At 34.6% G+C, this 60948-nt stretch overlaps 1 protein-coding gene across 7 annotated transcripts; it reads left to right on the top strand.

The window, feature by feature from the left end:
- Positions 1-5220: 5220 nt before the first annotated feature.
- adgrg6 (adhesion G protein-coupled receptor G6) lies at positions 5221-49288 on the top strand. Of its 7 annotated transcripts, XM_041252521.1 has the most exons (28): positions 5221-5523; positions 7083-7180; positions 16567-16914; positions 19708-20310; positions 22609-22653; positions 23974-24042; positions 25277-25348; positions 27990-28031; positions 32743-32831; positions 32919-32971; positions 33084-33137; positions 34391-34530; positions 35034-35148; positions 35989-36080; positions 36596-36797; positions 36909-37074; positions 37373-37513; positions 37887-38006; positions 39374-39419; positions 40099-40205; positions 40799-40926; positions 41202-41470; positions 41858-41960; positions 42408-42691; positions 44722-44823; positions 45054-45203; positions 45988-46036; positions 48237-48323. In XM_041252521.1, exons 2-27 carry the CDS (start codon positions 7084-7086, stop codon positions 45999-46001), a joined length of 3651 nt encoding a protein of 1216 aa, XP_041108455.1. In that variant the 5' UTR covers positions 5221-5523; position 7083; the 3' UTR covers positions 46002-46036; positions 48237-48323. The 7 variants fall into 7 exon arrangements, with proteins under 7 accessions (XP_041108455.1, XP_041108449.1, XP_041108456.1 ...); XM_041252515.1 differs by lacking the exon at positions 45988-46036 and having other exon boundaries at positions 48237-49288; XM_041252522.1 differs by lacking the exons at positions 16567-16914; positions 45988-46036 and having other exon boundaries at positions 48237-49288.
- Positions 49289-60948: the final 11660 nt, after the last annotated feature.

Here is a 60948-nt window from a genome sequence, read left to right as displayed (position 1 = left end):
CAACTTCCAATAATAAATTGCAGGGGAATTAACAGAAAAACTCAAAGTTAGAGACAAGAATCCGTCACGCAACTGCAGAGGTTAGTTATACCTACCTTAACCACCTGATTGTGAGAAGCAAAAGAGAACGTCATCTCCGCGGAGTGACTACTTAATCCCTCGGTAGGCGGGACCGAGGACATCACTCCTCGGATGGGCCTATCAGCAGCTCTGACATAAAATGCTCAGTGAATACCTAACCTGTGGCAGGCATATCCCAAAAGTAAAGTACAGTTGTTGAATAGTCTGTATAGTATTGTGTCTGACTCGAAACTTGTTGTTGGAGGCGGGGCGTCATTCAAGCAGGCAGGGAGTGGATTGGCTGGTGCGGAAAGAACTGAAACAGGGCTGGCAGTTTGACTGGCTGATTTTGAGGGAAGGTCTTGTTTGGATCCAGTCGATGACAGAATTGCAGCTCAATCATGTCTTCCCTGTTGATTTGCTGTTCAAATATGATTTTCCATGTCTCTAGACCAGCGTCAGAAAGTATGTTTAAGTAGCTTTTTATGTTATCAGATTAGTTGTACATTAGAATGTTAAGGGAAAAAACTGGTATTAATCTGCAGATTGATTTTAAAATGTAATTCACAGTTAAGCACTTCAACGTTCCAGTGGCATCTATGCAAAATAGAAACCTGCTAGATCTGAAAGCTGATTGGCTGTTCGCACTCAATCGTTTTTATATATCGTTTTAAATCATGACTTTAAGGTCCCTAAATACCAAATTTCCACAAGCAAGGAGTTTGGAGATTATAATCTCCAAACACCTTGCTTGTGGAAATTTGGTATTTAGGGACCTTAAAGTCATGATTTTGTAGTTTAGTCTTTTAATATAATGCTATATTTGTTGGATTATCCTTTTCGATATTGATGAGTGAGATATTAAAAAATCCAAACCTGTTTTGGAGTAAATGGAGTATTTGGTATCACTGAATCTGTAAACTACTGTCTGACAGTGAAAGTGGCAGCTGTGTCCATAGTCTAATGGAAAAGTTAACATTGTTAATCTATTTTTACAAATCTATCAACATATTTCAATTGATGACCTATAATCTGATTGGTACTTTTCTGTATCTGTTTTTTCTGTATATTATTTAGTTTATCACGCATTAGGTCTATTTAGTAATAAAAAAATGGAATGCTAAAAAAATGTATGCTTCCCTCTTTGTTTTGCTGTCTAACTTACATGTCCAAAAAAATATCAAGGGCAGTGAATACACTAGGTTTCTTACAATGAAGTTGCCATTAACCTGTAGTAGCAGATATAATGTTTTTAAATGAAAGAAATATGTGCGCTTGTGGTAGAGCGAAAGTCCTGTGTGCAAATATTGCGTGCATTGTTGTGTAAATAAATATTTATTATTTTGAATTAAAGTTTGGCAGGGATGGGGTTAATTACATCCCTTCCAAATCCGTGGGTGGAGTGTGGCTGGGTTGATTGACTAACTGATCGTCAAGTGCTAGCTACAGGGTATAAAAGGGAGGCCAAAGTCTTTGTTTGTTGGAGGAGTTAGAGGTTAATTCAGTGAAGGTCATGGCGCAGCCTAAATGGCAAAGGTGTGTTTTAACCCCTTTATTTTGGTCCTTGTACCCTGTGTATTTGTTCCTGTGTTTTTCCTGTTTCTTTGTTAATAAACATGTCCATTAGCGCTTTAACTGCAGCTTCCTGACTCTGAGTCTCATTCCTGATTTAACTATGTGTTATATCTTTAAAACTGCGCATTTGAGACCTCTTTTGGTAAACAGGTAAGACGTTATTTTTTTTATACATTGCTTGAAAGGAAAAATAGCAGTTTAAGTTGTTATAGTATATTATACCATGATCACCATACCAAACAATATGCCATGATCACCATACAAAACAATATGCCATGATCACCATACAAAACAATATGCCATGATCACCATACCAGACAATACCAAACAATATGCCATGATCACCATACAAAACAATATGCCATGATCACCATACAAAACAATATGCCATGATCACCATACCAGACACAATATGCCATGATCACCATACAAAACAATATGCCATGATCACCATACCAAACAATATGCCATGATCACCATACAGAACAATATGCCATGATCACCATACCAAACAATATGCCATGATCACCATACAGAACAATATGCCATGATCACCATACAAAACAATATGCCATGATCACCATACCAAACAATATGCCATGATCACCATACAAAACAATATGCCATGATCACCATACCAGACAATACCAAACAATATGCCATGATCACCATACAAAACAATATGCCATGATCACCATACCAAACAATATGCCATGATCACCATACAAAACAATATGCCATGATCACCATACCAGACAATACAATATGCCATGATCACCATACAGAACAATATGCCATGATCACCATACCAAACAATATGCCATGATCACCATACAGAACAATATGCCATGATCACCATACCAAACAATATGCCATGATCACCATACCAAACAATATGCCATGATCACCATACAAAACAATATGCCATGATCACCATACCAAGCAATATGCCATGATCACCATACAGAACAATATGCCATGATCACCATACAAAACAATATGCCATGATCACCATACCAAACAATATGCCATGATCACCATACCAAACAATATGCCATGATCACCAGATAACTGCTTGTAGCACTATGGGGTTTGCAACACCACTGGTGGCATATTTTACTTAGAACTAGAGAACATCTGATCTCATTGTGATAAAACGTGGCTACAATGTTCTTTAATACACATTATCAAGCAAATCATAATTTGTTTGTATAGTATATTGAGGAGCCAGTCATGTGCCATACTTAGATTTTCACATTTAACATTTCACATTAATTTTGTTGTACATTAAAACTCAAGTTATTCTGTCCAGTTAGTACTATTATCAGTTGAATAGTATCTAAAATTGAAAACATAATTATTATTTAGATTGCTTTTGATACATACAATGTCTTTTTTTTTTTGGTGCCAAGTGTGTATAAAAGGCAGCAGTGGTTATGTGTTTTTTTTTTAAACACAGAATTAGGCATATTATCTAATTTGACACACCCCAACATTACTTGACTCACAGTCTTAAGTACATTTAATGGGGATTGATGTGTGTGCCACATTTTGATTATATTAAATTGTTTTCCTCCTTCCAGTGGTGCCGAGAAGCTTGGAAGTGATTGTCATGTGCTTATAATACCACAGACATTGACAAAAACTGCTTGTCAAAACTTGGTTAATTTTGTAATTTTTTTAGTATTACTGTATCCTATTGAATTATACCTTCACTATAATAATATTATAACAAGTTATGTTTCATTCCTAACAATCTTTATATTTCAAAGGCTTTAATTTCACTTTGACACAGTTGAAGCCCTGTTATCAAGTAACATTGCAGCAAGTTCAATGGTCAGTTTTCTCATTACTAAGTTAAAAAGCTAGGTATCTGAACAACAGCTTGGACAATCTACAAGATAATGGAAAGTTTTAAAGCTATGTTGCCAAGCCTACAAACGGATGGGTGCTGTAGTTTTGACATCTGGCAGGAGGGTGTTTTCAACTGATTTACACACAATTGTAAATGTTACCAACATTTAAAAACACAGTTGAATCCACAACAACCAATAAAGGGAGGTCTCTTGAACTGTCTCACCATTGCTGGCTTTTACATAAAACGTCACAATGAGGGGATTTTTTTTCTGAATTAGTCATTTTTGTTCTTGTATATTTACTATGCTTGGCATATCACTCAAGCAAGCCCATCTTGGATTCTGTTTGAACTATGCAAAAAAAAAAACACTCAGGAGATTCTGTAGCCATGTGGCAAAAACTAAAATTGAACTTTTTGGCCTAAATGCTCATCACCCAAAGAACACCATCCCTATTGTGAAGCATGGTGGTGGCAGCATCATGTTATGGGGATGTTTCTCATTGGCAGGGACTGGGGCACTTGTCAGGGTAGAAGGGAAAAATGAATGGAGCAAAGTACAAAGAAGTCCTTGAGGAAAACCTGCTGCCCTCTGCAAGAAAGCTGAAACTGGGATGGAAGTTCACCTTTCAGCATGACAACAACCCAAAGCACACAGCCAAAGCTACATTGGAGTGGCTAAGGAACAAGAAGGTAAATGTCCTTGAGTGGCCCAGTCAGAGCCCCAACCTAAATCCAATCGAAAATTTGTGGCATGACTTGAAGATTGCTGTCCATCAACGCTCCCCAAGGAACTTGACAGAGTTTGAACAGTTTTGTAAAGAAGAATGGTCAAACACTGCCAAATCTAGGTGTGCAAAGTTGACCTATCCCAACAGACTCACAGCTGTAATTGCTGCCAAAGGTGTGTCCCACCATGTATTAACTCAGGGGGTTGGAGACTTATCCAATTGTGATCTTTCAGATCAGCTTTGTATTTTTAATATATAATTTTTTTCTCAATAGAACCTTTTTTTCCTCTTAACAGTGTGGAGTATGGTGTGTAGATAAGTGGAAAAAAATCCTCATTTAAATGTATGAAACTCTGAGGCACTGACAACAAAATGTGAAAAAAGTTCAAGGGGGTGTAGACTTTCTAAAAGCACTTTGTATATATACTCTGTAGCTTCAAGTATTGTGTTTAAACTAAATAATGAATGCTTCTATAGCAGGTACTGTACAATAATTAAAACAAGGGAAACACCACATAGTCAGTCTTCATATTTTGCCTCAGTGGTCAATAATGGGACCTATTTATAAGCTTTAATTAATTTACTTAAATAATGTGTTGAATAATGTAAAACATTAATTAGAAACATGCAGAATTAATTCTTCTTCATCTTCTCTGTCTTCTTAATAACTGTTGAATAATGTGGAAAACGGATACCAGTGAATTATATATTTTACTTATTAATTTAACGTGGTTGTGTGGGGCTCCTAAACTTGAGTGAAATTGAGATTTTTGTTTTTAAAGTGTTTTTTTTTTTTTTTTTTTTTTTTTTATTAAGAAAAATATTAAGAAAATAATAATGATAATAATGATAATAAAAGTAGTTCTTCATTTTTCAGCAGATGTTTTCTAGGAATCTCATGTCATTTGATACCCTCCTGGGACTTTGGCTGATGTTATTGTAGGGTGGGGCTCCAGGAGTACTGCCTTCAGCTGTCTAACTGAAGAGAAGACTGTTTTGTAATGACGTTCTGTACCAGCTTCAAGCATCCAAGTGAACCACAAGAGCAAGTCCACAAACAAAAAGGATAAAGGTGTTTGCTCTTTTATCATTTTTTTTTTTTTTAATTAGTGGCTGGCTTCATGCCCACTGGAAGACTGGGTTTACAAGAAATACATCCCACAACGTTTTAAAAACGAAGTTTCTGAAGTCGGAACTGTTCAAGTTTCCAGCGTTTTTGAAGGCTGAAAAATCTGCATGGGCTAGGCAGAGAGCTGAAATAATGTTTCTCAGTTGACAGTGTGCAGTGCAACAGTAGAGAAAGTAAGTTCAAAATCTTTTGATTTCTTTTGATTTACATTTGATTTTAGAGTTTTGATTATTTTTGTCACCTGATAATCTTTCTTCCTTTCTTTATTATAATTAAATAAACGTACACATCAGCCAAACAAAGTACAGCTATGGCCAAAAGTTTTAGAATTAACTAATTTTGTTTCATGAATAATGTTACGTTAACATATTGAATTGCATACCGCTTTGTAGTTTACCACTATTTAGAAATCATTATGCAATATTTAGAAACATGTACTAATATTATACGAAAATCTAATCATGATTAGATATTGCACTCTTTAGTAGAATATATAATATTATAGGCTATATATATATTATATATATATATATATATATATATATATATATATATATATATATATATATACCATTCTAGGTGATGCAAAACTTTTGGCCATAGTTGTATATTCGGCGTGTGTCTTAAATAATTGTTTTCTAAACAGCTACATACATATTTTCTCTAAGTGTATGTATGGGTTACGTGCAGTACTGTATGTTATTTAGCCCACAGTAAGATAAAGTGGGAATTTATTTTTTAAGTTTTTTGAGGGCCATTCCTATGCTTAGTGGTAATCGAATGCTTCTCATTTGGAACCTGTAACGTTAATTTAGATAAGCAGAAACTGTACTGCAATTACATAGGGTGTACGAGGCTGCGACATTGATTTTCAATTCATTGGGTCTTTATATGTCAGCTGACTATTTCAGAAATATATAGGACCTCTTGTGTGTGTGTGTGTGTGTGTGTGTGTGTGTGTGTGTGTGTGTGTGTGTGTGTGTTTCCGTAAACGTGAGTCTTTCTAGTGAGTTTGGGAAACAGTGGTTGGGCATGGCATTGCGAATTGGACAAAGAAATATACTTTTGTTACTCGTTTCAAGACAGTGTCTACATGGAAAACGTGTCTCGATTTTTGCATGTGCCTTGAAGTTAATTGAAATTAAATACTTTATCACTTCTCAATATTTGTTTCATGTCAAGGAGTTTGTAAAGTGTATTAAAATAAGAAAACACTAATACTCTTTAAACACTGTTTTAAAGCAAACGTACTCTAACTGCACTATTACAGTGTGTGTGTGTGTGTGTGTGTGTTGTGTGTGTGTGTAATCGTGAACCTTTTTTTTAGTCTACAATTAAGCAGTAAACACTTCACTGTGTTTACTATAATAAAGTAAACAGAAAATAAAGTGACAGTTCCAGCTTCTGACTTATAATTTCTCAGGGAGAACGGCTCAGTTTTACTGAATGGGGCTTAAATCATTAGGGATTTTTTTGTTATTATTATTATTATTATGTTCAACCCTTACGTCTTAATGGGACAGTGCCTTTTAAAGTTTTTTTTTTTTTTTTTTTTTTTTTTTTTTTAAACTGTTATTTTCTTAACATAGACATATTATTGGAATACAAGTTGGCAAGGTAGTGTAGAGTCTGTAGATTCTGTACAAGGTCAAAATATGTTATCTTACTGCAATTCAGTCTTCTCTTATTGCCTGAACTTCAAAAACGATTTGCTGTACATTTGTGATTTCAGGATGTCACACACCAGTGCTTTATGTTGCAGTCATTCTAGGTGGAAGTTTCAAAATGTTCTCTATCCACTTGTTCTGCTAATGTATGTACAGCATACAGGTAAGCACATTATTTTATGGTATTTCTATAAGCAACAAAAACAACAACACAAACAATTTGTAAAAGTAATGCTATAAATAACTTTTTTTTTATATAAATATTTTAAACATTATTTACCTGTAATGCTTTTTTTGTTATTTCTGATTTTTTAAAAATACTTCTGATTGTAGCATTCACTTTTTCTTTCTTTTTCTCTAACATTTGTTTTCTTTCGTTTTCTTTCGTTTGCATCAATGCTATTTGCTTATCTGCTCATGCATATTTGCTTATCTCTTCATTTTAATTGCCTTTGTGTCATGAAGTTAGAATATTGCAGGAAAATACATAATTAACCTTGTTTCTAGACCTTTTCTGTCTGGATACAGTAATATGAGGGTATTTTATGAAGACAGGAAGATGTGCTTATCATTTCAGTTGACTCAGTGTTCACAGGACAATATTTAATAGTTGTCAATGGATGTAACAAAGCCAAATGTGAACCAAGCCAAATGATCTAGAAATTCAGGATGAAAGAATGAAATATGGTTAATAAAACTATAAATGCATTTCTGAATGTACTATAGTCCCTAGGGAAAATAGAGCTAATGTTAACAATAAAGGCTTATTGTAAAAATATGTCACCACAAATATCAAGAGTGTTCATCTTCATTAAAAATTATAAAAATTAAAAACACCACTCTGAACCTGTGTATACATGGTTTTGTTTTTTGTCAAATTGAAAGGCTTGCGTGGGATATCCATTCAGGCTCCTGTAGTGAAGTGTGTACATTGGTGTTCTTGTAGGCTTGGATATCTGGGTTAGTGGGGTACAATTTTCTGGAATGGGAAAATGGAACCTTGCACCAAAATTCTGTCAGTAGCTACAAGTTATAGCTTGAGAGTATAGAAAAAGCCGCTGGAACGCACATTTGTCAAGTTCAGAGATGAATAATTCATAGAATTATTTACCTTAACGTATAAAACCTTGTCTCGAGGACTTGATAGGGACAAGTATGTTATTTTTCTTGGCCTTGTATAGCAAATTAAAGTAGTAGACAAGACTGTAAAGGTACCTTTAAAGTCCTTCCTAATCGGCACACATAGCATGCTGTAGCACAGTCAGTAAAAATGCAACATTGATTGACCAGTCACTAGTCTAGTATGCTAGTCATAGTAATTCAAATGTTTGTATTATTGAGCATCCCCTACTGTACTCCTATAAAAGTGGCATGCCTAACCCTGTCAAACACTTCATAGGTGTAACACAAACCATTTAAAAACTGCAAGTAGGTAGGTACTTGAAATAAGAAGGGTATACATTTCAATTGTGTCATTTAGGTGATTCCAATGCAATTGTGCAATGAAGTTTGTATGCATTCTATCAGAGTTTTGGTGTAAACAGGTGTAGAATCTAAACATCCGAAAGGCAAGTGTCTCAGCCAATGAGAAACGTGTGTTAAGATTTATAGCCAATCAGTGACAGTAGGATGTACAATGTAAAGTAATCATTCTATTTTGCTTTTCTACCTTTGAGATACACATCTCAAGTTACAGTAACCAACAGAGCATACAGACAGTATTATTCATCGATTTATAGTTAAATAATAAAAAAGCATCAACTGTTACGCCTTGCGCAAGTGCATCTAACCACATTCTTGCATGTGGCCATTTACATCATCATATCTGGGACATTTTAGTTATGTCATGCATTGTGGAAATTATGCATTGTTCACCCATCAGCCGTTTATTAAAAAAAATTAAAAAAAAATAAGAAAAAACAGTGATTATGTATCAGTTTAGGAACTATGTTGTTGTTGTTGTTGTTGTTGTTGTGTTTTTATCAGTTTTAAAGTTTGAATCCAAAGTTTTAAACCAAATGAAGACATCGATGAAGAAAAAATGTTTGTCAAAGAACTTGTTATATACTCTTTTAGTATTGTACATATATTTTAAACAAGACAGATACACAGATGAGTACAAATATGTCTTTTTGCTCTAAATTTGCTCTAAATCCATCATTCTTGGGGTTTTCAATGAGAGTTTTTTTTTTTTTTAACATTTACACGAGAAAAATGTCTTTTGTAAAATGCTTTTTTGGGTTTCCATTTGCTCAGTTTATTTTACTCGAGAAAACCAGGCTTTTCACCGACATCATGCAAATGAATGGGAAAGGTGGGGGTTGATATGTAAATTAGCTATGCGTAAAGTACTCGTGCTGTTTTTGTAGATTACTAGTGATTACTGTTGTGAAAATGTGGTTTCCATACGCAGAGAATTGGTACACAAGTGACTCTAAGCTGCTGTAATAAAACAAAATACCTCGTGCCTGGCTGGTTAATAAAGTGTTTTACTGCTCTTGCACAAATTGTTTTTCAAATTTCATTAGTAGTGAATACTGTTTCAACTAATGTATGTTACAACCCATTAATTAAAAATAAACTCAGAGTATAAAATGAAACTAACCAACAGGTATTGCAGATCACCATCGCTGAAAACCGTCCGAGTCAAATAATATATATATATATATATATATATATATATATATATATATATATATATATATATATATATAATATAGTGCTGTGAAAAAGTATTTGCCCCCTGTATGATTTTCTGCATTTTTGCACATTTTTCACATTGCATTTGGTCAGATATTTTTGTGGGTTGTAGTAGTATATAGGGGAGCCTGGGAGAAAAAATGACACCAAAGTTTGGTGCTGCTTTCATTTGTTTGGTGTGCAAGGTAATCAAACAGGCAATCTTCAGGTGTGAAAAAGGTTTTGCCCCCCTAGTTAACTCAACCCAGTGTGCATCCCTACATGCCAATTTTTGATGATACACAGGAAACATGATTACCATCGCGTTAGTTTAATAGGACAAGATGGAGAGGAGGCTTACTTGACTGTATGTAACGCTTTTTTTATTTGTTTGCTTGCTTGCTTACACAGTGGTGGCCACGTTTATTGCATCACCCCATCATTTTTACGTTTACTGCTTAATCACCATATAGTTCAGTTATGCACACCCAATGCCCCCGTGTGAAAAATCGCCCCCTTAGACTCAATGACTGCTTATGCCACCTTTAGTAGCAATAACTGCAACCAAACGCTTCCTGTAGTTATTGATCAGTCTCGCACAGTGCTGTGGAAGAATTTTGGCCAATTCCTTCATGCAGAACTGCTTCAACTTACATTTGTGGGTTTTCGAGCATAAACTGCTTGTTTCAGGTCCTGCCACAACATCTCAATGGGATTTAGCTCTGGACATTGACTAGGTCACTTCAAAACTTTAAATTTCTTGTTCTTCAACCATTCTGATGTAGACTTGCTTGTGTGTTTCGGATCATTGTATTGCTGCATGACCCAGCTGCGCTTCAGCTTCAGCTCATGGACAGATGGCCCGACATTCTCCTGTAGAATTCACTGATACAGAGCAGAATTCATGGTTCCTTCAATGATGGCAAGTCATCCAGATCCTGATGCAGCAAAGCATCCCCAAATCATGGCACTACCACCACCATGCATGACTGTTGGTATGAGGTTCTTACTGTGGAATGCAGTGTTTGGTTTTCGCCAGACATAACGGGGCCCATGTTGGCCAGAAAGTTCCACTTTTGACTCATCTGTCGATAGAACATTGTTCCAGAACTCTTGAGGATCAGGTGCTCTTTGGCAAACTTGAGATGAGCATTCATGTTCTTCTTAGTGAGCAGTGGTTTCTGCCTTGCTACTCTGCCATGAATCCCATTTTTGCCCTGTGTCTTTCTGATGGTGAAGTCATGAACACTGACCTTAGCAGAGGTGAGAGAGGCCTGCAGATACTGGATTTTGTTCTAGGGTTCTTTGTCACTTCCTGGAAGATTTTACGCATTGCTCTTGAAGAGATTTTGGCAGGACGGCCACTCCTGGGAAGATTCACTTTCTCCATTTGGACAATATGGCTTTGACTGTGGTTTGGTGAAGCCCCAGAGCCTTAGAAATGGCTTTGTAACCCTTTCCGGACTGATAGGCATCAACAACATTTTTGCAGAGGTCTTCAGGAATTTCTTTTGATCGTGTCATTATGTGCCTCTAAAACCTGTGTGCTGACAACTTCACTCTGATGGTAAGGGCCAAAGTTAGTCAAATTTATGTTGGGCAGGGCTGGCCCAAATCAGGCCTGATTGTTAACCAAAGTATTCAAACAGCTGACCTTAATTATCCATTTAATTGGGTTGAGTTAACTAGGGGGACAATAACTTTTTCACACCTGAAGATTGCCTGTTTGATTACCTTGCACACCAAACAAATAAAAAAAAGCACCAAACTTTGGTGTCATTTTTTTTCTCTCAGACTCCCTCTATATACTACTACAACCCACAAAAAGATCTGACCAAATTCAATGTGAAAATGTGCAAAAATGCAGAAAATCAGACAGGGGCAAATACTTTTTCACAGCACTGTACACTGCATATTTCCTGACTTTCAATAATTTTGCATTATAAAGAGAAAATCAAACAAACGTTACAATAAAACCACAAATAGCAAATCAACAATAACAACAACACAAAAAGGCATATAAATGAACTATATGGTGATTAAGCAGTAAACGTAAAAATGATGGGGTGATGCAATAAACGTGGCCACCACTGTGTAAGCAAGCAAGCAAACAAATAAAAAAAGTGTTACATACAGTCAAGTAAGCCTCCTCTCCATCGTATCCTATTAAACTTACGCGGTGGTAATCATGTTTCCTGTGTATCATCAAAAATTGGCATGTAGGGATACACATTGTTTTTTTCCTAGTGCCTCGCCTCATTCAATGACAAGGGTCAGAGAGATTGATTTGATTGCCCCTGACAAGGCCCAGAAAGACCCATGGCTTATTATTGTTATGAGACATCGCGGAACATCCCTGAGTCACCAACATCAGAGCAGTCTGGCGTGTCGGGTAACGAGACAAACTTGTTTCTTTTTTGCGGAAAATAACTGCAATATTATTACTCAGATTAAAAATATTATCGTGTTAGTGACAAAAGTAATATCATTACCGATACAGTAAAACATTACTTAAGTAACGAGTTACCCCAACTCTGTCCATAAACCAAATACATGAATTGAACAGATTGTATTTAGCCCCTCCTTCAGTTCACCAGTGTTTAAATAGGTAGCTTTTTGTCGGCCAACCCATCCATACTGTGTTTATTACCAGTTAAGTAATACTGGTAAGTAAGTTTTTCATGTTGTCACTCGCCAGCTAGGTGTATAAATTGTTGGCAGGCTGTCCAGCAGGGAGGATCAAAGGTCAATGGTCTACAGGGTCAAAACATTTCTTTAATTCTCTCATCTTACAGAATTCTGTTCTGCATGTGTGTGATCACAGTGCCATTCTTCTCCTATTTGCCCTTTGTCATTGTCTGGAAGAAGAAAAAATAATGAATAACTTGTGTACATATCAGTTACAGTTATTTATTTATTTATTTATTTTACCTACAGCTCAACTTGTATTTATTCTTTTAAACAGTGAGTAGTACTGTATATGTATTTCACAACCATTCTCATAATGTAAATTGATTAAATTGCATTCCTTTAAATTGCTACTACAGTCAGCACTTGGATATACACACTCAGTTACACGTCACTTTTACCGTCCTTGTATTAAGAATAAAATCAATCCACATTATATATGTAACAAATTAATGCACACACAATTTCTGACTCCCTCACCAATTTTCAATGTTGCAAAGCCCGTCTCTTCAATTGACTTCTTTAACCATCACAGCCTGCATTTTTTAAAATCTATTTATTTATTTATGTATTTTATGGCATGGCAAATCAGTCAGTCTTTATTGTGCACTGCAGTTACAAGGCGCTTCCTCCAAAAACAAAACGAATGAGACAAGGTACGGTAATGTAAACGTTCATCATTAAACAGTTTTAGATACTGTGCTGAATTTTTTAAAATCTGTGAATCTTTAGTTTCTTTTTTTTTAATTTTTAGTAGTCACCAATTGCTTTTAGAATTTTCTCACCAATTTGGAGCAGCCAATTATTTTCTTTAGACTCCGCTCACCGCTACCACCGTCGACCCGGGAGCGGCGAAGACGAGCACACACTGTCCTCCGAAGCGTGTGCCATCAGCCGATCGCTGCTTTTACACACTGCAGGCCAGAAAAAAAAAAAATAATAAAATATATATGGCTTGGAAAGGTAAATATATATGGCTTGGAAAGGTACTTTTTTCTTTTTTCTTCTTGCAACACATTTTTAAAAAACTTAAAAAAACTTAAATTAAGAAAATTTTATATATCTAAAATATATATATATAATATATATTATAGTATAATATATATATATATATATATATATATATATATATAAAAACACAAATCTTAATTTAAGTTTTGAAATGTACTAAATACATGCTAGAGTGGCTTTGTTACACCACTGTCAATCCTCTCAGAGATTGCTGGAGAAAATTATTTAATGAATAACATAACTTTTTTTGACAAATACAACTGCATACATACAGAAAGATGTAAATAAAGAAGGTTATTAAAGCAATATTCTGCATATTGTTTTGCATTTAATATAAAACATGTGTAGGATATTAGGATTTTTTTCTGAAGAAAATGCTATCAACTACCACATAGCCCAAACTGCATCAAAATCTAACCCTTTGTTTTCTGGATGGGAGCTTCAAAACTGCCATATTGCCTTGTATAGATATAGATATAGATAAAAAAAACAAACACAAAAATGCACTATAATACAAAAATATTTGACACTAATTAATCCCTTGTTATATGTAAAGTGTCTGCATTCTGTAAATACATTAAAAAAAAAAAAAGTTTATTACAATATACAGTTATGAAGTTCTAGCTGGAAACCAGAGAGTTAACATGTTATGGAAACAATGAAGTCTTCTAAAATTTAAAACTATATGTAGCCTAATCCTAAGTGACACAAACCTGTGATAATAGTCCTGGGTAAACTTTTAAAACCCCATTACATGCAAAGAAAGAAAGGTACATATTACTGCATCTGTTTTGTTTCTTCAAATAAACATTTTACATAATTTGCAATGATAATAAAAAGACAAAAAACAATAAAGAGCATACAGTTTTTTTTTTTTTTTTTTTTTTTTTTTTAAGAAATGCATTTACAGATTTCCACATTAATTTCACTCTCAGTATCTGACCTGAAATTAACAAAGGTCAGCACAGCTCAAAGAAGGCTGGTCCTCTTCCCCTCCCCACTGATGAACATCTCTCTCTAAAACTTTGCGTTGCAACCTAGCATAAATACACATCACTAACATTATTAAAGAGTTTAGACATTATTTTGTCATCAATTGTTTTCACTTACCATGCAGTTGGGTAAACTGCACTTTTAAACTACTAAGAAATTAATGTTATTTATTATGACAACACTTTAGCAGTGCACAAAAACTAAAAAAAAAAAGCTGCTGCTGAAATTTTAGAAGGGTGGTGGTGGTGTACAAATAAAAGACTGCTGTACTACAGTTTTATTTTTATTTAGTTATGTTCACAATGAATATTGAAAAACAAAGTATTATATTATAGCAGGCTGCCTACAGTAGTGTGGTGTGCATCACTGCAAATGAAAGGATTGTTTTATTAAAAAAAATAAAAAAAACAATGATGAATGCAAACCAAACGTGAGCACAAGGGGCAGAGATAGAAAAGGTCTGCAATACTGGAACAGCAGAAGTTCGAGGATATTCACTTAGTCCATCGAACCGAGTTACTGAACAATGCTAGTGAATTTTTTATTACAAAATAAAAATGTTACAGAAGTTGCTAATGTCTTTTGTAATAACAAAGAATGTGTATGTTGTGGTTTATTTACTATATATAACTTTGTATGTACAGCAACTACAATGTAATTAGACACCTAATGTATCGTTTTACCGACTTCCTGATTTACGTTTGTATAGGCTAAGGACAATTTTTGTGCCTGTCAGTGGCCAGAGAATTTTTGTTCTAATTGTCCTTCAGGAAAGAAAAAAAAAGTCAATAAGCACCTCAATAAAGAGACTAAGATCTCCCTTATCCAAAATGCAATAGATGTGGGAGAGAGGGAAGTAAGTGGCATCATAGTTCTGTTTAAACCACAATGCTTTGCTGATCATTCTTTCTCACGCTACACAACAGGTAGCTTTCTTCTCTCTCACGCTACACAACAGGTAAAAAAAAAAAAAAAAAAAAAAAACAAAAAAAAAAAAAAAAAAAAAAAAAAAAAAAAAACACCTTGGATTTTTCTGCAGCTACATTTGTTGTACCATCTGGCCATCTCTTAGAAACCATCTGTCAGGCTTAATTTTTGTTTTAATATAAACATTTAGTTGGGGCATTTTTTAAAATCCTGCCACCTTTTGTTTTTATTAACAAATTAAATGTTCTGCCTCTCCTAGTCTATATCTACTTTTCCAGTGCTTAGCAGAATCTTTGTATCATCTTGACAGTGTAAAACTGGACAGCATCACTGTTGATACAGCAACATTACAACTAGTACAAGGTAGTGATTTAGCTTCACTTTGATTTGTTACATTATCTATTACAAAGGTGGAATCACTTTGATTGTAAATGTTCTTGGTAGGTTTTTCCTGGTATTGATATGAAACCATGTCCAGTTAAACAGCTGTACCATAAAATCATAATATGAAATTAACTGTTCTGCTTGTACTTTCATGATACTAGGATATAGTGTAGATCACTATAGAAGCTTTTTACCTCCAAAATTAAAGGTACTGGTAGGGAGAGGTCTTAATGTTGTGCTGGTGTTTATACAGTATGTAAATACCTGTTTGTAATCAGCTGTTGATGATGGTTTCTCATTATCATTCATTGATTATTTTGAAGTATTTGTTTTATTAAAGGATTTGTGCCTGTTTGTCAGATAGTTGTCTGTTGTTCTTGCTCTAGAAGATCTTTTTTTTTTTTTTTTTTTTTTTAATTTTCACTGATTAAACCTCCATTTTTTTTAAATAAAGCAGAACATTTTGGGCTGAAAATCCAAGTATTTGCACAGCTCTAGTTACTGTACATGAAAGTATGCAGAAATGCAATGTTCCAATGTTAAGCTAATTAAAAACAAGGGTTTTCCGGACAATATGCTTACTGACACATAAAATGCTTTTAAGGCTGTAGTTGTTGCTTCTTTCTACTGTGTGTGTGTGTGTGTGTGTGTGTGTGTGTGTGTGTGTGTGTGTATCAAGCTTTTACTCTCTTTCTGTGCCTGTCAATGCAATGCAGTCCTGTAAACTTACACTAAACCCACTTGAAGAGCTCTACTGACTGCATGGCTTTGTGCTGAACTCTCCAACTCTGAGTCACTGTTCTGCCTTCTCTCCCTTATCCTAATTCAATATCAGTTTCAAATTGACATGTCCCTGTTTTGGTTTAGCTGTACTGGGTTGTCGGGTTGACTGCAGGAAAGTTCTCACCTCTTCAAGCGGAGTCTTTACCTCGCCTTGCTACCCAAGCGAGTATCCCAACAGCCAGGCTTGCAAGTGGACCCTTCAGGCCCCAGCAGGATATATCATACAGATAACATTTCTTGACTTTGAAATAGAAGAAGCACCTCAGTGTATCTATGATCATGTCATTGTAAGCAGTGGAAAAGATGATGTCAGGTTTTGTGGTTTAACAGCCAATGGTTTAACACTGAACTCCACTGGAAACGTAATGAACGTGTCCTTTACAACAGACTTTAGCGTCCAAAAGAAGGGCTTCAAAATCAGCTACAAGCAAGGTATGTTGAGAAAGGGATAACCTTTGTGTTTCCTTCTTACTATTTCTTTTTTTTTATTCTTTGTTGTTACTTTATGTTGTCCTTTATTTTTTTATTGGCTTTTTTTTGTTACAGTTGTTAGCACAGTCAAACTATAAGGCAGGATCCCAGATTAATAATCATCAATAACATGTATGCCAGGCAATTAAATTAATTAAAAATTAATCCAATGCAATTAATAAAAATGAATCCAATCATGGTAGTTGAGCATGTTGTGCAAGTAGCATGAGAGTAGGTGTGTCTTTTAAATATAGGTCATTTTGTAACTGGGTGTTGGAAAATATTCCCCCAGAATTCAGACATTAACTAGTTTAGGAACCTGTTTCGGAGTAGTTCTAATTAAGTGCAATGCAAAGTCTGAACATGTCTGAAGAATAAACTTTGTTACTAAGCTTTTGAATTAGTGTGGAGGAAGTTTAGCTAGTAAAAATAATGAAATTGATAATTTATATGGACTTGTACAGTTTTGAGAATATTTCAATGTAACCATCTTAAATATAATGGTCAGTTCATTACAGAAACTTAAGTTTTGTTTTGATTTGTGTTATTTTCTGAAAAAAAATGCTGTGCCATTTTTGAGAAATATGACAACTCTTACATAGTCAAAATCTTGAATTGCTTTTTTCATCTGTAACACCGACAGAAGAACCACCAAAGACTAGCATTGTTCATGCTGCCAAAGTCTGAATTTGAGTTCAGTCCATATTTCTCAATTTGACTTCAGTCCATATGTATCATCTTTCTGGCAATTTCTGTGAATAAGCACATTTCCTACTGAAGAAGAAAAATAGACAGTGACATACATATTCTGTGGAATAACTGCTTTTGGGGACTTATGGGTTTGATATGAAATTTCTATATTTTGGCATGTTCTAACACATGATCTCTTGGTCAGAGGTGCCACCATACTGTGTAATTAAAATAAGATGGAGTAACACCTTTTGGTTTTGCAATGCAGCTATTGAGTCATGAAATACTAATCTATCTGACTTGATGGTTTTTGTCTCATAAATACATATTCTGATTTTTCACCACTGTGCTGTTGAATCTCACTAACCGTTTTATGTAATAATATATATATATATATATATATATATATATATATATATATATATATATATATATATATATATATATATATATATAATATATATAAACGAAACGTTTTTGTCTCAAAGTTTATTCAATACAAAAAACACAGTTTTGTAAAAAATTTGATTTTTAAATTGTAAATAAATACAACGCCCAACAATAACCGTGGGGTAAAGGTGGTAGGCAAAACTCGACTTAGACACCCCAACGACCGTTGTTCTCGATTTTTATTCACGGATGAGAAAATCCATGCATTCTATTGAGTGCAACAGTTTGTACGAAAATATTAAAACAAGGATATTTTGACTGGCATACATAGTCCCCTGTTCTTCTCATGGCAAGTTGTCGAAGAGACTGTTACTGTGTTTATCTGTCTTTTCTCACTTCCAAAAAGAAGACAATCTAATACAGATAACAATTCAGCAATTTTAATGAACTATATCAAGGTTGAAAGTACCATCTCTGTTTCAAATTCCTACTTGACACAGTTCACTTTTTTCTGTTCAGTATTTTTTTGTTTTTAACAGAAATTCTTCAACAGAATTAAACAGGAAACTCGGTTAATACAGGAGATCTTTAATACAGGTTTGACTGAATACTGTACTGATATACTTTTCATTTTGCTATTGCCAGGGAGACTCCCTGGCAATGTGGAAGGTTTATAAAATAAACTAAGAGGACTGATGGGAATTCACAAACTGCAGAGAATGTGAAACAGACTGCTGCAGTATATAGATATTATCATTCCAGTTAGAGTGAAGGTAGAAGCTTGTATTCCAACCAGCTGAGCAAATGCCAGCTGTTACATGGGCAAGAGCTGTGGAACCCCACATGTTATCCATTACTGTTTATTTGTGGGGTCGTCCTTATGCATGTACATATGCTTTGCAGTACTCTCTTTGAGTATCTTCCATTTACCAGCTTCCTTATTCATATGCATCATCTCTAAGCTCATTCTGAATATAATTTATTCTGCTTATATTTCCTATACCTAAAGGAAGTACCATGCTCTGAAGTGATATAGTTGTTAAAGTCCAGTGTTTCCAGTTCTCTTCCCATTCCAATGGTATTGTTTAATGTTTAAATGTCAAGGAGATATTTACATTTAAATATATTCATGTTAGTCAGTTGAATGCAAATCACACACAGTCTTCAAACAAATGACTTCACAAAATTGAAGACTAACAACCAATTTGTGGTAAAACTGTTCAGATTGTTACAATTATTGAACAATTCATACTGCTGCTGGTGCTTTGTAGAGTTTACTAGTTAAAAACATGAAGATATCCAGAAAATCAGGTATTGTGTTATTATTATTATTATTATTTTTTTAAATAAATCCCAATTCCCTGTTGAATTTGTTGGTGATTTACCTTGTAGGTTATCAAGATTTGCAGCTGTGTTTCTACTAGTTTTATATTTTATATTTTCCATTAAGATGTTTATTGTCAGGGGATATTGCATGATTGGTCTATAATAAGTGTGTAACTATGGCAACCGAGGCAGCACTTTGTTTTGTGTTGAGTAATTAACATATTATTTTCCATTTAATGAATACCCTACAACTTAAGACAATTACATGGAACAGTATATGTGCAGCCCTAAGATGCAGTAAATCACATATTTACAATGATCTAACTTCTTCATTTTGTGTTTGTACAGTTGCAGTGTCCCTGAGGAATCAGAAGTTAACGCTTAACAAAAACGAATATGTGTCTACTGCAACAAGTGTAACCATTCCAAATTTCGAACAGTTTACTGTATGCTTTGAAGCAACCGAATCTATCAACAGCAACGAAAACTGGACTCTCTTTTCATATAAAGATGCTTCCTCCACAGAAGTGCTTACTTTTGGAAAGTCAAAGTCAACCATTATCTTAACTGTGCTTGGTACTAACTGTGATCTGAGTGATGCAGTACCAGAGATTGAGCTATTCTCCAAAGATATGCAGCAGTCTTGTCTCACATGGGATGGCACAACAGGTTATGTAGCTGTATCTACTGTAGATAATTATAAAGATGTTGAATGCCCAGCTTCTAAATATAAAGTGATTCCTGGCAGTGGTGTGCTTTCACTTGGCTCTAGTCACAAAACACATGATTCTTTTACTGGAGACATTTACAACTTCCGTCTTTGGAAATCAGCCATGAATGAAGGCATACTTAAATATCTTACCTGTGATGAAGGTGATGTCATAGATTGGAAAAATGATTTCTGGAATATTGAAGCTTCTTATTTAACCACAGATGGAAACCTGCGCTGTGGTAAGTGTACACATTACCAGCAAAAATAAATAAATAAATCATTGTGAAGTTGGTCCACACCTACTCTATTTGGAAGTGCAACTTGTTTAGATGTGAACACTGCTGTAATTGTGTGCAGTTGCACAACCCTTGTAGTTAAAACATCAGGAATCCTGAAAAACTGCTAAATCTAATTTTACTCACTCATAATAGGAGCTCTGGGCGTTAAACCAGTTTTGAAACTGATCACAAACTACCTGCAGCATCCAGACTTACAGAAGTTGGTTGCTCTCGATATAGATCTCTAGATTGTGACCAAACTGATTTACAGTTTATTTTGTTATTACGTTAACCGGCAACCTATGTTGCTGGTTACCTAGCAGAGTTGTTGGTTTTTATTTATTTATTTATTTTACCAGAGCCTTATTACTTAATTATAAATGATTGTGACCAATAAGGCTTAAGCAAACTGATTAGAAGACGCTACCTCTTATGTCAACTCCAAAAATTAAGTACATTGGCATTGGCTCTGACATTCTCACAGATTAAGGAGGCAAAACCAGCAGCAATTGTTTCTCCTCATTGTGCTACAGCAGACCCTACTGGCCAGGCAACTGGTGAGCTCAATGGGTCACCTGCAGGGTTAGCCTGCATCATCTGCTCTTGAGTTTCTGGGTGTAAAAAGCTAATTGGCTTGGTTGTGGGATCGGAGGACTGTAATTGGACATTCTAAATTGAGGAGGAAATAATTGGGCACTCTGAATTACTATTTAAAAAAAAAAAAAAACTGCTTAAACAGCCCTGAGATAACATGTATATTGTGTGACAAAGAGACCCTTTTATTTTACTTATTAAGGCGGCAGCCCTCAAACACCGTCTTTTTCTTTAAATAGGACACATGAGATAGTAGGTGCACTGAAAACACTGTAACATGTCTTTAATATTTACAAACAAAAACAGAAATAAATAGAAATAAACCAATCAAAACCTAACCCTTTTTCAGGTCCTAACTAAACTGTGACTGACCCAGTCCGGTCAATCAGTACTAACTAAAAGGGGACGGGCTACTCCTGTTAGCCCTCAAACGAAACCAGATTTTCTTTGTTTAAGCTTTTACAACTGCATTACCTTTTCCCCAGCACTCTCCATGCTCCCCTTATCTTAACCAGCACACCAGCACGTCTTTTAAAGGCACCCTGATCAGGCACAGCTGATCCTCATTACTGCCTGGGTCATTAAGTAAGCACCTTTACCAAGATGGCATTTACATTCCTCTTCCCTAGGGTGCTAAAACCTCCAAATTCCTGTTCAGAATGTACACACCATCACAAATGCTTGTCCTTTACATTATTTTTATTTATTTTTTATTGCAGTTTTGAAGTGCAAAATAATGCATGTCGTAATGCAGTCTAGTACAGTTAAATTGAACATATGAGGCTTTATGTGGCCAGCTCATTACTCCAAATTCACTCCCACCCCCTCACCCCCCCCCAAGAAAACACCCATTATAATTCTTAAATGAAAAAGAAACAATTTAGGACTATGCACAAACCCATAAATCAAATGTCTGTGTTGTTTATATAGTTTGTTAACTTTATTGGGTGCGTTTTCCCTTTCTGAAACAATGGTGCTAATGTTGGAGTATTGAGCAAGCTGCTATCAGCACTTAAAATTCAATTAATTTATAATTTGGTGCCAGTGCAAGCACAGAAAAATCAAGGACACAGAACTCTCATCACATCCAATAGAGCTTGCTTTGCTTCAGTGACCTCCTCAGGAATTACTTCAAGCAAATAATATGTAGCTTTGCTGTTTGGGGTAAATTAATTTACACTCCTAGGGGTAAACACTCTTTGTATTGCTAAGAAAACACCCACCATATAAGGAAATTCTGAAATTCAGTGCATCTAGTCAAAATGTGGACCTTTTTGGGCCTCAGCCTGACAGGCAAAGCAATGGTTTTTAACTCTATAGGGTCATGTAGGATAAGCCACAGACCTAACTAAAGGCTTTTAATCATATTAGTGAAAATGTATAGTGCTCAGGGACCAGTCGTTCATCATCCCCCCCCATCCCCCCCCCCCCAATTAATCTGTTTTGGAATCATGTTAAGAGTTTGTGCAGAATTTATGGCTGGATTACCATTAAGACTCCTTACAAAATGAGTATTTCCTTCATAAGCTGGTTTGACTAAAATAGTGATAGTAAATTTATATTTTAACCCTTCTTAATTAGGCTTTTTCAATTTGCAGTTTCATTTAATGCTTAACTGTGACTAATGTATGTTTTAAACAACTAATGATTAATCTTCTCTTACAGTTTGTTACCCAAGTTGCAAATTAACAACAGCTACCCCATCTAGTGGTGAGTTTGCTGATAACTCTGCTTGTTTAATCAAAGTACTATACATGTGTTGCCAGGCAGGCTGCTAAAACTGCAACAATTATTATCTTTATCTAGTTTAGAGCATGGACATGGAACACAGGAATACTGTATAATATTAAAGAGTAAGTAATGGGGTTCTGGAAAAATATAGCTTTACACGTCTCCATGTGCAGCTACAGCTGTTTAAATAACGTACCTGTAATTTTCTTTTTTTCATTGTTAACATCCTGACAACTTTTTACACTTATAACTTTAAAGTCTGTTTCAGAGCTTTTTTAAAAAAATGTCTGCTCTAGTGCACTGATAGTGTCAGGATTATTGACCACATTGTCAAACAGGTAACACAGCAATAACGATCCATCGTGTGGTACAGACCTGAAAAGCCAGAGGTTTTTTTTTTTTTTGTTTGTTTTTTTCCCACAGTTTTGTTTGCTTTTGGTCTCCTTTCTATGGTTTGTCTGATTACGTTCACAGTAAAAACTGAGTCTATCCCATTCCATTTCTAAAATGATTAAAGTTCTGTACAGTACATCAATTAAACAGTTATTTATTAAATCAAAATAAAAACAATTATAGACTTAGATTTCTGGATTGCACTGGAAGAAATGTTTGTGGTGATAAAAAAAAAAAAAAAAATGGGTGTGGGCATGGCCATTTTTTGGAAAGTATTTTAAAGCAGCAGACATAAAATTAAACTGCCACAATTTGTTCCACATGGCTTGGAAAGGTACTTTTTTCTTCTTGCAACACATTTTAAAAGTTGTTTGTATTACAACGACCTTCCTGATTTTATACCCAGACCTGCTCTTTCTCCAGTAAGAGCCTGAGCACGTCTGTATAGTCCAATCTGATTACATTCATAGTAAACTGAAAACAATCCAAAGAAAACACAAAATGATTGCCACCTGTTTCGACTAAGACACTCCCTTTGTATTTTCCTGTTACTGCTACAGCAATTTTATATTATGCTACAGTGATGTGATGTTGGCATAATTACTGACCTGATAAGGAATTAGCAAAAGATTCTGGCATTTCAGAATGTCAGCAGTTTGTTTCTTTTTGTTTAATAAAAATGTTATCTGATACACTACAAACAGTATTGCCTAATTTAGGTGGTACATTTTCCATTGTAAGCTAATGGCATTTTTGGTTCCTAAGTGTCTGTAAGGTGGAAGCGTTTGAAAAATAAAAAAAAAAGCTCAGGCGTAAGAACAAAGTGTACTACACTACACCAAGAAGCTGACAATGAAGGAGCAGAACTGCCAATAGAACTAAAATTATTATTAATTTTTTTTTAAGGTACCTCTTTAACTGCATTTGCTCCAGTGCCAACAGTTAGCTGTTCATCATCTGGACTCGGCTGCCCAGGTAGGAAGCAAAAATCAAACAAATGTCTATAAGTTTCACTGTTTAATTATTATCTGCAGGAATGCATTTGAAGTTGTGTAAGAAAGAACAAATGTCCCAGTCAGTTAATCAAGAAGTGACAATTTAACACTGTGTTTGCTATTGGCATATTTACATATGTAATATTTCAGAATTTGCATGGAACACTTGTTTATAATGCTGCAGATATTTTTGTGTTCATTCACCAATACTTGTCACTTGGTTGATCTGTTTCTTCTCCCATCCTTCTTTTCCCATTCTTTTTTTTTAATTCCAATGTGTTTCTGGCAATTCCCAGGCAGGCTACACTTAGCTGTCCTGGCATTCTTTGATTCACTCTCTAGCTACTGCGTGCAGTGTATTCACAATTGACCGTTCAGATGCCGGAAACCAATGAAGTACGGAAAGGAATATCATACGGAATTCATCTTTTTTCAATGCGTAAAAAAACTAGTCCGCAGCCTATCTGAAGTGCTTGTGTGTTCCAGTTTTTATAAAGTGACTATAACTATAACTATACTGCTTAAATATTGGCTGCTTACTTAAATGTAGTCTTTTTTTTTTTTTTTTTAGTCGTCTCCAATTTTTTAGCCCTGGTTCTCTCCCCAATTTAGTGCCCAATTATTATCTGTATCCTTGGCTCACCACTCGCAACCCTTCCCGGCTCGGGGAACGGAGGCTGGAGCATAACGTCCTCCGAGACGCACTCCTGCCAATCTGTCATTTTTTGCACTGCGGATTCACAGTTAGGCCACCAGACCTATAGTGCCGGAGGACAACACAGATCTGGCGGCTCCACTGCAGAACCACAGGCACCCTATTGGCCGCAGGGGTCACTGCTGCGTGGTGAGCCGTGGATTCCCCTGCCGACCTATGCCCTCCCTACCGGGCAGCGCTCGGCCAATTGTACGCCACCCTCTAGGAACTCCCAGTCACAGTCGGCTGTGACATAGACTGGACTCGAACCTGCGATCCCCAGAATATAGGGCACATCCTGCACTCCACGTGGAGTGTTTTTACTGGATGCGCCTCTCGGGAGCCCCCCTTAAATGTAGTCTTAATTAATTACGTTTGCAATGTTAATTGCTGTCAATATTTGTTTATATTACATAACTGTCTTTTTTAATGAGTCTTTGCCACATTTGTGCTTTTTCAGCCTGTTTCATTTTGCATCCATTTAATTAATTATCTAACTCTTTTCAATTACTTTTACCAGAAACATTAACTTCTACTACAACATCCATTGTCACCACCACTGTCATGACTAATACTAATCCAACCACTGCTGGTAAGAATGCTTGTGTTTGCTTCCCCTTCAATGCTTCTGTCAAAGCTGTTTATTTATTCTAAAATGTATTACTTATGAATATTAATTCAACCATGAACTCTAAACCAGTGTGTATAACAAAGTGGGTTTGCAGTCTCAGGCCCTGACATAATATCTTACAAATGCAGTTATGTAGACCTATACTCATACCATGCAGTTTTTACTCATCTTTTCTGTAGAAAATGTAATTTAAAACATTTTTCTTCGTAAAAGCTAATGCTTTCATAACAGACTTGCGTACATTGCAGAAACTGTACAAAGGGTGTTACTCGGAAGACAGAACTGAATTTAATTGACTAATTCACCATTGTTTACAGTTGGCTCAGTGGGAACTGCTAGTGTGTATTTCTATCCTTAACCCTAACCCTATACTACAATATTACAACATCCCGTTTAGGCTCTGGGGCTAATTTGGTATTATGAAATGGCAACCTCATTGGCTAACATGTGTTCCAACCTGTGCAAATATGTCACCATGCCAACACAGTTTAGAACTTTGAGAACCACTCTGCCTGCACTTGACAACCAAATCACGTTGGGAGGGGTGGAGTGGGGTGTGGGGGGTTGCCATTTTATAAGCTTGATAATAAACTCCATGATGTTTAAATATGGATCAATAGTTATGCGTTTTCACTGCGTCTGGAAAAAAATCAGGACAAGAAAAAATAACATAAAGAAATGCATTATATTATATTACCATTAGCACAGCATGTTTTGAAGCTATTCATGTATATTTGCTTCCCATATTTTCCACATTTGCTATTAGTTATTGTAATTACTTCAGCACCAGATGTTACTATTAATTTGCCAACTACTACTTTAAATCTGGAACAGTTGGAACATTCTTTACATGTTTATTTTATCAGAGTAATACTAATAGATTTACTACATACAATATACTTATATAGCAGCCTCAATTACATTATTCTGATGAGCAAGACGTGTGATTCTTAGTGACAGAACATTTTTTAGTTGTACAAGCCTCATTTAAATAGCATTAAAAAATATGTTGTTATCAATTATTACCACTGACATGCCTACTACTAGTAGCACTACAGACGGTAACATGGACGAATCTATCAGTTATTGTACATTTGTTTCACTGTTTGTTCTTCACAGTGGTGAGTTCTTCGTTAGCATTTTTCATAAGGACTTTTGTCAGTTGGTTAATCATCCTCCCCAGTTTGTTATGAAAAAGCTATTTGGGAGCAATAATTTTGTTTTGGTTGTATGTCTATTTTATTCTCGGCTAATTATTAGGATACTGCAAAGGAGCAATAATCACTGTATAGAATATTCAATCAGGACAACCTTGTGTTAAATAACCACCTTTATGATAATACAAAGTCTTATATGTATCCAAAAACATTGACCCAACAATGAGTGAAGAAAAATAAGTAGAGTAAACATAGTTGGAGCACAGCCTCATCTTTTGGAGTATCCCGGTTCTGCCTGCTAAAAAAACAATAAAATAATACATCTATGCAACGTGTTCATCCCGGTGAACAAAAATATTAGGCAGAGGAGCATCGTTTACTCCCCCCTCTCCTGACGAGGCTGGGAGTGAGGTGGTGGTCGTTGGGGAAGAGGTAGTAATTCGAAAGCACGGCAGGACTGTGTTTGCGAAATAGGTTACTAACTATAGGTTACTAACCACTTATTCCACCAGTACTTACCATATTAAAAGTTGCATAAATACCTGACAGTGGGAAATGTTGGGAACCTGTAATATTTTACTGCACTTTAGAGTTTAGTCTAAGGGGTAGATGTACTAAAGTATTGCACCTGTCGCAATAGTCACAAACCAGTTGCAAACTAGTCGGAATTCTATGGTAAACTGCACTAACTTTTAGGGAATGCTTTGCGGCAGCAGTTTTTCTTTGCAGTTGAGTCTTAGATTAATATGTAATTATGGGCGGTCCTGCATAAATTTGCAAAAATGAGTTGGTGATGCAAATGAGGGTTCTCAAATATTATAATGAGATGTACTAAAGCTGCCGGCAATTGCGACACTTGCAACTGCATCAATTTGTTAAGAACTTTTGAAAGCATGTTTTAAACAGTCTCAATTAGCAAAACATTAAAAGTCAGAATGAAAAACACTTTCCCCTCACAATGGCCGCTATGACTGCAGCAAACTGACATTGCTAAGGTATGATTATGAAAAGCTTTTTGATAGAAACACATTTTTTATTTGGGGGTGGAGGTGGGAGGCCCACTATAGAATCTGATGGGATTAAACTGCCTTTTTTTATTTATTTGAAAAAATGATGCACGATTCTTGCAATGCTAGAGATCTCGCTAAGATGTTTAAATTAGTTTATTCCGGTTTTCTTCATTAACATATTTTCTCTTAATGCATACAACAAAATATATACTTTGTGAATTCTTGCAATGAAAATACAAACTGGGGTATGTTTGCACTGTGGCGGGCCCACCTTAGTACATCTACCCCTGAGTCTTTCTTCAGTGTTAACCTTGCATTGGCACTTATTTCTATTAGTGCTGTATGCAGGGCACCTGTATTGTCTCTTGCTTTTGTTTAAATTTCATATTTAACTTTTTCAGTTAATTTTACCAGCAACATTAATTCCTTTTACAGCTAACACCACTAACACGATTGATACTAACAGCGTTCAACATGGTAAGCCCTATATTTTTCTCGTATGGATTTATTTCATATTCTTTCATGTTTGTGTTCACGTAGTGAAATATTCAAAATAAAACAGTTTGGCTTTACAGTACCGATAATATTATTCTTGGCATTTTCATTGCAGTTTAAGGAGTTTATAAAACAGAATGCTGTTCAACTATCCTAAAGTTGAGTGTGTTATGTTCTTGTGTTTAGAAGGACATTGTTTGTGATAAATATGTATGTAATTTCATATATTGTTCTTGTTTTCTCTGTTTGGGAGACCTGTTTTAAACAATCTGGTAAGGAAAGAGGTGGCATATTTTGTACTGGCATGCTTTGCTGCATTCATTTTCTCTGCACAGACCCTTTTGTCTGTTTCATGACATATGGGTCCCTTTATAATTCCTTTACTATTTCCTTCATGTACAGCTATGGCCAAATGTTTTGCATCACCCTATAGAATTGAGCTTCATAAAGTCAAATTAAACCTGCTTTTTAATGTTAACATATTGAATTACATGCCGCTTTGTAGTTTTACATATACTTAATGAAAAACTGACAAAAATTGACAAATTTGCCATTTTGAAATCTAACATGAAATACTGTACTGCTATTATGGCTTCCGGTAGACTTTTACAATATCATTTTGTAGTTTCATTGATTACATGATGTTAAATAAAATATCTAAATGATATGTTCATATATATGCTTTTAAATTATTTTTTTTATTAAGTCTCAATCCTAAAATTATAGGTGATGCAAAACTTTTGGCCATAGCTGTATGTGAAGGGTGCAGAGAAAAATGTACAACACTGCAAGTTTCTCACGGTTAGTGAGAATGTTGTCTGTGGCATTTCTGTGACTGTGCAGTCCACATTTAGTGCCTCATTCACTGAAATTTAAAGCAAAGCAAAGAAATGTATTCCCGTTTCACGCATTAGATATTTTATCTACTACACTATACCATTGTGCATTAGATATTTTATCTACTACACTATACCATTGTGCATTAGATATTTTATCTACTACACTATATTACTGTGTCAGTTTTGAAGCATAAAAGCTGCAACTTTGGAAAAGGAGACTCAATTTAAATGAAACAGACAGTCTAAAGGTCACATACAATCGAAACAATGCAGCTCAAACCAAAACAACAATTTCAATCGATCGGAAGACTGATGCACTCCCATTTAATATATAATGTTTTGCACTAACTTTAATTGCTAATTGTGTATACTTAAATTGTAAACTTAAATACTATCATTTAAACATTTAACTACCAGAACAGTATCTTGCATACACGTTTTATGAAGAGTGGATCTTGAGACGCTGTATGTAATTCATACATGTATGTTCTAATGTAAAAATTATAAGTAGACAAATGTTCCAGCTAATGCCTTCAAAAGAGTACATATTCTGTTCTGTGTTGACTTTCATTTTCGAATGTATTGCAATCTTGGGTTTAATCCTCACTGAAATAGGCATGGAGAAACCTATAATGAAAAAAAAAATGATAATGAATAAGGAATGAAGAACAAATCCTGTTTAAAAAATTCATGAGATATCTTCAATTGGATTATTTGCAGAAACTTTGCTCACACAGGACCTATTCATACTTAATTCTGGCTTATTCTGAGCAATAAAGACAATGAATAACTGAGAAGAAAATATTTTGCGAATGAGTCTCTAAATATGTCTAATTAGTAGGATATTACATTTGGAATCATACATTTAAAAATTATAAAGGACATTTGTTTAACCCAAATAAGGTGTTTACATAGTTAATGTACGGTACGGAATTGTGCACACTATTAGTAATGTCAAATTAATCAATCTTTTCATTAAGCTTTTACAAAATGTTTTACCATTGTTGCCTTTCAGTATATTAAAACACATTGTTTGAATTAACAGCCTCCCTTTTCACAATGATCAACTTCCATGTAGCAGACACACAAGAATATAAAAATCTTCCATCACTATGATGCATAGCACCAGCATGGAAAGAGAGATGACCCGCCACTCCAGAGCATTTAAACCTCATGTAATCCCTGGTGCTAGAAATTCTGAGACAACCTAAAAATGCAAGTGACCAAAGTGACCCAGTGGAACCTCTTCCGACTTCGCTCTCTAGTCGTAAAAATAACCAGACTGAGCCTCTAGAATATTCCTCAGGCTCAGAGCCTGCAGTTTGTGATGTCGATGTACATTTCATTTTGATATCACGGTGTGGAGTTACACCAAAACCAAAATAACACTGTAGATATAGTGATAGTGAGCATGGTTAATTCATTCACTTGTTAAATGTAGTTTTGAATAAGGGGGTGTGGCAGGCTGGCGAGTGGATAGAGGCCCAGAGACAGACTGCAGTTCAAAAAAATATACTTTTATTATAAATAGATACAAAAATAAAAAGGCACAAGGGCCAAAACAAAGGGGTTGAAACACAAAGACAAAAAGCAAAATGTACAAAATAAAGGTTTCCAGGCTGGGCAATGCCTTCAGTGGATTTAGAAAATTGAAAAATCACAACCAACAAAACACCAACCTGCTTCCTCAGCTCCCTCCTCCCAAATGAGAAGCAGAGGCCTCCTTTTATGTCAGGTGGCTGGGCGCTGATTGATCATTAATTAACCTAATCAACTAATCAGCCCCAGCCACCTGAACATAATAAACCCAGGCAGGTAGGGGAAATTAACCCCATCCCTGCCAATTTAAAAAGGGCAGAGCTTTGCTCTGCCACAGGGGGATTTACAAATCTAGCATGCAGTAAGAAATTCTAGTAATGCAGAATAGCCAAATCAGTAGTCCAAGCTTTAGCTACAGAGGAAACTGAGAGTGACTTACTGTACTTGTATCCTTTAAAAAACATTATTTAGTTGTCCTTTTTTTAAAAGAGTGATAACTAATATTATAAAGTACATTTTCAAAAAGGAAAAACAAAAAACTAAACTCTAGCACAATATCTTTAAAATATCCACGCTCACGTTTCAGTCAGACAACTTTATTCAGAGCAGGTGAACTTTTTATAAGCAATAGTTGCATTATCACCGGTTCCTTTTTGGGAGAACATTAATTATGAAGCCATTGTTATCACTCCTTTAAAATTAAGTTTCCTTGTCAGCAAACTCTAAAGGGACTGCTTATTAAAATATATCACTCATGGATTAATAATATCATTATATATTAAACTAATTTCAGTTCTGTGTAGGTTATTTTTCTTCATGCAGATAATTGGGCATAATTAAAATGTTCTTCTGTTCTGTTTATTAGGTTTAAGGAGCCTTATTTAAGCCTCCTTACACCTAATTAATAAAACAGAAGCGCACATGCCTTTGAATATGTGAGTCACGTAATACTGGACATGTACACTGTTTTAATAAAGGGTAGTGGTTCATTTAGATGGGGACTGCGTTCTACTTCATGTACAACATTTTACTGGGAAATGAAAGCCCCACTGAATTAATTTGTGTATTCTCCACCTCATAACAATTATCCTACATTACTAAGAAAGTGTATGCTTTGTTAAAATATTGAACTGTATTTCCATTTCTTTATTTTTGCTGCAATAAATATTATTTTACTGTGCTTACAATACTGCAGTCTGAACATTTAGCATTCACACTGTTTGCATGTCACTGACACCAAACAGTATAATGCAAACATAATTTTGTTTCTTATTTACACTCTACCTACTTCATTTGCCATTGATATTGACATATGTAATGTTTATTATTATTATTATTATTATTATTATTATTATTATTATTATTATTATCATTGTTATTATTTTCTAGAAGGAAACATGCTTAGTCAGTGTTGGGGAGTAGCGCATTACATGTAGTACATCACTGTAATACGATTGCATTTTTCAGTAACTGTATTAGTTTTTTTCAGACAGGTAACACATTTGATAACTCATTAAACGTTATGTGAAAAAATAACATAGTTTCTTTTAGTTTTTTTTTTTTTTAAAGGACTATGGCTAATGCATAAAATGGAAATCAGAAAGCACTTCAACAATGCAAGTCAACCAAAGTCAAGTCAAATGCTGTTCAGTCATCTCAAATATATATTTCTAGAAAAGAATATTTCAAGCTGCAGCCTGACCAAACCAAAAAAAATATTTCTGTGTCTTGTAAACTGTGCCTGACTATTTGTAACTATAACGGTAACTAACATTTTTATTTTTCAAAGTACTGCAGTACGTTACTGTTACTAGTTACAATTTTGTTCAAGTAACTTTTAACAGTTAACAGGTTACTTTTTAAAAGTAACTTCCCCAACACTGCTTAGCCCATGTTTTTTTTTTTTTTTTTTAATATTATAAAAATATTAAGTGCAGGACTAAAACCACTGATACCAAAGACACAGTTCCCAACGTCTTTTTTCAGTCTAGAATCCTGATGAGTTTGTTTAGTTGATTATCACTCTGAATATAAAAATTATAAACATAAATAAACATTCGAACCACAGATACTCTATATTTTAATATTTTGAAGCTTTGTGTTTCTGAATAGAAACTTTTTCACTGTCACCGCTTTTTGGTCAACAATGATGAGATTTACAAGCAGGACTTTTTGGCACTCATTTCTAATATAGGTTTTTATGTGTATTCTTTATCTTTTATGTATGTGATTAAAAGCTGTGTAAAATGTGCTGAGCTGTATTATGGTTACTGAGTATGTTCCAATATACTGTATATGTTTGTATTTTTTAACAGAAGGAGTTTTCTACAGAATTTCCTTTGTTGTGTATGAGAATCGGAACCACACAACTGCTTTGGCAGTGGAGCAGTTTGTATCAGCTTGGGTATAATAATTTATACACTTTGTCCTTGAACGCTTACTATACGGTCACTGGGTGTTTTATTCTTAACATATCTCTTACTTTTTACAGCTCAACCAAACATTTCAAAACTGGACTTACCCTGTATATGTAGCTAATGTCAGGTAAGAGACCTTACAATACATAGGCCTTATTATCTTCTTAACATGCTGTATGTAAGTATGGTGATGTTATTTATTGAGATTTCATACTAACATTTCTTTTCTTGTTTCCCAGTGTTCAGATAAGCAATGTTGTGCGCACCAGACATGTAAGAAGTGCAACAGAAGGGTAATGCTGAATTCATCTTCTCTGGTATCTAATGTTTTGGTCAGGAATTATTGATAATATGATGATATTATATACAGTATATGTAGATTAGATGGGGCTAGCAGATTTACTGTAATGGATACAGTTCCAGCATCTAGCATATGCCAGAAAACACCATAAAATAGTAAGCACAATATAAAAAAAAAGCCATTAAGATGAAATTGGAAACTATTTTTAATAGAAATGGATAAGTGTTAATGAATAAACTGTTTTTAAAGAACCCAACAATAGTCAAGAACAGTTTCATGAATAGAAACTTACCTACAGTAACAGAATAACCCTTTAACACTATTGTGATTGGAATTGAGTTGTAAGTGGCAGATAAAACTACACTATATTGCTGTGTAAATATCAGGAACAGCCCATTTACACATCTTTATCTTCAGTGTAGTAAGAACAGTAAACAATACATTTATACTATGACTGTACTGTGGTTTAACACAGTAATGTTAATCATTCCATACCTTGTACTGGGGAGTCCTCTTGTGGATAGGAACACTTACTGCACTTGAGGGAGTGGGAGGAACGGGAGACAGTACAGTGAAAATCTCTTGAAGCAATTACTTAACAAAATAATGTCATGCATTGTATCTGTTTTGCACTTCCTTTGGCTAAATAGATCTCAAAACACACATATAATAGCACGCATGTATTTTCATTTTAAAACATCGACATCTGGTACTACTTTAGGGTAAAGAAATTTCTCAGTTTTTGCAGCAGCAAAGAGAATAACATTTTTGATTACAATATGCAGTTGATCCAATTAACCAGTGATACTATTAAGCAGTTTTTCACTGTAATTTACAGAAATGCAAGTCCTTTCTACAGCTATTTATCCTTCAGTTATTCCAAAGGTAGTGGATATTGTTTTTCTGTAATTCTTATGAATCAAAAATCTCTCTTAGGACAATAACAAGACTAAACATTTGTATTTATTTATGTTTATGGTAACACTTTATTTTAAGGGGCACTTTTTATTAACTGTTAACAACTAGCTTACCAACATGTTAACAAATGTTATGCATTTTTATTATATTAATGGTTCTTCAATAAAGGTGTAGGCTTTGTGTTACTGTAGCTGTCACGTGAGATTCAGCTTTATTGTATGATATATTTTCATGAGTTTATAAATAGGTTAACATATATTAACAGTTAACACCAAATGAACAGCAGCTGTTAAAATAAAGTGTGATCTTGTATATTTTGTATTTTAGATACATCTGTCAAGCATTGCTTGTTTACAAATACGTGAATGACATTCTTCCGCTAGAGGGACCCATTCTCAGCAGGCTGGTAAACAGCAAGTCAATAGGAGGCGGGTTAGTGTTAGACACTGTGGCTGTGCAACCGGTTGGTATGTATAGTATTTCACTATATTTGTATTTAATCATTGTTAATGTTTTCATTGATTAACATCTCTATTAGATCCCAATTTTGTTTCTTTCACTTCATGAATAAACAGTGCAGAATAAGAACACATCAAATGAATTAAAAAGTGAAACCCATGTGCACTGCCTGTCCACTTTATTAAGCCCTGTAGCTGATACTGTGTTGGATGATCGTTGTCCCGATCACAGCCTAGACACAACATGGCAATGAATCCACAATGCACTGGAAGTTATTTGCAATTGGCCATAAAAGATGCTCCTAAAACCGTTAACCCAAATCTAATCAGATCGACAGAGCCTAATAAAATGGCCAGGGTGTGTATGTTAATAATGCTTACTTCAATGTTGTATTCAAATTGCATGTTGTTTTCAAAAGATTATATTTGCTTTACATTTACATTATATATTTTGTTGTAAACATGAAATGTGTATTTGTATCGGCTACATTTATTTGTTTTGTGCATTTCAGAAAACTGCAATGGAGAAGAAAATCCTTTTTATTATAAGTGGCCTGAAAGTAGACCAACAGTTACCCAATTCCTGCCATGCTTTTCAAACAAAGCTTTGAACGCGTCAAGAACATGGTGAGTCATGCAGTTTATGATTTCTTTTTTTACACAATGAACAGAGGTTGCTCTTGGGCGCTATTTAAAATGGCATTGCGTATGCCATTTAAGGGTTTGCTTTCTTTGTTTTCTATCACAAAAAACCCTTCTCTAATCACTGCCACCTTGGCACAATGGACCCTATTAAAAAAAAAGTCTGTTTTAGTTAACAAAACAATTCCAGAAATCTTCACCATTTTGCACTTCCATTATCCATATACAAATAGGTCTCAAATGTGCAGTTTTGAAAGAAACCCGTTTTAAAGCATTTTATAACATAATATCTGGTGCTATTCTAGGATAAAGAAATCTGTTTTCACGCAATGTCGTCCAGGAAGTCTGTTCATTATTTATTTCCTTGGTCATTTTACCCTAGGAGTGTCTTCTGGATCAAGACATGTACCTATAACTGGCTCAAAGCATATCAGTCAATAGGGGAATTAGCCATTTGGTTATTAACATGATTATTTCAAAACTGCTCATTTGAGACCTTATTAATGAATGAATGTGCATGGCAGAGAACTGTTTTTAGGACTATTTTTCATAGCTAAATTTGATTCATTAAATCAAGTCTGAAATGCATTAAACCTTTTCTAACTATTTTAGAAAGGGTTTATTAGTTTATAAAAACAGTCCTTTAAAATCATTCCTTAAAACAGTTCTTAAAGTTTTATGAATTGGCTCGATCAGCAAATTGCGGTAAATTAGAGGTCGACCAAAGTTTATGTAACATTTCCAGCATGTTTAGTTAGATAACCATCATACTGGGAAAATAACATTATTATACCTTTATGTGAAGTAACTTTCCTTTTTGTTTAGTATGTTAAATTTGCAGAATTTTACTTCGTATTGGGGCTCAGCTAATCTAACCAACTGCACAGGGGATATTGGTAGCATTGAAGTATCTGCAGGTAAGCACTACGCTGTTATTCATCTAGCAGGGCGTTATTTCACTTGTACTTCAAAATATTTGTTTTATTTGGTTTCACACTGCGGACACATGTACACTATAAAAGTATATTGACAAATCTAATCAAAATGCTCATATTTTTTATGCAGTTGAAAATTTAAAAAGTCAAAACTACAATGTATTAGCACTTAGGCTGCCTGTTCCTGACTAAGTTGATATTGGTTCAGTAGATACCTATATGTGTAACTCATTAGTAGTCTAGTTTGAGGCTAATCGTAGCAGTGCTATGGCACTTTATTGGGAAGTTAGGAAAAGAAGGACCCAGCCATCAGTCTGCAGTTTATGTTTTGGATTCACTGACCATTGTCTGTGTTCTAAGCAGTGTCAGTGATTTCACTACATATGAAGGGGGTTATTTTCATTAGACATTAGTGTTTGCTGTAGAATGACAAACCCATGTAGAATCCCTGTTTTTCAGCTTTATCTAACTTCCTCAAACTTTTTTTTTTTCCACAGAAAATGCTGCAGATGTAGCCACCCAGCTTGAAGATATAACAAACCGTGAACTGACAACGGAAGAAGTGACAAAAATTGTCTCAAAGCTAAACCAGATCATTAATGTGGCAAAAATTAATGCCTCACTGGCTTCAATAGTTGTGTCCATCTTTTCCAAGGTCTTAAATAGCTCTGATACATCTTTAGCAGCCTCTTCACCTTTGTAAGTAGAAGCTTCAAGATATACTTCTTTTTTTTTTCCTAGTGTGATCCAGTTGTGATATACTGTAAGTAAACCACATTAGACATGTAAGCCATATTGTTCATTTTATAGGGCACTGAAAACTGTGGACGATCTGGCACGGAAGATCATTTTCTCTGGCCCATCACTGAGCATCACCTCCAAGAATCTAGCCTTAGGAATTGCTGCACTAAACTCTAGCATTTTCAATGGAACAGCTTTCAGTGTAGCACTTCCAAGCAATGATTCAGATATCCAGGTAAAATCATGTGCCATAACTCTGCTTCAAAAATGTAAAAATGCACCCACCAGGGCTACACTGTAAATGCAACCGGGTAACATCTCTATTATTTATTGTTCATTTTGGACTGGTGCACACATTATTTGGTTGGTATGACAGTATTATCCCAAAGGTAAGCAGAAAAAATTAGTTGAAAATAAACAGAATAGATAGCACTGCTTGTGCTAGACAGGATAAATATTTATGAACAGGTTTTCCATTATTCAATGTTTCATAATATACCAGTTGTGTTTTTTTTCCCATGGTTTTTCAACAGGTCAGTTTTGAATCAGATCAGAGCACTGCATTGGCTTCAGTGATTCTGCCATCAACTCTGCTGAACAATTTAAGTGAAACAGAAATTGATACTGTTTCACGGATACAGTTTACATTCTATAGCAAAACAGGACTGTTCCAGGTAAGCTTCTGGTGTCTTATATATTGTACTGGGAAAAAATGCAATATACTGATGTAGTATATGCCACTGTTGTTACAGTAACTGCAGTTCAATGAAGAAATTAAATGAAAAAAGTGGGGTTTTTTGGCATGTTTTAATTTAAACCATTGCTCACAGGCATTAATGCTCTATATATATATATATATATATATATATATATATATATATATATATATATATATATATATATATATATATATAATATAATATATATATATACGACTTACATTAACCTCGAGTATATCTTAGTTTTCAACACTAAGATGGGAGCATAAAATCTCTTTATGAGACATTATTTATTCATTTTTTTTTTTATTATTATTAATTATTACAGGATCAGAAAAATAATGGACTTTCTTTAAGCAGTTATGTGGTGGCTAGCAGTGTTGGAAATGCTTCAATAAGCAACCTTCAAGACCCTGTCAAGATACAAATCCAACATACACACTACCAGGTACATACATTAATACATGACGTGCACGTTTTAAATGTTTGACGATGTGTATCATTCTTTAATTGAAATAGATATTTATTTAATATGTCTGCCTGGTGATTTTCATTTAAACACAGTGGCACTTAACTATCATGCATAAAATGAATTGGTCATATCTCTGGGACAATGTTTAACACAAACTTTAAACGGGTATGAAATACAGGACATCATGTGTTAGTCCATGCCCTTGTCTTCTAATACAAAACTGTTTCCTGGCAGATATTGTAGGTTTTGCCTAAATGTAACATTGGGACGTATTCATAAAGGGTGTTTATCAAGCATTTAACCTGATGACGTGGCAAAGACGTGGAGTTATGTGCATATGACTAAAAGAAAATTCAACAAAACTTAAGCCACTATTAAAACAACGATTTAAACACCCTTTAAACTGAATCCTAATGCGAGATAGACACTGTTCAGCAATGTTCTTGCAGATACATATCTGTATCTATTAAAACCATTGCAACTGCACACTGGTGGATTAGCCAGTGATGTAAAAGGAAACACCACCTAGTTCAGTTTAATTGAGACTGCTGAGTGTTAATGTAAAAGCAGTGTTGATTTTAAGGACCCTTTGTTCCCTTAATTTTTTTGTTTCACTGAACCATTTGTCAGAGGCAAAATACCCATAAAAAAAAAAAAAAAAAAAAAACGATGCTATCAACAGTAAAAGTCACAAACGCTAATATAAACTAGAAAAATAAATAATTGTATGTGGAATGTCAAGGTTGTAAAATGGTGGTCGTTGCTGTTTCTCTTTAGATTTAAATTTGAAATTTGAAATTAATTTAAAATATATATTTTTATATGCAGTAGAACCTCAAAGTTGTGTTCCCTACAGTTAAGAACTGAATGGACAACCAAATACCGCACCTAAACCAGTAACAAGATTCCTGGCTACTGAATGCTACCAGTTAAACAGCTCTCTTGGCTTACTTGCGTTTTTTTTATTCAGGTTAAACACTTTATTAATACAGTACTTGCAATTATATGGTTTTACTGTACTGTTTTGTGATGCTGTTCTAACTACACTACCTACACAAACCCAACTATGACTTCCTATTTAAGCTTACATGTGTGATTTGTGTTTTGAAAGATTGTTGGTTTGTTACAACTGCTGTTGGTCTTCTTGCCAGGGCAGTTGTGTGAGGCTTCGGTCTTAATGGTTATTCCTGCTTTAAGATACAACTTAAATACAACTCTATACTGTTAATAGAAAGTACACAACTTAGATATGTTCCATTCAATTTTTTTATTGAACACAGCCTCAAATGTAGCTATATGTGCTTTTTTTCCTGTTAAGACTCATTATGTTTTCTTGTTTTCAGACCAAGCCAAACCCTGTATGTGTTTTCTGGGATTTTGCTCTACAAAGTAAGTATAATTTGTGTACAGTATATCGGTGGTCTTGTTAATGTGAAACAGATCTGTCATTGGAAATGATCTGTGTTGTTCATTGTACATCGTATCTCCATAATTTAATTGTCAGATACATCCATGTCTTTTAAGCTATTCATGTTAGTCTTGTTAAATGGCTTTTTTTTTTTTTTTTTTTAAACTGTACGCTATTGGCCAGAATACCATAATTTAATGTAACAGTTGATAGGAATAAATGAGTACTGTAATGTTTTAATACGTAAATAGGGAACAACTTAGTTTAATTGCACAATAGATGTACCTGCTTTACAAGGCTAAGGTAAATAAATAAAACATTTATTGCTTAAAATTAGAGTCCCGAACATACTTCAGCAAACCAACAAACCTCATATAAATATATAGTGAGCTTACATTGGATAACATAGATGTAATATAACTGCAATTGTTATTTGGTATGGATTTTATATAAATAGTTGCTTCTGTTGCTATTGAAATGAAATTGATATGAAGTTAAATATTTGTAGATTTATAGTAATTACTGTACTTGTTTTTTCTGACTTCTAGTACAGGATTAGCAAGTATTTATTTAAAGTGAATTGCTGTTTCTATCTAAGTGCATGCTGATATTAAACTGTGACTGGCTTTTGAAATACAACTCTTTCTTTTGGTCCTCAAGATGGCAGTGGTGGGTGGAATGCAGATGGTTGCACTGTGAGCTCTGAATCAAACGGAAACACAACAGTGTGCTTATGTAATCACCTCACTCACTTTGGGGTGTTAATGGTAAGAGCAAACAATGAACATATGCATAGGCACATGGATTTGATGCTTTGATGAAGAGGCATGTGAACTGAAATATACTCTATACCATAATTTCTGGTGCTTTATCATGCTTGCATTTTCTTTACATCATGGTGTTATGTTTTTAACGTTGTATTACACTTGTATTAGTCTTTTAAGAGGTGTATAAATGTAAAATAAAGCCAGTCCAATTTCAAAGAAGGGTAAACATGTTTTCAATAATATATTTAGTGGCAATAGGAGCTTGTATGAGTTCATCAACCCAAGCTGGTTTTCAGATTATAAAAACCTTCGAGATACTGCTGTCATACTCGTGCACAGCTGTGTTTTATGGTCCGTGGGTGTCGTACAAGAAAAAAATAATCCTTTTTACTGACACTTTTTTAGAAAAGGTGGGATCGCATCAAAGCCTTCTATCTCAGAAACCATTAAGAACATAAGAACATAAGAAAGTTTACATAATAAAGCTTCGCAACATTATGAAGCTGCACAATAATATATTGCCTTTGAGACAGCAAGTATTTCATTAGCATAATACTATCAGGGAATTAATAAACCTTCTATTTGTTTTTAAGGACATTTCAGGAGCTGCAGCTCGGATTGATGCAAAGAACACAAAGATTCTGACCCTCATCACATACATTGGATGTGGCATTTCTGCAGTATTTTCTGCAGCCACACTTCTTACCTACATAGCTTTCGAGTAAGTGTTTTTTACATGTGTTAGTTCTGCAGTCCAACATAATTTGTTTTTATGTTCTCTCTCTCTCTCTCTCTCTCTCTCTCTCTCTCTCTCTCTCTCTCTCTCTCTCTCTCTCTCTCTATATATATATATATATATATATATATTTTTTTTTTTTTTTTTTTTTTTTTTTTTTAATGCCTCTGTCAGTTAAGATCAGAATTCTGGCATTTTTAGTTCTGCTGCTGTCAATTATATGAAAACCGTCTAAAATACATATTTTACTTGATTTTTAGAAAATTACGTCGAGACTACCCTTCCAAAATCCTAATGAATCTAAGCACTGCTCTACTCTTCCTCAACTTGGTCTTCCTGTTAGATGGCTGGCTGGCCACATTTGAAATCGAGGGCCTCTGCATTGCAGTTGCAGTGTTTCTCCATTTCTTCCTCTTAACTTCTTTTACCTGGATGGGTCTGGAGGCTGTTCATATGTACATTGCGTTAGTTAAAGTCTTCAACACTTACATTAGGCGGTACATCCTCAAATTCTGCATTGTTGGATGGGGTAAGTTAAAAATGTATTTTAGAATGAGAACAGAAGGAAGTTAGATTTCTCCAAAGAATATAACTAGATTTCTCCAAAGAAGCATAATCTAGAATACTTCAGCTATTGTACGACCAAATGTAATAATTGTAAACGACCACATTTGCACTAAGGTTCTGCCATTCTTAATACCAGTTTACTCTGTTTTGTATGTGTTACATTTTCTAATACATTTGGCTTATTTTTTTATCTGGATAGTGAACTGAAACCATAACTGTCCGTCCTTGGGTTGTTCAGTTAATGTATAATCAGGGACAAGTACTGTCCACTTCTGAAAGAATTTGTAGTGGCAGTGCAATAAGATTGTAGCAAGCCTGTTTTTACAATAAAAGCTTGGTTTTCTTTCAGGTCTTCCTGCTGTTACAGTAGCTATTGTTGTTGCCATTGACAGAAACTTTTATGGCAAACAATATTATGGAAAAGGGGAGAAAGGAGAAGGATCCTCTGAATTGTAAGTTATGTGATACAGATGTAAAGCCATTTTGTTTTAAATACTTGCATTAGATATTGTTCATAATGTTAACCTTACCCTAAATGAGAACTAGAAGCACAAATGAAAACAATGAAGTATTGCTAGCCACTGCTTACGGCATGTGTTTTTGTTATTTTGCAGTGGTAAGCCAACTGGCAAAAATAACATGTGTCTTAGCATCTTTATTCTGGTTAAACCCAGCTGATAAGGGAATGAGCATTTCAATGTAAAGTGGAGTGATCAAAAAAAGAAGCCAAGTTAGAAGCAACAATTGTGTGAATGTTGGGCTCCAGCACCTTCCCAATTGTGCCTATTTGCTTGATGCTTGACAAGGTTGCCCCAATTGCTTCTCCTAACTTGGGCTTTTGTGTTTGATGTCACCACTTTTGTAATTTACCCTGTGTCTTAAACATGTATCTTTTTCAGCTGCTGGATTAAAAACAAAGTTGTTTTCTACGTAACCTGTGTAGGTTACTTTGGAATCATTCTCCTCATGAATGTGGCCATGTTTATTGTGGTGATGGTTCAGATTTGTGGGAGGAATGGAAAGAGAAGTAACCGCACTTTGAGGGAAGAGATTCTCCGTAACCTTCGCAGTGTCATCAGTTTAACCTTCCTCCTGGGCATGACCTGGGGCTTCGCTTTTTTTGCATGGGGCCCTGTGAACCTCGCCTTTATGTACCTCTTTGCAATTTTCAACTCATTACAAGGTGAGTTAGCACCCTGGGCCACCTAGGTAGAAACCGGGAATCCTAACCCCTAGACTAGTGGTTCCCAGTCTTGCTGTGTCTGCTGGTTTTCATTCCAACTGAGCTTTCAATTACTTAACTAGACCTTTCACTGAACTGATAATTTTCTTAATTAGACCTTTTAATTGTTTTCAGCTGTGAAACAGTTGCAGAGTTCAAGCTAGCTGTAATATTTTATAAGTAACTTGAACTCTGCAACTGTTTAAGAGCTGAAAACAACTTAAAAGGTCAATTATCGGTTCAATTAAGGGTCTAGTTGAATAATTGAGAACTCAGTTGGAATGAAATCCAGCAGACACAGGGGGTCCCCAACACCAGGGTTGGGAACCACTGCTCTAGAACATATGATACAAACCAAGAACTAACTGAGACTGGCTAATATGTGTGAACATGCAAGCACTATAGTGTATATGAACATATCTGAAGATACTTGATCCCCACTTTAAACGTTTAAGATATAGTAGATTTTCAAATTTCCAAGTTTTACAAAACAGTTTTGGCACCTAAAAAGTTACTGTACTGTTGCACATCCAGTCAGACCAGCTTTTAACCAGTGATGACCACTGCTGGAATTTGTATGAAATAAAACAAAACAACGCAAAAAAGAGATGAGTAAAATACAGTACTGTAGGCTGGCAGGCAGTATACACATCCACAGTTATTTCACTTCTACTATTTTCACCTAAAATTAAATCCTACATATAGATATTTACTTTGACACTTTTGAAAAGTTGACAAACGAGAGACATTTAAATATATTTATTTTTTTCATTCTGTATTTTAGGTAGGTGGATTTTGATAACTTAAAATACTCAATCAAAAGATTGTGTTAAATCAGTAAGAAACTACAAAAAAAAATGTATGGTGCTTACTATTTTCAGTTTGGTCTTATCCTTGTAATTGTAGCGATCAATACACCCCCAAAATCCACTTATGTATACAGCACTCAACCTTCTACCTACAGTAGGGGGTGGAAGAGATTGGCTTACATTTGTGTGGTTCCTTTTTCTGGTTCCTTCTAGTGTTTTTAATTTTGGTTACTACTTGCTTAAAGATAAACATGGTATGGGTGGGGCATAGTGGCGCAGCAGGGCGGCCGTTTATAAAAATCACATCCATCCCAGGTGATTTGATTGTTATAAGCGGTTGAGTCTTAAAAGCAGAACGATCTCATTACTGTGGTGAAATGCTGCAGAATCAGTTTGTTAGTTTGAGAATGAGAAGAGCTTTGTTCCCTGCAGTGTGATAGGTTGACCACTAGATGTCATGAGTTCCTGCATGTATGCACTGCTCGTGAAAATCCATAGTTGCTTGTTTCCGTTATGACTTAAAGATAATGGTCTATTAGTTAACTACCTGTTAAAGTTAATGACACCTCGATAAAAAGGGCTTAGCCGACAGCTTTGTGATGGGGTAGAGAGGAGTAAGGAAGTTGAAGTAAGAGAAGGAAAACAAAACCAGAAAGCAAGCAAGAGATCTGCTTGTTCCAGTGCTATACTGTGCAAATAAGTAAAGTAGTCACAGTATATGTGTACTTCCTGGGGGAACGTATGAACTGTTTTGATTTGTATTTGTTTAATTGGGTAAACGTCTAATCCATTCTGATGTCAGGTAGGGACCACACAAAGTATTGTTTAGTTAATGCTGAGAGCAAGCTTTATTTTGTATGTTTTGTTTTAAAATTGTAAATCAAGACTCCAGCCTGATCATTTACACTGCCCTTGGCCAGGTCACATTACAATTAGCAAAAACACCTCCGCGGATCAGCAGTTTTAACATAGTACTAATGTCAATGGTGCTCAATCACTGAGGACAATTAGCAAAAAAACAAGTCCTCCGCGGTAAGCAGTTTGTTATAGTATCACGATGTCAATGGTGCTCAATCACTGAGGACAATATTAATCAAAACAAGTCCTCATGGGTAAGCAGCTTGTTATAGGATCACGATAACTTCAAATAACTTCCATATTATTTCTTTTACTTGACTGCAGGTTTATTTATATTTATATTTCACTGTGCTTTGAAAGAAAATGTTCAGAAGCAGTGGAGAAGATACTTTTGTTGTGGCAGATTCCATCTGGCAGATAATTCAGGTAAAAATATTACAAGTATGCAGGACTAAATTTGGCAGCCTTTTTTCCCCATGTGGTTTCCCAAGCATTCTAACCTTAATTGTATGAAGCTGTTTATTTGTAATTGTAAGTAAACTGTTGTATAGTTATTAGATAGTCCTTCAAAAATAGAACAATAGATTATAATAAAACTGTGATATTAGATTAGCTGGTACCTGAGAAGAAAATAAAATACTTTTTTACCATTACAGATTGGAGTAAGACAGCCACCAACAATACAAAGAAAGTCAGCTCTGATAACCTAGGAAAATCCTTATCATCTAGCTCCATTGGAACCAGCTCCACCAACTGGACATCCAAAACCATTCTAAATCCATTTGCAAAAAGAAACAATAACACAGGTAAAACATACTGTGGAGTCAGAAACTACTTGTCCACATGTCTGGCATTCAAAATGTCCTCCCTGCATCCTTTGCCAACATTTGCCTTTGTCACTAGGGGATCCCATTAGCTTTGGACATATGGTCCATTTGTTAATGTTTTTGTAATAGCAATTCCTCATTTTGCAGTCTAATCTTACTGTTTAATTGTCAGCATGTTACAGGTTAGAATCTAGACATGCTACTGGTTTAACAAGAGCGTGCTTGTATTATGTTTTTATTTATGTCATAGTGCTTTATCGATAGTGCCAGTCCCAGCAATGCTCACCTTCACTGATTTGGACTATTTTTTACTATTTTTGTATAGAGCTAGGATAACATGGTTAATTCTAGCAGTAGTGAATCTACTTGTCTAGATAACTAATTTAGGGCTGGATAATCTTAGAATTAACCAATTTCTTACTTTAACAGGTATAAGAGTCCAAACTTAGCTATCCATGGCAGAAAACCAGTTGTGTTGCTGCTTGTATTACTGACCAGAGAAGTTTCTTGCACTCACACATTTAAATGGTGGTTCCTGTCATTTAGCAGTGTCCCATAATCTGGGAGACATTTCCATTATGTTCAGTGCCTTGAGAATACTTTTGTTGTGTTCTGTTTTGTGTCTGTAGTTTTGATTGTAGTTTCACAGAACTGTCTCTATAAATGCATTTATCTTTATCAATCCCTTTAAATGAGCACTAAACAAAATGTTAACTCAATGGATATTCTTTACCTGATGCATTTATTTATATTTGTGGTATAGATAATGTCCTCTAAGTGCTACCAATAATCAGAAGTGGAATCTTTTTAAGGTAAACCAAATAGCCCATTTGCTCCATGCTTGTTTACATCATGCAATTGCCATTTTCCAAGGTTGACGGTATACTCTCTGCTCCTACTGTATGTAACATTTTGACCATTCAAGAGAAATGGACTTGGTGCCATAGATTTAATCCTAGAAATGTTAATAGGCGCATAGCTATTTAAGTGAATAAATATGCATTATCTTGTATTGAAATTTGCAGTATTGGTAATGTGCACATTTTCTATCCAAACTGTGTGCAGAGAGCAGCCACTAAATGGCCAATCTGTAGATATTAAAATATCTGAAAATCAGTGCGTGTAGGTTTACCTGCACTGCTGATTTCTTGATTTAGGCTGTCGTAGTTTGATTGGTTTGAATGTTACGTCCACTCATATCGCCCCATATTAATGATGCTTTAATGAAATGTGCTTCCTGCTTGCTTTATTGATGTGAATATGGAGTTGATGGGGCCAGTGCTGCACAGTGGCTTTTTAGCTTGTATAACATTTTCTTCATTTATAATTGCACATAGCACTGCAAGTTAAAAATCAGTTATCTACTAATAATGATATTTAAAACATAATATATACATGAATTGAATTATACTGACTAATCCAGTATGAGTTACCTTGACTAGAATGGCTAGAATCTCATCTTTGCACTTTATAATAGTGTGGCAAATGAAGGGACCAGGTCTCTGGCACTTTCTAATAATGTTAAATAGATTTACAGCAATTGGTAATGAGCAGAGAAGAGGATACACAATGAGTATTTCTTAAGTATTTTTCAAAGAAAGAAAATTATTCCACCATTGTTACATAATAATGAAGCCTGACTCCTTGCATTGGATATTAATGTTTAACAACATTAATATTCCACAATGTCAGTATTCCACATTACCTACTGGCCCCCACTGAAAACTTGTGGGAGAAATCAACTTTTCAGCCTATTTTGCTTGCCGGTATTTGGGGCACAGTGCATTCGGGGAGGTGCTTATGGTAAAAGGGTAATATATTGTTTTGAGTTTGTTTTCCCTTTTTTTGTGTCACTACATTTGATGGGTGACCATGGTGATATTTTATACATCATCAGAAATGCAGTTTAAATCCCAGTGTTCTCCCTGAAAATTTCTGATTTCTGGTTTGGATTTGTTTAATATCCCCAGTCTCTCTGTAGGGGTATCATGCGAGAACTGTATTAAAATCTTTTAAATTATTTGTTGATTGACAAATTATAAGAGCAATTTTTTTATTTATTTTTATTTTTTTAAATCTGTGTAAAGTCGGACATGCGAGCACCTATAGAAAAAGCATTTACATATCCATAAATAGAACAAAAACAACACGCAAACTGCTTTAAACATGTAAGCAAACGTAAACAAGATTAATTAGGCTACAAATATACAATGTTGCTATGCGGTTTGCTATAAGCCATCTCCATGCAAACCTTTAAAACAAAAAAAATACAAAACAAAAAGTAAATGTACAGTAACCTGCAACTGATGTCTTCTTTCTTAACTCCCTGGCTCCCTGGTTCTGCTTTCTTAATATCTCTGTCACGGTACTTTGCACTCTTTCTTGATATTGCTAACTGCCGATAAGCAGTTCGGTTTAAATATTGCTTCAGCTATTTTAAACGGCTGGTAAGCATTGCATTTGTGAAGCTTGCTTTGTAAATGCATTTAAAAGCTAGAACTACACGCTGCCAAAATCTGCAAGCGTGCGCTCCATCATTTAAACACATTGCACACAAAAAAGCTTTCTCGACCGGTGTATTGAAACATCACTACTACACACAGCTGACTGGCACGCACACCACCCGTCTCTCTTAAAGGGGAACGCACCAAAAGGCTGATTGCTATAATGCTTTCTTTCTGTTTCCATCGCAGAAGCTGCATTTGCTGCCAATGCTATTACTCTTGTACCCTACTTTTAATATTTATTTAGCGAGGCACATAATTGATCAGGGTGGTTATGTGATGGTTGGATATGTGACGTTCCACTATATTTATGTTCAGCAAATTTTTACATCCTCCTCTATTTAAGGAATCGCTCAACAATATTCCAAGGCTATATACATATATTATGAGACAATTCTACTGTACTGTTCAACGATTGTGATTTATTCTAGGTTCATATCTTATTTGTAGTTCCAGTGTATACATGCTTACAGTCTCAGAATGATTTTTTTTGTTTGTTTATTGGCAGGTAACATTTATGGCGACCAGACCAGCATAAAATCTGGTCAGTCAGAAGGGGACCAAACATCCATCATTCCTGTACATCAGGTCATTGACAAGGTTAAAGGATACTGCTCGATGAGATCTGATAACTTCTACAAGAACATAAGCATGTCAGACAGCTTCAGCCACCGTACCAAGTTCTAGTAACACTCTTACAAAATAGCAGCTTAATGTAACATAAAAAATTTGTTTCCCTTTTTTTTCATTTACATTACTAAATAGTGTGTAAGCAGCATGGATATACAATAGCACGTTGTGGTGTTTTCAACAGATCTGTGGTTTTGTTCCATTTTAAATAAGTATTTTCCGTTTCCCAGTAGGTGTATTTCATTTACAGGTAGCTGGTGTTTGATGTGTGAAATGTATCCTCTAGCTGTTGCTTTCCTATCTGCTCTGGTTAACTTTTCCCTTAGAACCTGGGAGCTCAGTACTCTAAAATCTGAGAAACAAAAGAGGAAAATATTTGGAAAACGGTAAAAATGGTTCAGATTGATTCAAAACGACAGAACTGCAATCGGCACGGACATGTTGTTGTTGCACTCTTTTTAAAGGAAGCAGCTTTCATTTTGACTGTATCTCTTGGGTGGTTTTGTTTGTGAACTTTTTTTGTCTGATTGCTAAATTGTTTTTCCTAAAAGGATTGTTAAAATGTATTTCGTTTTTGTGATTCACCCTTTTTCATGTATTTCATCTGTTTTCTGTGAGCTTTATTTATTTACAAATTCCTTCCTACATAAAGGAAAATATCCCCTGTGACAGTTTGTGTTGATGCATGTTGTGTAGATTACAACCATTTTCAGGTTGTTTGGTTCCGATTTGCTGGAAGTACAACCTGTTTTTAAACAGCTGTATTTACTTTTGAGATAATGAGAAATAACAAAACTGTAAGTATCAATGTTTTTTCCATCATGTTTAAAAGGCAATAGCATTTGACTTTCTAACAAACTGTTTTGTATCTCAGTGTATCATGTTATGCAATGTGATTTTGTCCTAGTATATATTTTCTCTATTGCAAGGTTTTCCATAACAAAATGCAATTCCTGCTATATTTTTAAAAGATAAATCTATTTATATGTATTTTAATGTTTTGAGGAATAGTTAAGATAAGCATAAATGTTCTTTTCAAACATGTGCCAGATTATGCTTCCATTATATCACATTAATTTGTGTTTTAGAAATGTGTGATGCACACTTAGATAATATGCATTTATATAAAAGATCCTCTGGTAGCATTTTGTAAACCTATGCCCAAGTCAAGCCTATGGCCATATTTACAAATACTTCACTAGGTTTAGGAGGTCAACTAGATGAAGTAAAAACATTTTGCCCAGGTACACTAGGATAGTACAGTAAATAGATACCAAAGACTTATTATTATTATTATTATTATTATTATTATTATTATTATTATTATTATTTTTCAAATTGTGAAGTTAGCTTGTTAGTAACTTGCTTTATGTATTAATTTGCTGTGGAAAGAATACGTTTTCCCAACACTTTCAGAATTATTATTTGTTGGGGGTGAGTGAGACAAAATGTGTAACATGTATTTTATGAAGTGCATAGGAATAACCTTGTGCAGGTTAATATCATTTTAGCTTTAACTGTACAGAGCATTCTAAGTTAAAGTGGTTTTACTACCATGTAGTAATGTTTGGAAATATCTGCGCTTAGGTGTCTGCCTGCTTTGGAACTCTTTGCTATTAAAATAACTGCAGTTGTTAATGTTTATTTATTCATTACTGTCAAATGTCTGAAATGTGAAAGCTTTTCTAGTGTCTTTTCCTTTTGTACTATTTTTAGTATCCATCCTACATTGTATAAATGTAAACAAAATATGTTCTTTTGGGCAGCATGAGTAAAAAAAAAAAAAAGGAAACTTTTTTTTTCTTCATGTATCCCTTAGAATACTAGTCATGTTCAGTATAGTCAGACACTGATTTCCCTGAGCACTAAATACTGCTGAATTAAGAAATATTTGTCATCGGATTTCAGTTTATTTCTTTGTCCTGCTTTTATTATTAATTTGTAAAAATGTGTCAAGAGGTTTGGTATTGACTTAATTAGAAATATTCCCAGAATATAGTATTCCTGCAAATTTAAGATGCCGTCAAATTTAAAACACAGCCCAAATTCCCCACCCTTAATTTGAAGAAAAAATAAAATATCAAATATAGCTGCATTTACGAAGACACAACCTCAATTACGCATCGAAGAAAATGACGTATGGAGACAGTTTGCAGCCGTCTCCTGTCACACAGAGCATTAGTTATATGTTGCTTCTCATTTCCAGTTGTGATTATAAAGCTTTTTCTCCCTTTGTATGAACTGTGGTATTGCTTGGCATGTCGAAAAATACGGGGGTCTGATCAGCATTTCCGATCTGTCCAAGCTGGTACTGTGTTAGAAATGCTGAAATTGTAAAAGCTTCTCTTCGAATTCCTCAGGAAGCTAATGATGCTTCTTTGAAAATGGCTGCCTGTATGTCATGGATGATTCGAGATCGGGCTGTGATGTCTTTGTTCGTCTTTTCTCGGCAGCCAGTCATGTTGCTGTTTGTGTACTCGGGTATTCACGTCTTTTGTTTACGATTTTAATACACACATCACAATACTCAAATTTAAGACGCAGGATGTTTTTTAGAAGAAGAAATTGGTGTGTCTCAAATTCTAAGGAATGGCTATTCTAGATTAATATCTGTTTCTTGGCAATCATACAAGGAACTGTAGACTCTAAGCACAACGCTTTTGCTCATGAGTTCTTTAAACAATGCTTTTTATGAATACAAATAAAATATTAATTAAACTGTTCTAGACTGCTGGTAATTTAATATCAGTCTAGAACAGTTTTATAAATATCAAGCTATGTTTCATTCATTAAAATAATAATTTTAAGGGTTAACAAAAAAACAAGACAACGTCTAACATTTTGGAAGGAATGATGTCAGTGCCAGTTGTATGTGTGTTATTTTTTGAATGACATTTTTAAAGTTATTATTTTAAATAAAATATTTAAGCCAAACCATTCTTGAACATATTTCATAATTTATATTTATATATAAAAATATCCTTGGATAAACTGCATGCTGTGGACAATTCTGCTGTGAACTACAGTAACTGTAATGATCAGGCTGAGTATGTATAATTCTTAATGAATATCCCTAATAAATTAATATCCCTAATTGAAAGATGAAATAGCTATTCTAACAGTTAAAATGTACATCATTTCAGATTTTACTGGAGTTCAGTAGTGTAGGATTGTATGTGTTTTGTGCTTATTTAGGTATCTATTTTTGTCTGTAATGTTTGATATTTCAAGAATATTGTAAGCTGGTTCTCAATGAGCATACTAAACTACTGTGATTTACACACTCATCTGGGCTTTTACTAAAATTCCTAAAATTAATTGTGTGTGTGAGAGAGTGGTGGGTAATTCACTGACAAGGGAGACAGAACAGATGTACTTGAAACACCACACAGGTGTCTAGTTTTATTAAATGGCAATGTTTTTTTTTCAACCCACAGAGGGCGCTGTTGTCCATGGTCTGCTTACCAACTATGGTAAACAGAACCACGGTAATACCAAAAAACGGTAAAACAGTTCAGACTGCAGGCGCACAGGTGCTCCAAAGAATAATCAGTAACAGAAGGCGAAAGGAAAAAGGATAATAAAATGACAAATACAAGGTGCTGAACTTGGCAGCGTTATCCCAGTTGTCAGTACCCACACGACCCGGATCACCAACCTACTCTAGCGGCTCCCTCAGCCTGCTATACACAATATTTCGTGGGTCTGCCCAAGGTCACTATCTTTTTTTGGTTTCCCGATTTCTTTCTCCGGTTTCTTTTTTCCCGGCTGGTTCTCGGTCCTGGACGAGTGCTTCTGCACACTCAGCGCGTCTAAAAGGGCAGACCTGAGGAAACAGTAGAACGTTATTTCATAGGGCTAAATATCTCCCCAAGACCCGTAAATATAATAGTCTTTAAATTGCTCTTAATATTATGTAATGTTAAGTTTTGCGGTGTCCACTATTTATTTTATGAAAAAAATCCTAAACTGCAGTATCAGGGGAACACCTCAATAAATGTAATCTTTAAATGCAAAGATTGACGATTGCTCAAAACTTTATACAAGAAACACACTGGAAGGCTGCCAGGGCATTCCGTTTGAACCAGTTTGGCTAAAATGTGATATGGCAGTGTGTCTTGGAGTCTTATATAATGTGAGAAGAGTATATAATAGTTGTTCAGTACCTTCTTGATCCAGGAATCAAGCTAGGAAAAGGTGGAGAGGTTCTGTCTATATTCAATCACAGGTTACAGCTCTCAACCAATAATTTCTGCATAATAATAATAAATGTGAAGCCAAGCTGCGATCTCTCAAATAAGCAAAAGGACGGGGGGGTTGAAGCCTTCAACTGAAATAAATGTAATCTTTGAAGTTGCTGTATGCAGCTAACAAAGGAATGTAATAAATTGTACTTGTCATGCGCTACCATTGGCTATATAGGACTCAAATGTGCAAGAAGAATATGATATAGCGAGCATGTATTTTCGATTCTATACTAATTTAAATACGTTTATCAATTTGCTGTCCTTACTTCCAAGTAGTCTTTTACTGGGGCAAGCATCTCATTAAGGGATGAGGCTGGTTGGTTAATAATAGGAAATAAGTCATTGAAAGGGTGGGAACAATTTCACTTGCATGGCGCAAAACTAAGATGTAAATAGAGCTGTCTTAGTATATAACAAGAATCCACTGCGATAATATGTGTTTCTCTCAAAACTTAACATTGAATGTTATAGGGTTCAGTTGTTGCAAATAAATAGAGTAGACAAAAAGTCAGACAAGGTAATAGCCCAACTGTTACTGTTTAGATGTTTTCAAAATAAAAATTTTCAATAAAAATCGAGACCCAGTTTGTCAGGCTTTTCATCTTACATTGAATAACTGAAACCTGTTTGTGCATCTGCAAACAAAACGTAATGAAAATAAAAAGGGGGCTGATGTAGTGTAGCACAGACTTTGAAACTTGCATTTTGCACCATGCCATGAGAGTGTCAGTGGTTTAAACTGTTGAACAGTACATTTCTAAAAGCATGTTCAAAGCAAACCATGCAAAAACAGCCATTTAGTTTCACATCAGGAAATCAGGCACTATCGTAAACACGAGTACCTCAGAAATCTTGTTATCACTCTACTGGTTTTGTGATTCCCTTGTTGCCTTTTATTTGACTTTGTTATCACTTTTGAATATTTTGCTTTCCAAGGTTTCCAGTTCATTTGCCTTATCAGTCAATCTGGTAAGTTAAGCACGTTGGGGGGGGGGGGGGGGGGGGGTCTGTCTGTAATTATTCTGAAAAATCACTTGTTAGATTGTCTGTTCCAGGTGATGCACAAAATACGATAACAAAACAAAAAAAAGGATAAAACCGATCCTTTTGTTTTGTTCTTGCTGAGCATCTCGAAAGCCAAATTCCTATGTATTTTTTTCAAAACCAGCCTTATTTAGAGAAATAATAAATTAAATAGTTGGGATTGTTATTTTGTACTATTTATGACTGCTTGTGAATGCCTTTTAAATGTCTGCATAGTATATTTGAATAGTATATAGCACTCCCTTGTGTATCTTCTATAACATACATTTATATATTGTGTTTTACTAAAATGACACATTTTGAATTAATGTAGGATATGTGCGAAAGCAAACTAGTGTTCATTTTAGCATGTCTTTAGAATCTGTGCATGTCATGCTTTACCATAGTGTTATGAATCACTACATCTTTAAACCATAATCCGAAAAGCAAAACAACTAAAATAAATATAATCATTTATAATATAATAAGTTCCATATGTTTGTGGCATTTTCACTGCCTCGACTGACTATCTCTTTGGCAGCAATGATCGCATGCATGACAAAATCACCAAAATGGCAACCACAGCTTTTCTGGTACATATTTGACACTATATCAGCAATATTTTGGACACAGATGTAACAGGAGATGTGGTTGACTTTGACTTTTACATTTATTCATAAACAATGCCAAACAAAAAGTTGCACTCATTGAAATCAACTGTATGAATTCCCATCATTGATCATGAATCAGCTATTCAAACACCTTTATAATAAGCTTGGCATTTTTTTTTTTATCTCTTAGAAGTTACACACAAACTGTTTACTGATAGTGATAAGGTGGTTTCACAAAATATGTCAAACGCTTCTCATTGTTCTCCTAAACTATATGCCTGTAGGCCAGGGGTCTCCAACCCTGGTCCTGGTGGAACTACTGTGGCTGCTGGTTTTCGTTTCAACCAATCTCTCAGTTACTTAACTGAACCAATTATTGGCTTAATTAGTCAAGATTAGGAGGTTTTCCAGATCTTTATCCATTGATGATGTAAAGACACCTATAAAACCTGCTGGATAGGGCCTCTCCAGGACCAGGGCTGGAGACCCCTGATATAGGCGATAAAGATTATTCTTAAATACTTATAGACCTATATTGTCATTTAGCATAATAAATAGAAGGAAAGATGATGCAATAAGGTCAACAGTGTTAGTGTTTGAATGCTTTGAAGTTAAAGAAAGCAGACCATGAAGACCCAGTACCATGTAGATATACACTATACAGTGATATGTAGTTTTGTTATTCATCAGGTGAGGATTGTGATGATAATGTTTACTAAAGAATGTAAAAGTACATACTAAATATAAATATTGACAAGTTTGAACTATATTAAGTTGTACTCTTATTAAAATATTACAATAAAAACATTCTATTGGGATTTTAGAAAAATGAGATTTAAAACAGTCTAAAACGAGAGTAGTGGAAATAGCCATTAAGTGGTTTATAGGGCTAAGGCATCAGTATTGAGATGTACTGTTTTTAATATAATTGAAATAGACCACAGGGTAACACAGGTCCGGATTCCCAAAGCATCTATCACAGAGTTAAGGGGTTGTCCAAAATGATGCCTTTCAGTAACTGTTTGTCATTCAAACGATCGCCCTTGACATACAATGATATTGCTAGCAACATTGCATCAGTAGGGAACTTGATAGGCCCAAAAAATGTTCCGTTGCTGGAAAGGAAACGTGTGCTAACATTAAAGGATCCTTTTTCTCAACCAAAAGTAATAGCTCATAGAACAGTGACGAAAATAACATCTCTGGTGGCAGTAGCTCTTTTGCACAATGACATTTTTTTTTTTTTTTTTTAAATTCAAAAAGCGTGCACAGCCCCTATGTATTCTATGTTGTGAGTGTGCCATTGTATTATTGCTATTTCTTCCTAGTAGATTTATTTTTGTTCATGAAAGTATTTTTACATGTATAGCATGTTTGTTCAGTCCCTGGAATCAAGGAGAATGAGATAGTGCTTCTTGGAAGTGGATCATGGCGAAGATGGATGGTGCCTGCCCAGCTAAGGTGGAAGCATGGAATTTGGCCTCCCCCTCACCAGCTAATCTATTAAAGTCCAATTCGGTTTAACTACTGGGACTTTCAGATTTAAGATATGTATTGTATTTTAATTGTTTCTTATAATAATTGTTTTTATATTATAATATTTTTATGTTATAATATAATCAAATTGAATTACTGTGTGTTCTCAAAAACATTAATTATTAGAAAAATTGAAATTAACTTTTATTAAAATAATTGAAGTAAGGTTAGCAAATCGTCTTTTTAAAAAATTACATAATAGAAAATAGGATCTTTTTGTGTAAAACTTTAGAGGAATTAATCTTTTCAAGGTTTAAATAAAACATTAGGATATATATATTATATATATATATATATATATATATATATCTATATTATATGTATATATCTATATATATATAATATATATATATATATCGTAGCACGTTTAAAAGTCATAATAAAATAATGATAATGGTATTACCCATAAAACTATAAAGGAAGGATATTGTTTTTTATGGTAACAATTGTTTTATCCCTTTCAATTTTCAGCTTGGACAATAATTTCATATTTATCTTTTGCATTTTACAGGTTATCTCACTAAGTAAATCTCACAAAGAAACAACACAGCGCTGCTGCAGCACAACCTAAAGAAACCCTTTTGAAAATAAATACATCAGCAGCAAAATCTGAATCGGTCAAAAAGACTTATTTTTTATTTTACAAAAAATATTCTAACATTATTTTAAGATGACTGTGAACAAGACAGTAATCAGTCAAGTAACAAAATATCCAACTATTTTAATAAATCAATCCTGTAACAAGATTAATCAATTTGATTAATCATAGGCATTAATTTGATTTTTTAAATTAATTTTATAAATTACAAAAGTTAGCCACAGTACAAATGCATTTGTTACAATTCATAAGCAAAAACATAATTCTATGAACACACTTAACAAATTTATACCCAAAATACATGTAATTGTTTTAACTCTTTGGGGTCCGCCCAATGTTAAATATTCTGCCCACGACCTGGCCCTTTAACTCTAGCCCTACTTGATACGTCATTGGAAATGAAAAAAACAAGGTCTTACCCGTGTATTTCCGGTAAAGGACCAGGTAATGAGACAGTGGTTTGTGTGAGTGTTTTGCGTAAGGGTGTTCGATTCCAAAGTTTTTGGAGTCGATTCCAGAATCGATTCTTAATTTGAGAATCGATGGGATCGATTCCCAAAACCATTCCTGTCGATTCCGATTCCAGTAAGATAAAGAAACTCCCAAATACTTCTATGTAAACAAGCATATTTACCGCATCGCAAAATCATTTACAATTTGGTCTGCTTTTTAATTTTAAAGAAGTAAAAATGAACAAAATTGGAAAAATATAAAATAATAATAAAACCAAATAGCCAAAAAAGCTATCACTTTGTCAAATGTGGCAGGTTATGGTGTAAAAACATAATTGAAAAATAAATGAAACAAAAGTAGCAGTCACTTTATCCTTTATGGCAAGTTATAGTGTAGGAACATCGCCATGTTCACTTGCTTTGCCCCAAGACTGGAGCGTTTTTTTTAAACTGCCCAGTTCTGAGCTCTACGCGCGTATGGCACGGACGAAAAGAATTAGCGGCTCCTTGAGTAGCTGATGCAATTTCGGATTCTTGCGTTTGAGCAGTGAATAGGTATATTTCACGACCATGAATGGAATCGTTATATCATAATAAATGCAGAAAGATGCTCCTAACGACATTTGACTGAGATTTAAAGACATGACATTTCATGACATTTCATACCCAAATAGTATGTTAGTTCAAGACACTGTTACTACATATAATAATAATAATAATAATAATAATAATAATAATAAATAATAAAATAGTTGTTGTTGTTATTAATCACCATCATATTCAACACTCTAAAACAAAGAAAACGTGTGTAAATAAACTAAATTACCACCAAAAGTGACAAATGTTGAATGATTGTATCTATACAATCTATTCCAATTACTATATACTATATCCAATAATTTTCTTGCACATTTGGCATTTTACCTTTTTCCTTTGCCTTTGCACAATTAAAAAAAAAGTGACCAGCCCAAGAGTAGAAAAAAAAAAAAACCTATACCTAAAATAGGGGTGTCTAGAATACAGTTTTCACTCTATATAAGGAAACGTTAGCTTTAAAACATGCATTACATTGGTTTAGACATGTATTCCTGACGACAAAAAGCAAATTTTAACCCTAAAGTTACACCCAATTATTAAACTGTGTGGCTTCTCATTCTTCAAGGATTTAAAACAGTTAGCCCTTTTCCTGATTTCTTCTGTCACCTTGTCTTTGTTTGACACTAACAGAAAAAGTAAATTGATGAGTTTGGAGAGTACTTTTATAATAATAATAATAATAATAATAATAATAATAATAATAATAATAATAATAATAATAATAAAACAGGATATTGGTCAGTGTAGGCCCTATATTTAGTTAACACAAATAAGAGCAATTTTGTTACATATATTGCGCTTGCCACAAATATATGTTTCTTCAGGTTGATAGGGAGAGCAAAGTATGATGTTGCCCACAGTATGTTACTTGTTCACTGTTGTTGCCCATGGGCTAGCAAAAGTTGGGTACCACTGCCCTAGAAGCATTAAGATGATTAACATAATAACAAGTAAAATTTAATTGACCTTTTATTTGGTTGTGTAACCTCAGGTGCACAGCTCATGCAATTATTAGCTGGGTAATAAGAACAAAAGGTAAAACAAACAGACAAACAAAAATCTTCAACCTAAAAAAGGCAGTAAGATCAGATATAGACTTTTTCTCATAAGTATGTGTTTTTATTATAAAACAAATGCCTGCTGAAAATGTTGTTGTTCATCCACAATGGCAGTGGTCTAATTACCAGCCAGCAAAACAATATAACATTTTAAAGAGCTTTACCACAATTGAGTTTTTTGCTTTTTCATCGTTTTCTTTTTGTTTTTACATACAGTAATTCAATACATATTTAAACATTCTATTAAAATATATATTCATAGAAAACAGAACAATTCAGCTTATATAGCATAATAGATACATATTTACAGTTTTTAATTGCATAGATATAATAATGTAGAGCTGTATGTTGCTAAAGCATGTTTGTAAAGAATCGTGAAAAAACAGAAAGGAAGAAAGGCTTTGGGCTGCTCCTTGATGTACACTAAGTCATTCATTTTCACAATGATGCCAATTTTCCAGTGTTTCATTTAGAAATTCCAGTTAGGGCTTGGAGGGAACTACATAAAAAGGTTTTCAGTATTGTCTGAGCTATTATGCACTGGCACTCTTACAATATTTTCGATATTGATATACAACCTCCTTTTCCGTTTCTGCTAACACCGTTCAGTCGCACAAGGCAGTACAGCTTTATCTTCAAGGGGAAGTCGCATGGGGGCTTTGTAAGATTAACTGCCTTTACTTATTATAGCTATCTGCATTTTCTCACTGCTGTGTTACATGTGCTCTGAAACAGAGGTCAATCGGACTCATTTTGTCTAGTTTAATACTAGTGTTGGTTTGGGGTATTGATTGTATTATGCACATAAAGCATTTAGATGTGAATTCTCATCTGCACTGCAATAGCATTATCCTTTAGGATTCTTGGAAAGAGAAGCACAGGGCTCTTAGACATGAGCAGTGAGCAGGGTAGTACATACATTTAGAGCCAAGTTTGAAAAAAGTGCATAGTTAATCAGTGGAGCAGAATTCAGGTAAGAAATGCAATTTGAGTGAAACCTCTTTAAAGGTAACATGCATAACAATATAATCTAAAAAATAATGTATTAGAATGTGGATTTGATTTAAGACAAAACACTTATCCTTTACCAAATATTTTATACTTTAGTAGAAGTGTGGTTTTTAACATACCATGTTAACATACTATGCATTGCCAACTACACCGTTCCACTATAAATAAAAGCATTCTAACATTTATGTACAGTTGCATATGTAACAGATTTACAAAGATGCGGCTGGGTCATTACCATGCCCAAAATACTATAACTATAATAATATAACTATAATACTATAACTATAATGTATCAATTGGCGTTAACCAACTCCAGTTTTAAGATAATTGTTCAAGTTTTCAAAAAAATATCAAAATGAACAACAATTCAGTTTGAGTTGGGTTTCATCACTTGTGGGTATCCAATAATTTTTTATAATTTTTAATATGCCTGTATATCTATTTACTTAATGTTAGCTGATGCCACTTAATAAAACACCATTTTCTTAAATGACAGCTATATTGCTTCTTACCCTTTGCCACATCTCTTTGAAAACATACACAACAAATGCATATTACTGCCTATATCATACTATCACCTATATCATATTACAGCTTACAGGTAGCTGCATCTATTACATACAGTACAGTAAAGATGTGTATCCTGAACCAACCAAAAGCCTTTTCAAATTTGTATTGATAAATACGCAATTTAAATGTGTTAGTATGCTGGTTTATGACCAGATTGAAACATGAAAACCATTGTGTTATCACTATACACACTTCCACTGTAATTATTTTCAGCACACTTAGCCAGTAGTTGTAATGTCATTTGTACTATGCCCTATGGGCAATGCAAAAGACACTTCCTCCACCAGCACAATATTTCCATGAATAACATGATTTAGTATCCCGTCCTTTCATGTTCTTCGTAAGTTCTTCTGTAAACATCGTATTCACTGAGTTATACTTATCTTCACTTGTGTCCGTCTTCTTAAAAAAATTGGTATTTTGGGAACAGGACTGCAGAAAAACAAACCAAAAAAAGACAAAATTAAAAAATAACAAAATAACATAACTGTAGATCTATTCCAACCCCAGTTCGTAACGGCATGTGGCTAAATTTACACTCCAGTGAACCACTGGAGTGTAAACCACTTTTTAAGATTCCTAGTAAAATGATGTAGCACATTTATACTTACCATTGTAAAGAGAAGAACACAGTGTAATACCATGGTATAATATTTTGCGATAAATTAACCATATGTTGTGTGCTTAAAAGTAAAAAGCAAACCTGATCGAAAGTCAAACTCAAACAAATCATAAAAACACTGTCTGGTCAACTTAAACGATTGTCCAGTATGCTGGACAAAATGCAAGAAATGGTTACATCTGAAACTTCTAAAAAGGAAAATCTGCAATCATAGATTTAAAAAGTAATGTTGATAATGTATAAACAGTAATATTTGAAAGGTTGT

This window comes from Polyodon spathula, chromosome 6 (genome assembly GCF_017654505.1).
Source record: "Polyodon spathula isolate WHYD16114869_AA chromosome 6, ASM1765450v1, whole genome shotgun sequence".
NCBI lineage: Eukaryota > Metazoa > Chordata > Actinopteri > Acipenseriformes > Polyodontidae > Polyodon > Polyodon spathula.
The sequence above is the reverse complement of the archived record's forward strand: the minus strand, read 5'-3'. Positions and strand labels throughout refer to the sequence as shown.

Bases quoted from the DNA above. Each gene is read 5' to 3' on its own strand.
- adgrg6 (XM_041252515.1), top strand. From the start codon at position 7,084: ATGTCACACACCAGTGCTTTATGTTGCAGTCATTCTAGGTGGAAGTTT. The intron at 41,961-42,407 runs GTAAGTTATGTG...TATCTTTTTCAG, and splicing joins GGAGAAGGATCCTCTGAATT to CTGCTGGATTAAAAACAAAG. The intron at 42,692-44,721 runs GTGAGTTAGCAC...ACTTGACTGCAG, and splicing joins AATTTTCAACTCATTACAAG to GTTTATTTATATTTATATTT.